Raw genomic sequence first — 62,003 nt, forward strand, 5'->3', positions numbered from 1 at the left:
CTGACGTTAAAAACGGCTATACCATCAGCCAAATTCATATTAAAGGGTGGGGTTACAGCTCTGCCATAAATTTCACACATAGCAGAAGTAAGAAGGGCCTTTGTTTACAAGGCTAGACAAAAGCTGCTAGATGGCAGCAGGCAAAAAGAACCATTATTTGACTCTGTGTAAAGAGGCTTCATGTATTTCATGTTTCTTTTGCAAGGCACCTGTAGTCCTGCATTAAGAGTTTTGCTTGTCTTCTGCCAATGCAATGTTATCTACTGGCTTAAAAAAATGTGCTGAACGTTCAAGAAAGCAGGGGACAAATCCTCTGAAACCTAAAATGAAGCAATTTAATTAAACTTGTTTTCGCAAGTACATGCGAAAACACTATATTATAAATAGTTAGTGGCTGGAATCCATGTAGTGTACTGCCCAAGGGCTTTTCAGCTTTCCTATTCTGAGAGGGGTGGGAAGCATAGCTGTCAACCCTCCCTGCTGTCTCCCAATGCTATAATAAGGGAATTTCCCGCAAAAAAGGGAAAGGTTGACAGCTATGTGGGAAGAGTCCTGCCCCATGGCACTCTGAAAAGCAACCCTATGAGGAGGACACAAGAAGCAGTGAATTGTCAACCTGTTACCCTACACAGCTTCTTAGCAAAATCCCAGTGCTATATATATATATATATATATATATATATATATATATATATCCACTAGAAATAAAATGAAAACACACACACACACACACACACACACAGCAGGTGAGCTCCAATATATGAATATATAAGTTTTTTTAAACCCTCTAAAAACATACACTTGAATAGAATACAGTAGTTTAATATCACTTTTGTACAGCATTTAAAACTCAATATATATGGCTCAAGAGAGATACTTGTTTTTCAAAAAGAACCAATAATGTTTACATGTACCTTATGCTCTATTTGCAAATCTTTACAGTTCAATTCTAATCTTTGTAAGCACCTTATATACAAATTTGTGTATGTAAATATATGTGTATAGACAATACATGATTAGGAGGAGTTACATTTACAAGCATCAATTAAAACTGGTACTATAAAAATGTGAAAGCCAGCACTGTGTTTTTGTTTTAAGGGATTTTTAAAATTCTCAACAACGGAAATAGTTTGTGTCTGGTCAACGATAATTTTAAAGCCTTTTAACGAATGATGAATGAGTTCTGTTGTACTGTGTGGTACACCGTTAAAAGTAAAGTTGACTTTCAGGTGTCCGAACAACTCTGTTGGCAAACCATAATTATACTGGAAAAGCTCTGCTAAAAATAAGTAAACGTGTTATTCCTTAAAAAAAAACCAAAACAAGTACTGCATATAAATTACAAAATAATGAAAAGCTTGTTCTTTAAAATTAAGGCTGAGGGAACTTACCATACTCAGAATCTACATCCCTTTCACTTGTTTGTTTTAAAAATCATCATCACCAAAATGAGAAGCTGTTACTTTTTAAATCACTTTACCTCATACCCTGTTATTCCATGTAATCAAATGGAATCCAAAGGGCAGTATTGCCATTTCCTTTCCTCTGTGCCCTAGAAAACCATACCTAAAGGCTGAGGTCCTTTGAAGAGGCTTCTCACTAGCAATGAGCAGCTACTGCTGAAAGGGGACACCTTTGTTCACACAAGCCATTTGCATGGGTGCAGAAATGAGTCTCTTTGGAGGCTAACCATCTTGCAGGTTCAGTGGCAGCAAGAGACCTCTTCTAAGCCTCTTATTCTACAACCTGAACTGTGCCCAAAGAATGGCTGCAAAACAGGGATGCATTTTTTAAATTATTAGTATAAAATGACACATCACTACCCAAGCAACTATGTCCCCATTTTCAAAGAATTTCACTTTAAATATATTTGGCCTAGGTACTGCAACTGCCTACTGAACATTAAACATTTAAGAGCTAAGAAATATGACCAGCAAGGTTAATGCAACCCCTTAGATGTTGGAGCATGGTTTTAAAATGAAGCTATTACATGCATGCAGAATGAATTAAATTTTAACGACTGAATTTTCTGACTTGCCTAGCAGCTTAAAATATGCATCTTGGACTGGACTTTCTTTTGGTGTGAATTTGCAGCTTCTTTAGGGACCAGTGACTACATCACCCAGCCAAGAACTGTCATTCCATGATAGAGGGAGCAGGCAAGACCACTCCTCTGAACAGTACATATAAGATATTTGGGGAACCGGGCACCCTTTCATAGGACGATTTGCAATCTTTTACTTGCACCCTAAGAGATAAAAATTTAGTGAACTGAGACTTCATGAATTAAAGGCCTATATGTGAATGGATTCACACAATGACTTAAATATGCCAGTAAAAGAGGAAGACCTGCACTTACTCCGTTAACCACAGAAGGGCAATCTTGGCTGGGTGAGCATGTAAAATGGCCCAAAGACTTCTCATTCCAAGCCTCCATTTTTTTCAGATGCCAACACAATAGCCAACATAACAGTTACAATGTTTATTTCCTGCATTCCATAAGTTAAGCAATAATTTATACCCAATGGATTCCACTAGGTGAAGCTTCCCCTAAGCTTTCAGGCAGAGACCAAAGTAGGTGTTCCCATTTCGGAGCTCCTTTCTGCTCCCAGATGTTTAGAGCTTCATCCTCTTCAAGTTGTTTTCCTTCAGAAGAAGAATTTTGCATACAACTGTCCTGAACTTTTGATGAATTCTGCCCCTGTTCAAGTTCAAAACTTATAATGAGTGACTTTGCTACAGAGTCCAATTCTCTATGGTTCACAGAAGGCTCTGGGGTTTTGTCTGCTGTATCAGTGGATAATACAGATGGGTTGCAGAGAGTGTTAAAATTCCCAGTTAAGATGCAAATCTTTTCTATGAAATACCTAAGTGGACTTCTGTTTCTATATGAGCCTGTGAAAAACAGAGGTAAAAAAGCCAGTAAGTTAAAAATCATTAGGAAGAAATTTGAATAATCTGCACATTGATTGAAGAGACCCAAAAAGGAACAACAGATTTATAAACATAGCTTATTTTTGTTTTTCATTAAAAAAATGTTCAGGAGGCTTGGAGAATGATTGCCGAAATATGATTGTTTACCTTACTATAATTTGTTCCACAAGGTGGGGATATGTTCATGGCTTCCACTGGCAGAATCAGCCACTGACATAATATAAAGTGCTGCATTTGAGGCACTCAGAAAATAATACTGCATGCAAGCTTTGTTCAAGTATTAGGTGTCCTACTAAATGCTTTTTAAACTTTAGATGTTAAGAAGGGAGAAGGGCTGCCATTCCTTGTAGAAAAGGATTGAATGGGGAGCCCTTTTTCAGTCTGATGGCTACATTCCCTAATAGGCAATATTAGCTCGTAGACAAAGCGAAGTTCTTAAAAGTGGTCAAGAACAAAGATAGTAGCCAAACACAGCTGACCTTAATAAAAACAAGTGTAGATTAGTTATCATAATAATAATAATAATCTGTCACATTTTAATGTATTTTAATATTTGTTGGAAGCCGCCCAGAGTGGCTTTGGGGACCTAGCCCGATGGGTGGGGTACAAATAAAATTAATAATGATAATAATGATGATAATAATAGAGAATTGAGAAGCGGCAGGAATCTAAATTTTAAATACACTTCATACAGAAGAAACAATGATGTTTCTGGTCTGAACACCATGAGATCCCCACAAAGGTTTCTTTTCACTCACTTTGCTACCCTCTGGTGAAGCTCTAGCAGCAAACCTGCTTTCTCGTTGTTGGCTTCTGCTTTCAATCAGTAATATGAAGTTTTTACACTTCATGCCAGGCCTATATCTCCATCACAGTCACTGACTTTAGCATGAGAAGTACCACACGATCTAAGCAACTTTTACAAGTTACCAATGAAATGTGGGAATGCCTGCAGAAAAGCAGTTCTGCAACAGCAAGGCTAAAGAGCTAATGTGAATTTGGCCTTTATCAAGGAAGCAATAAGTTTACTCAAAAAGAAAAAGTTCACAATGACCATTTTCCATCATAGACATTGTAAAGCAAATGGAGGACTGCAGCACCAACTGATGTATCTCTTTAAGCATCTCTTAAAGTGGTTTTAAAAATCCAGTCATTTATCACAGTACCTTATAACGAAAATTAGCATACCTTGTAATGAAGAAGTAACCATCCGACAGACTTGATCTAGGCAATGGTGTAATTCCAAGAATGCAACAGCTTTGCTAGTTGCTTGCTTTAACTCCTGATCAACACCGTCTTCAGTCCCTGATATATTTGCTGCTACTTTCTGCGTCAATTAATATATTGGTTTTCAGAAAATGACAGACAATGCAAACAATTTTATGCCTGAGAGTACTGTCCCTTAGGGTTGCCGTTGATACTGCTTTTAAAAACAAGTGGACTTGGTTTTTCAAGAACTATATAGGTCTTTTAAAGATCTATGAAGATTTTTGTTTAATCATTATTATTTTGCAGTTCCCCCTTCACTATATAGCCCCTCACACTAGCTCACACACTCTTCCAATGAGATTTGAGATAGAGTGTGCATTTGGCACTGTGGATGGGGCGGGGCAGGGGGATTGGCAAGAAGCACCAACCTCTTTGTCCCACTGAGAAAAGCCTCAAGTGGATCAAAGTGTCTTCCATCCGCAAAGTGAGACAGTTGGATACAACCCATGTGTAAATTGAGGAAGGAGAACTTCTGGCCTTCCATATATTGTTGGGCTACAGTTCCCACCATCCCTGACCATTAGTCATGCTGGTTGGGGCTGATGGCAGTTGGAATGCAACAACATCTAGAGCATAGCTGTCAACTTTTCCCTTTTCTTGCGAGGAATCCTATTCGGAATAAGGGAATTTCCCTTGAAAAAGGGGAAAGCTGACAGCTATGATCTAGAGGCCCACAGGGTTTCCCATCCTTGATGTAAGCAAATCCTGGAAAACCCATTTATTGTTGTCTACATATTGGCATTGATTGGCTAAATATCTCTTCCAAGTGCCCAAACTTCAAGAATAACAGGAAAATGTTTAATTTCACTGTAAAATGTAAGCAACGTTATACTACTCTGCTAATTCCAAAGTGAAAAATGTAACTAAGCAAGAGCTCCATTTACCTTTTTACAACCAGCTATTATATTTTCAAGGATTTTAGCGAAATCCATAGCTTTAGTCTTTATTTGATTCTGAACCTGCAAAGAAAAGTGTTAATACATTTTAAATTATATTCTACTTAAATTTAAACCATAAACATAAAACAATTTCTAACACAAGCTGAGATATGCAGGAACTTTTGTCTGGTTCATGAATAACAGCCTCTACAATGTTTGGGATGTAGCCTAGTGGCTAGAACCCATCCCCCTTTGCTACCCAACAAATGTAGCATTCTAATATGAACAGGGAAAGGGGAGAGAAGTGTACTGTATATTGGGGCATTGCACATGTGGATATCCGCACAGAACACCCATTTCAGACATTACAAAATTTGTGTAATAGAAGTGAAAATACAAAAGGCTGCCCCTACTACTGTACCACCGTATGAAGAGGATCACAGCGGTCAGTGACCTCATTTACACGCAATGCCATGGCAGACCATGGTTGTGCTAATGAGTAGGCTCTCAGAAACGAGTCTGTGGCTACTTTGTGCCTCCTCCAGTTGTTCTGCTGCACTGTGCCTTATGCGCCATTTTAACTTGGGCTCTTGTGTTTCTCCTGTGGTTTACAGTTTGTGAATTGTATGAGAAAGGAAAACTATGAGCCTGGGGTCAAACAACATGCTTGGCTAAACCATGGCTTAGCATAGGGCAGGAAAAGAACAACCAAAGGAGGAGCAAAGTGGGAGCCTTCATGATTCCTTGCTCACACTAAGCAATGGTTTGGCTTAGTGTGCTTTTTTGTGAAATGGACCCTTATGTATGAACACAGCATTGGTTTAGATGGCAAACTAACCAAGTATTCATGTCACCACAAATAAAACTTGATAATGATTAAAACCTGATAATCTATCTCAATATTATTCAGATAAAATATATATTGAACAACAGATTCCTATGCCACCTTGTACACCACTTTTGAAACAGGACATCTGAAAGCAGTTTATGCATTGTGGCTCTGGGATGTCAACTCCTTAAAAAAAAAAGTTACACATTCTGATAATTGCCAGTACAGTCATACTTCGGGTTACAGACGCTTCAGGTTGTGTGTTTCAGGTTGCACACTGCGCCAAACCCAGAAGTACCGGAACGGGTTACTTCCATGTTTCGGCACTTTGCACATGTGCAGACAGGGTGCTGCAGGTTGCGAATGCTGCGGGTTGCGAACGTGCCTCCCACACAGATCACGTTCACAATCTGAGCATCCACTGTACACTGGTACCTTGGTTCCCGAACGGCTTAGTTGTCGAACACCGCAAACCCCAAAGTAAGTGTTCCAGTTTGTGAACGTTTTTCAGAAGCCGAACGTATGGCACACCTTCCGCAGCTTCCGATTGAGTGCAAGAAGTTCCTGCAGCCAATCGGAAGCCACGTCTTGGTTTTCAAATGGTTTCAGGAGTCAAACAGACTCCCAGAACGGATTAAGTTCGAGAACCAAGGTATCACTGTAGTAGCATTTTACATCTTAGACAATATATTTTGGAATATCAGCTGTCATAATAAAAATGCTTCCCATTTTGCCACTTACAATTCCTTGTTATTTTTACAGCCTAATTAAACAGAGAGTTTCCATGCATTTAAGATCAACACTTTAGTTATCCCCTCTTAATGCTACAGTCTGCCAAGGCAGCAAAGACCAATACAAAAAAAAATGAAATATTGTTCACTACAGACAGCATTCTGGTTTTGTTTTTGTTTTAATCTACTGCCCTTGTAGCAGACACATTGGTTTAAAGAAGCCAACAATTTAACCTATAAGCAGTCAACAGTTTCATTATGCCATGTGTTTTCAGTGTTTCTGTGGTATGTGTAGCTGTGAGAAAAAGTGTAGTGCAAATGCTGATTATATATACACAATTCTGTAATGAAAATCACCAGTCGCAAATATAAACAGTGTGAAGATTAAAACTCCACTATTAAATTTGTGACATAGTAAAAAAGTATGCTTCCCTCCTCATGCATAAAGGATAGTTTATAATTATCCCCACATCACCTCATTTTGTGGATACCATTTTAAGAGTTCATTCCACATTGCCCTAGATTTTTTCTGTATGCAGTTTAAAAGGTGTTCTAGTCCAGAGACCATTCCATCACAGATGTCTGCTATGAACTGCTTCTGAAAACAAGAAGAGATTAAAAAAAAATTAAGCCAGTTACAGTTTAGATGTCCCATCATCTGAAAGGGCCACATATTCCCCATCCCTACAGTGGTCTGTTGGCACTTTCTTTATCCATTGTGTTGTGCCTACTCTATCAGGTCTTTTTATCCACAGATCTGCAAAACCATGGCTTGGCATACTGTGTCATGTGAACCAGACACCTCTGTTACTGTCTCTCTTACCTTTGGGTTGCTTGCATCACTTTTATTTTCTGCAGAAAGATGTAGGTCTGAGCCAGTAAGTACCACCAAGTGTCCTGTGTATTTTGCCATTTGTTTCAACATCTGCATTATTTTCTTTTGTGCTTCTACTACTACTGAAGACAAATCTGAGCAACCGCCCTGAGAAAACAAAAATACAGTGCTTGTTGCATGCATCTTTATGATCCATACCTATTCATATTGTGACAACAGTATAGTCTTGTTTCAGCATCAGAAACATGATATCATAATATTTGCAATGTACACTGATAGATAATACAGTTTTGGCCAATGCTGTCGTACCTTGGTTTTCGAACAGCTTAGTTCTCAAATGTTTTGGCTCCCGAACGCTGCAAACCCACGAGTGACTGTTCCAGTTTGCGAACTATTTTTGGAAGCCGAACGTCCAATGGGGCTTCCACGGCTCCCGATTGGCTGCAGGAGCTTCCTGCAGCCAATCAGAAGCTGCCCTTTGGTTTCCGAACGTTTTGGAAGTTGAATGGACTTCCGAAATGGATTCTGTTCAACTTCCAAGGTACGACTGTACTTCCAATTGTTCTCTTTCATTCCTAAAGGATGCCTGTAACAAAAAAACTCACCCGCAAGAGCAATTGCAGATATGTTCCCAGGTGTTTTACACTGTCCCTTAGTTCATCATGAATCATTACAAATTCTTCATTTTTTTGAAAACTGTTCAGCCAGTGCTTGGTTAGAACAACAAGCTGTTCGAAAGCTGAACTAATTTTGATGCTGCAGCACTGAGCAGTATGGTTAACAGTGAAAACTGAAAAGATAGAAAGAAGGAAAATTATTCTGTGCATTTGTAAATAAATTATATGAGGTTCAAAGCTAGAACTCAAAAAGGGACTACTAACTCAGCAGTAGAACTTACAGTTCTCTTGACTTTGTTCAGCTTCCTCATAAGCCTTTATCAAAGCAGAGACTCCAACATAAACCATAAACAATTTTGCTAAAAGGCTTTGTGCTATGCTCTCTTCCTCTTCTTCATTTGTCTGTCCCAAGACATCCAAAGCTGAATCTATCAGTTCCTTACATATGCCAGGTAGAGATGATTCAGGTAGGTCTGAGCCCAGGCTGCCCAATTTATTTGCTGAGTCTGTGATGACAGAACAGTGTGATGAAAGCATACATATAGTTACAGTAGATACAATAGAAAATTGTGAAGTGCTCTTCTGGTTAGCTGAGAGTGAAGCATACAAGAAAGGGTTAATTTCCCTTACTAGAAATCAGTCTAGTTTTGACTGTACCTTCTAGAAGAGATTAACCCTTTCCTGTATGCTCCACTCCTCCATTGAGAATGAGTAAGTCAGTATTCTGATGGATCTCTTACCCTGCTTTTTAAAAAACAGAGCGGAACTATGACAAATAAGTATAGCCCTTTTGAAAAATCAGGTTTGCTGTTTGTAAATAATGATGGTGATGATATAATAATAAATAAATAATATAAAACTAAATATGACTTGAAAGACAGCAAGATATATTTTTAATGAAGTGATTTATATATCGATCTTCATTAAAATTGATCCCAAAACAAGTTACAATATAAAAAGTAAGCACATATTACCAGTAAAACCAGCTGTATAAAAATAACAAACGTAAGATCACCATTGCATACAGTAAACTGACAAATCAGCAAGGGCAGGTTGCCTACTCCACATCTGGTTTGACCAAAAGTGTACATAAATAAGTGTGCTTTCAAATGGCACCAAAAACTCACTAGTCAAATTTGTGAAGGGAGGGCATTCCGCAACCAGGGTGCCAATATTGAGAAGGCCCTCTCACGTGTTGCTGCACACCTGGCAAAAACATATAAAGGAACACTATCCCCTATGAATAGGGAATATTTTTTTTAAAAACTAGTTTTTTTTAATGCAAACCGCTAAAAATGAACGCAACATTAAATATAGCTTTTGAAGGTGACAGGATTTTAAGTGCATACACACCTGATAGGTATGAATTGTGCAGTCTCATCTTTACCTCAGACAAACATCCAGAAATTCTTTTGCTCCTCCTCAAACTTCTATTGATATTGACCAAGAATGGCGGGGGAGAAAACAAAGCAGGTGTTTTTAAACTTTTGTGGCTTCCACTAATTTTCTGAAACTCATGCATACATTTATTTACATCTGGTTTCTAGTGAGAAACACTATTCATTTATCTTGCCACTGCTGGATGAACACAGCAACAGTTCAAAGAACACTGGAAACCATCCCTTTCTAAATATATTAATCTGGGCTTGTACTGGCTCCCTCAGCAGAAACTTTTGCTGCCCCTATGAAGGAGATGGGGAAAGATCAGTCTTGGTGGGAGATTCTTCACAGTCATTTCCTGCTTTGTCCTGTTTTGCAGAGGAGGCTAAGAAGCTAAGCTTCCCATCATTACTACATTTCCAAAACATTTATTTTTTTGCAAGTGTAGATACTGAACTACCTATAAGCACCCCTAAAGGGTCATAATTCCTTTCCACTCACTATTTGTATATACTTATCTATAGATATTTTTGTAAAGAGGCAGAATTCAACATTAAATTGAAACTAGAAATTATTTACCTCCTTGAAGAAACAGAAGAGATGGATGCATTTGAAAAATCAGGTTCCCATTCATCAGTGGGATCATAAAAAATCTCATCAGCTTTGTTAGTATTGTTCATCTGGAAAGGAAAGAAACCCGTTTCATTAAAGGTGCTGGAGAAGGGAAGGCTAAAACCTTCATCAATCTGGAAAAAAAGCTGCTAGCTCCAAAACAAAGTCTGTTATGTGGGCAGCACAGAGGACTCTTAACACCCCCAGACAAGAAGAAAAAGATATTACCATCCCTTAACTTCAGGATAGGGACTGAAGTTTGGACCAGAAGGGCGAAGTTCTCCAATCTTATCTGTCTATCTCTCTCCACTACACCCCTGATCCTTTGGCTAAATCCTCATCAGCTAGGCTTTCCTGCAAACACATTCTTTCTCCATGCTTCGCTGCACTACCTTTTTCTAAACATTTTCCCTCCAGATCTCTTTCTCTGTTCCACCGCTGTTTGCTCCTCCAGCATCTCCTCCCTTGCCTATGTTGCTCTCCAAATCCTCAGCTTGAGGTCACTGACTTCTTCCCTCCCCTACAGCCATAGGCTGTTCTGTGAAGTGTTGAAACCAAACCCTTCACTGGGTTCCAGGGACACTGACACCCAACCAATTCTGAGTCAGCAGCCTTTGGCAACATGGACAGGTAACTTATATTGGATGCGGTGTCTTTTAAATCAGATTTACTCGTGCAAATTATAAAACTGCCTCTTTCTCATAAAAAGCAAAATTTTAGGAAGCAAATAATGTTTTATTCCCAAACAAACCTCATAGACTTCTTTCATTGCAGCCAATTTATCTTCAAATTTTTCCAAACTCCAGAATGTTGCAACACCAAGCCTGATGTTACGGACTTGAACTTGAAGGGAATGGCCAGAACCATTTTTATTATCCATTGCGTCATGCCTGATGGAACAAACAAATCAATTTGCTCCCAGAACATGAAGTATCTGTAATTATTGGATGTGTCCCTTGATTACCATTATCTTTCTGTGGTGTTAGGGTATTTTACACACAGATAACAAGACAAACACCTTAAAAATAGGTGCTTGATTTTGAATGAAAAAGCCTGCAACTAGCCAGGAACATTATGTTAGCCTTTTCAGGAAAAAAAAATGAGTACAGGAAATCTCACTGAATTTTCACTAAACCCTTGTCCTTCCAGAATCACATTTCCCCCTCTTTTCCCCCCTTTTCTTTTTAAAGAACTGTACGTTCTTATCAGAAATGCTATATTTGATTATTCAAAGGAAGTAATCAAATCACAGAACATAAAAAGCATATGCAGCACCACTTCTAATATTTTAGTTAAAATACTTACCTACAAAAAACTGTGTGTTTCTCTAATTTACTGCTAATAGTGTTGGCCTCCTTGATCATCATGGACAGCTTCAAAGAATTCCAGTTTGGTTCTGCTAAATATATATTTTTCAAAGAAAAAGATAATGGACTTTTTCTGTAATTACTGGTTAATAATTATGCAATCAGTCATTGAACTGGTAATCCCTGAAATTCTTTTTAAATTCCACACAGGACAGGACAGGACAGGACAGGACAGGACAGGACAGGACAGGATTATTATTTTTTATCTATGAGGAATGCACAAAAACATTCCTATTGTTTAGGCTATTGTCCACCCATACTGTATAATTTCATACTGCTCCCTCCCAAGTCTGCTCTCATAACAGGTTTGGAAAGAAACTGAAAAGCAGTATATTCAAAAGCTCCCAAGTGAATGGATAAGAAATGTAGTAGTAGTAGTTGTTTTAAAGGGCAGCCCTCCAAGCAAACAGTGTTAGAAACTGAGATATGAAAGCTAGGAGCCAAATGGTACATTAAACCTAGTTTATGGGCGTAACAACAGAATGTCTAGGTGTGCATTTTTATAACGAGAATACAAAGCTGAAAATGAATGAACTGTAGCTAAAACATTTCATTCATTTTTCACGTGGTCTAGTCCTTCCCCTGCCCACCCCCTAATATTTTTAAGAGGGTCTCTTCTCCAGTCTTCAGAGAGTAGCTGGAAGTGGGGAGGCAGAAAAAGGTCCTCCTTTCCTTCCACTCTGCAGTTTTACTCTGAAATCTTAGGCACAGTACTGTGCCCAGAGCTCAGAAATTGCTTGCGCTAATGAAATTCCCTGTCACAAAATGCACTTAGAACACTGGGAGTTTTGAACACTGCAAGCAAATACATAATCCTTAAAAAAACCAGTATGCCCTCTCTCCCTAGCTGCAAGGAGAAGAGCACAGAGATGAAAAGGGCCTTCATGGATTCCTGTTGAAAGAAAGGTATTTATATAGACACTCTTACATTTGTTTGTGGTTAACCACCATACAGGTAGCTGTATATAATAATGTAAAAGGTAAAGGGACCCCTGACCATTAGGTCCAGTCACAGACAACTCTGGGGTTGCAGCGCTCATCTCGCTTTACTGGCCGAGGGAGCCGGCGTACAGCTTCCAGGTCATGTGGCCAGCATGACTAAGCCGCTTCTGGTGAACCAGAGCAGTGCACAGAAACGCTGTTTACATTCCCGCCAGTTGTTGTTCAGTCGTTCAGTCGTGTCCGACTCTTCGTGACCCCATGGACCAGAGCACGCCAGGCACGCCTATCCTTCACTGCCTCTCGCAGTTTGGCCAAACTCATGTTAGTAGCTTCGAGAACACTGTCCAACCATCTCATCCTCTGTCGTCCCCTTCTCCTTGTGCCCTCCATCTTTCCCGCCAGAGTGGTACCCATTTATCTACTTGCACTTTGATGTGCTTTCGAACTGCTAGGTTGGCAGGAGCAGGGACCGAGCAACAGGAGCTCACCCCGTCGCGGGGATTCGAACCACCGACCTTCCGACTGGCAAGTCCTAGGCTCTGTGGTTTAGACCACAGTGCCACCCGCGTCCCTCATATAATAATATAACCATACCTTTATTTCTGTTTCCATGAGTCTGCTGAAGCATTGCCACTTCCTGAGCAATTTTCTGCTTCTCAGCTTCTAGAGCTTCTAGAATCTTGGCACGACGAATGACATGATCTTCTAAAACCTACCACAAAGCAAGGGATTATGAGATTTTTCAGCAAAAGCTGCACAGCTTCTGGGAAGGAAGGGGTGTTATTTAATACCATACATATAATATTCTGTTCAAGCTGTTGATCCTAAATGAAATAATCTCTATTAGTTACCTTGCCTTATCCATTACCTTCAAAACATATACAGTACACAAAGATAGTCATGAAACAATGCTCCTTCCATTTAGGCTTGAGGGGGAAAGCACAAACTTTTAAAACTGATTTTAGAAAACAACTACTTAAAACTAGGATGATTTTATCTAAGGCATGGAACCTCTAAGTACCAGCTGCTGGGGGCAAAATGACAATTACAGGGGGTGGCCATCACTTTTATGCCATGCTTACAACTTTCCAGAGGTATAGCCAACTACGATCTGCTTCAGCAAAGCGGATCTTATTTAAAAAAAAAAAAAAAAACTTTAGAGTTACATAAAAGTGACTCAGAACAAACTTGCAACTATTAATCCTCAGCTAAGTTAATACTCCATTCACAGGGACAGATATGCCATTTTATTTAATCTTCACATTTGCCAAGAACAATTTTAAAAAGAGGTCTTAGTTCCCTTCCAATATGATTGCAAATATTTTACATTGCAGAGAGTGATTACACAACACAGCTTCAAGGAATGCCTTCCATTGCCCAGCTGTAACAGGCACATCAGCAGAGCACCCAAAGTTACATAAACTATCATTTCCCAAATATCAGTCGATCTCATGAAAGGGTAGAGCTAGAGGGCGCCTGTGACATAGTTTCTTGGAATTATGCTGCATAGAATGTATAGATTCAGAGAAGCAATACTAGATCACGGTACACTGTCCAATTGATAAGACAAGATGCTAGGTTTTATGTTTCGTTTTTAAAATTTACCTCCCTAGCAGCCAATGTCTCCATTTCCAAGCGCTTCTTGTTTACGTGTACCTCTAGCTCAAGGCCCCGTTTTGCTTGCTCCAGCTCTTGAATTTTGTTTACAGCTATTTTATTATTCATTTCCTGCAGTTGTTTCCTCCGGGATTCTTCTTCCTAAGAAAACAAAAGAATTAATAATATGTGCCAATAACAAACAAAAAAATGCTTGACCCAAGCAAAACCATTGCCCCAGAATAAGCAATATTCTCTACTTACTTACTTACTTACACAAACACAAACACACACACACTTCACAAAAATCTTGGAGGTAAGCTCTTTCAAAAAAATTTTCACTCCTTTTTCTTCAGATTTCCATACATTCCCGGACCACCTTCAGACAAGGTAGTGACAGTGCTTTGGGTATACTCAGAGACAATTCAAACGTGCAGAAATAATTTGTAAATTAAAAAGAAAAAAGTTCTAAAGCTGAGCTGAAACTGAGGACTGAGTATACTCATCCTTTTTCAGAAGCCAGCACCTGATCTGAACACACTGATGCTATATATTACAGTGGGGGAGAGGTTTAGAAAGATGAGGAAAAAGAAAGATATATTTTTTCTTCCTGAAGATACTATATTTGTGGGTTTTATATGTTGGAAGCCACCTTGGGAGAGCCTGACCCTAAAAGATGACCTAAAAATAAGCCAAATGCATGCATGCATACATACATGTGGTATAGGATAGTGTTGGGAACCAAGATCCCAGAATATTCACAGTTGAGTTGGTGTCATTATGAAATGAAATTAGCTGGTAGGGACACATAACAGCCAGATTGTATCAATTGTTTCAGTTAGGGACAGCTCGGTTTGAAGAGCATGAGACTCTTAATCTTCCAACTCTTCAATTTTATTATTCTAAGAGGGTTTTAATAAAAAAAAAACTAGGTGCCATTCTCTAACAGCCTAATTCACAATCAGTTATACCGGTAGTAAACTACTAGAATGTAAGTGGATTTCACTCTGTTAGCCTCCAGCTTCAGGACAGAGAGGTGATGTACCATGAAAAACTGTCCAGTGCATATTTATTTATTCTTTCCCATCCTCAAGGAAGTCCCATATGCAGACCGTCTGTGTAAGCAGGGATACACATTTGAATGTATATCCTCATCTAGACTGCAGTGTACATGCAGGCCTCTTGAATGGAGCAGTTACATCTTTTGATGCAGATAGCAATGTAACCCTATCCTCCCCATTCAGTGTTACTTTCTATGGGATCAAGTCTATTTAAAATACTTATTAATGACTCACCAGCTGTGCTTCTAATGATTTTATCTGGCTCTCATAAACTTTCTGCTGAGAACTAAGTTCTTCTTGGGCCATTTCTTTTGCGATTTGGATACTTTGCATCATTTCTTCCTTAGCTTTCAGACGTGCTTCTTCTATTTCTGTTTCAAGTCTACAGGGTGTTTTAAAAAGCAAGTTAACTGATATAACCTATATCCAACTAGCTATCGCTGTTCTATAGCATTTTTTAACACAAAAGAAAAGTAGTACAGAAACACACAATATATCCCAAGTCATTAATACCACTATCCTGCATATCTCTACCCAGAAGTAAGACCCAGTGAGTTCAATGGGGCTTATTCTGAGGTAAGAGGGTGCAGGATTGCAGCGTAGATACTCTTTCCAATCCCCAAACATATGCAAACCCAAAAGTAGGAGCTTCAGTCATCTTAATATGCTGTGCAGGACCTTTAAACAATCCTTTCACCTACATTACAGTATAAATGCAAGTCTGAAACTCACTACTTTTCCAAAATTGAAGGGATTAGTTTTTCAAATTTCAACGTAATTTTTTTCTTGGTATTAGGAGACCCATTTGTTCCAAAGAAAACATGAAGAAAGGCTACATGATAATATAACTCATCTTGCCACTCGTCGCTTTGCTATATTCCTGTGAGGACCATAACAAAATTTAATGCTAATTTTTGCTTGAACACCAATGAAACTTACCATATCAGCTCTAAGAGCAACAGTGGGCTCTAAGCTGTCTAAACTTAAGCTTTTAGTGGCAACAGGATTTCTAGATGTTGATGGGAATTCTGTAAGACACCTTTCTTACATAGAAAGTAAATGTTTGTTCATTTTAGTATCGCCAATCTATACAAAAATCAAAGTTCTAAAAACTAGGGTGCAACATTCATGTCACACACAAGAAGGAATACACATTTACCATTTAAGTCAGATTTTCTACTAGTACTCACTGAGCCCTTTGTGAAGCCAGCAATTCATTCTTCGCAAATTCAAAGCCACTTGGACCATCCTCAGGAAGGGAAGTGCCACAAGAAAGACTTTTGACTTTCTGAACTTCTACTGGATGATTAAACCGAAAATAGTGGTCTCCTCCAAGAATGACACGGTCACCCTAAAAAAAATCCCAGATATATGTTTGGTGCATGTTAAAAATGAATTTTGTGTGTGCGCGTGTATGCAAGTACTTATGCACATGAGTGACATCAAATAATATTATGCTTAGTCATCCGAAATCTACACTAAACCAGCATATGACACATGAATTTCAACATCTGCCCCAATTTGACATGCAAATAAATCTCTGTTCCAACCAACTCACATGATGGAGAAATGTAGGGCTTGAAATGCATTTTCCATTAACGTAGGTATTCGCTCCTCCCAGTGGAATAATACTCACAACACCATCCATGTGTTTGATAATACTACAAATAAGAAATATGTTATCATCAGTAAAGCTTCAAGAAAGGAAAAGTGTGACAAATCACTTTGGGATACACACGTATACCAGGAATCAAACAGCTGATTCCTACCCCAATTGAATTTTTGATCCCTTTGCCACATCATGACATCCTACTTTGGAAACAAGCCTGTGTTTCAAAGGCATTCCATGTGAGAAACTGCTACCGGGAGTGGGGGAGATGAGAGAGAAAGAAGCAGTTTTAACTTTTTTGCATTCACGTTACTAGTTTCTTTGGATCATAGCTTCATTCGTGCTTCAGCACAGTAGCCAATACACTTGAAAACAAATAGGATTTAAAAAAAAAACGATTATGCTGCATTACAAATATAACATGAGAGCACAAGAGAAATTATGCTGCATCAGACTTATATGAGTAGGGATGGGAAGGAGGTGTTTTTCACCTCCATCTAGTGAAGCATCCTACTTCCTACAGCTGGCAACTAAATGCTTGTGAAAAATCCGTAAGCCCTCATCCATTATTGCTCGCCAGCAATTGGTATTGAAGAGCACACTGCCTCTTAATATGGAAGTTTCCTATAGCCTTGACTAGTAGCAATTGATAAGCTTATCCTTCCATGAATCTGTCTAACCACCATCCTAATCTGTCAACCTAAACACACGAATTCTGCCCCATTTACTTTCAGCTAAATTTGTTTTAGCCTGGGTTATAAATCTACACAAGCTAATGCACCTATTTATTTCAGTGGAGCTGCATATTAACCAGAGGAATCGTGCAGAGCAAAAGACCCATTTATCATTTTTTGTTAATTTAGAGAAACACCTACCAATGGTCGTCGGCAATCAGGACACCAGACAGTTGAATATCATGGCGTGAATTTGGCTTGCATTTCCCAACTGTTGTTTGTCCTTCCTTGATCATGTATAGCAACATCTCAGAGAGCTGGGGATCTTCATTGAGATTGACTAAATTAGGCAAACTATTGTCAACCTTGAATGTAATGCCAGCTTTCTAAAATAAAAGATTGAGAGCATTACATATTGCATGCAAATGAAAGCAACTTTTTGTTAATTTGCTGTTGTAGGAATATGATGCAGGTAAGGAAGAAGAGTGACACTTGGGGAAACTATTATTTTGCATCCACAATTGAATTGACTTGAAAAATGGTACCTGTAACTCCATTGTTTCCTCAAATTTCTTTTTTTCTGCTTGTTCAAGTTTTTCTTTCCAGGCCCTTTATTTATCAGGGGAAATAAAATGGTGGTTCAGCTTATTATCATTTTGCAAATGTAATTCTAAGGCTAACAAAAGGGATACATAATCTAGAGAAGAATGGAGTTGTCACTAATATTTATATCCTTACATACTATTGGAAACAAAATTGAAGCAATTAAAAAACCATCATTATATTTGCATAAGAGGAAATTTACTAAGATCACTGGAAATATATAAGAGGAATCTCAAATCAAGAATTGCTTAGGTGAATGTTAAAACTATTAATCTGAGTTAAACAGTATGGCCCCAACATAGTTATTATTATTTAATTAGTTATTATTTATGTGCAATCTTTATGCAATAATGCACATTTAACTGTATAGATTATATTTCAATGGTAAAAAAATGGAGGGGAACCTTCCTTTAGCAGTCTCTATTTTTGAAAAGACATCAAGTACTAGTACCTTTGCATCTCTGCCATCTCCCTCTCTTGCTGGTATAGTTTCACTCTTAAAGATGTTATTTCTTGCATATAAAGTCTTTGTTTTTCAGGGTCAACATTCTGAGCATTTTTCTGAGCCAATTTCAGTTTCTCAATTTCAGCTTTCAATTCTACATTTAACAAGAGAGTTCAGCAGCTAGTCATAATGGCATCTCTTATATTAGCAAATATTCTGGATACTTGATTGGCATCTATGAGTGGAATTCAATGTCACACAGTGACAAATGTTACATCTACACAAGCATTTCAGCTTGCCAGATGGAATAGATCTACTCTCGTCCCCCTCTGTGCTCTTCTGGGGGTTCTTCTGCCCCCCCAAGCCAATTTGGTGGAACACAGGGGGAAGACCCATTTTGCAAGTGGAAGTCCTTGTGCAGGGCTTCTGCTGACAGGATTTGTTAGATGAATCCTACCCACAATGCTTGCAATTTAAGTTACCTGCATATTGAGTAAATGCAAGTATTTGTTATTTTAAAAAAATGCAGTATATCAACTATACACCTAAAAATGTACAGTATGAATGCAAAAATACACATATTTGCAAACATGTAACATCTAGACACACTTGTCAGGGAGCTGTGATCTCCTCTGAGCTGTTTGAAAGTATTTCACACTTCAGGCTGCCAATGAGCACATTAGGTTCCTTCCTTTGATAGAAAGCCTATGGAGCAATGCACTGAGGCAATTTAATCACATTATCATTAAAATAATGATTCTTGCCATTTTTGTGGGTTTCAATTGCAAGCATTTGTCCATAAATTGATGCAGCTTTCTTTCAGATTACTTCCTCTTAGTAAGTGTATACTTTGTAAGAAATCTAGGAACAACTTGGCATAGGGCTATTTAAGTAAGAAGCAAAATAGTTCTCAGGCTTACCTCGGATTAGTTTTGCATTTATGTCTTCGTTGACTTTGGCAATGTTGATTATGAAACAAGCTTGTTTAGCATATCGAAGGGTACTCAGTGTTTCTTCTATATTGCTTGCGGCAGGGCTAATTGTGGCGATCATAGCAGTTTTCGAGTTTCCACCAAGACTTTCCTTTAACAGCCTACATTTGAAAGAAAATAAAGGCACAATGGTTTTACTCAGTCTGGATTTATTTTAAGACTATATTTTCTGAAGATACAACCAAGTACAGTACATGTTTTGGGCATTTTGCAGGATCCAATTCTTTACGTAGATTAGAATAAGGATGCCTAAGTTCTTCACCTGTGGAATCAGATCCAGGTCATTCACTTCTCTACCCAGTTGGCTCCCTGCCTCCAAACAACATGTCACCATTCATCTTCCACTTCCCCCTGGACTCCTGTCAGCACAAGGGGAAAGGATGGACCAAAGGACTCTGGGACAACACCAATGGTTTTTTTTGGATGGGGGGCATCTTCTAATCAGAACAGAGTTGGGAAGTATAACTCATAAACTTAGCATCCCTCCCAGTACTGGAACAGACAGATGTCCAGAGTTGTGTGCATCATTACAGAGGCCTCTAGGCTAACTCTCCCCAAAGTCAAAACAAAATAAAATAAAAAATTCCTTCCAGTAGCACCTTAGAGACCAACTAAGTTTGTTCTTGGTATGAGCTTTCGTGTGCATGCACACTTCTTCAGATACACTGAAACGGAAGTCACCAGACCTTAAAATATAGTGAGGGAGTGGGGAGGGGTATTACTCAGAAGGGTGGTGGGAATGGGTGATAAGCCGATAGGTGTGGAAAACCTGTTGATGACTGGAATTTCAGAAATAGACTGGAAAGAGAAGTGGCTGAATTGCAACTAATCACCAAACTTAAAACCATGGAGAAACCTGGTCTGAACAAAGACATTGGATTCTTATCTCATTATACATGACAAAGCTATCTTTAGCCATCTCACCCCTTGCCTTTCCCTGTAAGACCCTGTAAAAATTGCAGTCGTTAACAGTCGTCAACAGGTTTTCCACACATATGGCTGGTCACCCACTCCCACCACCCTTCTGAGTAATACCCTTCCCCACTCCCTCACTATATTTTAGGGTCTGGTGACTTCCATTTCAGTGTATCTGACGAAAGCTCATACCAAGAACAAACTTAGTTGGTCTCTAAGGTGCTACTGGAAGGATTTTTTTTTTTTTTTTTACTATGGCAGACCAACACGGCTACCTACCTGCAACTGGAACTATGGAAGTCTCCCCAAAGTGTTGAGAAAGCTGCGGGGGGGGGGGGGGGCTACAACAAAAGTCAGAAGTGGAGCAAAACTTCTGTGTACTTCATTCAGCTTGGCCTGGGCTGTTTCCCAAGGGCTTGTTCAGGAAACAGTGCAGCCCAGGCCAAAGAATGCATGCCACACCCAACCACCCCTAGTGCTGAAGAAAGGAATGTCTTGGGGGGCCTTCACAACTCAGAAATCTAAGCACTAGCTGGCTTAAAAGCAGTGCCTTTCCCACAGATATTAGCCGAAGGTGCTAGTGGAAATAGGCGCCAAATATTAAGGCATTATCCATTTTTTTCCCTATATGCAAGAATAACCAGTTGAGAATAAAGTAAATGTACTCTACCAGTTGTAGTTTTATGCCCTCCGGCATCAGTCAAAATCACTTTGAAAATTAGCTCAGTTCCATTTTCAGGAAATAGAAAAGCAGAGAACCAAAATGAATGGGTGGAGAGGGGGAAGAGTGGTTTGATTAATGTGGGACATAACTGGATCTAATTCCATTTTTTACGATTAATGGCTGTGTTTCTATGAAGATCTATTAACTTTGATAATAATTCAATGCTGCCAAGAAAGGATTACTACAAAAAAATGAAGCTTTATTTTAAAAAAGCTGTTTTGGCACACAAAATATACATACCACGTAAGAACAGATTCACGGTATGGAATGAACACCTTCCTCCTGCTCTGATTTTGCTCAGACAGTGCAGAAATAACTTTCCCCAGAGTTAACAGGGATTTATTTATACTCACACCTTCCTATATTGAGAAGGAGAGAAACAGTCAATAGCATCAACATATTATGTCCTAGTTTTTCCTACAGGCCCCACAATATAGGTGCCTAAACCCAGTTATAGTATTGCACAAGGCAGAGGAATATCTACTTCTATTTGCCATTCATTTCAGAGGCGTGGGACATCCCCATCATTTGTATTCAATTCTGGGCCACTTTTACAATTAATTATTTTGATACCTGAGTGTATAGGGCGGTATACAAATTTAATAAATGATAAATTAATAAATAATTTGCCTAAATATAGCTAAGGCATTCTACTAGTCACCTCACCATCTATGTATTCCAATACCCAAATCACTACCTGTAATACAACTATTCCATGTCTTAAAGTGTGCACAGGTGGAAGATGCTTAATCAATCTAGTTCACACATTTGTTCCTGAAGAATAGTATTTTACAATCGGCTATATAGATGCACATAAACAGGGGGCATATATATTGAAGTTGAAATCTGGCACATCTCTTGTTACGGTTTCCCAATATCAGTTCACAGTGTCACCTTTCCCAGCCATTGTATTCTAAGGAGCTGCTACTGAAGAACCATAAACATAACTGGGGTCAGGTCAAGTCAGAACCCATGGCTGGTTGTCCTGTGAATGTGGGCCCCAGGATGGTTGAACTGGCCCATAGTTTTTTTTCTTATTGAATCTGATCTAGTAACGGGATAGCGTGCCAGGAAGCTGTGGGTGTAGAAGGGACTAGTAATGAACTAGGTAGACTAGCTTCTTCTTTGTGTTTCAAGTTCAATACCACAACATTGCATGTTGTGTTGCAGTACGATTTGCTTGGTGTCGGGATTAACAAGGTGGCTCCACTGGACAGTTGCCCAGTTTCTGAGAATATAAGACCCGGCAGAGTACCTTATATACATTTTACCTTCAGTCTTTCTCCACTGGTTTGAGCTGTAGAACAGCGCTCACTGCCTGCAAGGTCTACCAGGTTCACACGACTGATAATTCTATGTTCACGTTCCTCCTTTTCCACAATATCTGTCTAAAATAAAGAAATGACTACAATTGGACAAGTTGGGAAAGGATGCAGCTTGCGAGGAAGTGATATAGGTAAGTGGTAGTGTATCTGCCTTACATGCAGAAGGTCTCAGGTTCAATCCCCGGCATCTCCAGATAGGGCTGGGAGAGAGTCCTGCCTAAAACTCTGAAGCTGCTACCAGTCAGTGTATACAGTACTACTCTAGATGGACCAATGGTCAGACACAGTATAAGAGAGTTTCCTATGCTCCTGTGCTATACCTGACTTGCAGTCTATGAACAGTTTAAAAACAAAGCCAGAGATTATCATGAATATTTGTATAACCTAAAAAAAAAAGAAACCTAGACAATCTCCTTCTTAACCTGCTCTAGTTCTCTAACATTTAAAACTTCATAAAACAAGTTAGCAACCACATCGATAGGAAGCCAATGCTTTCATTATGTTTACAGTAGAAATCAAAAGTATAAAGAAAAACGGGGAGCATAGTGTCCAGACACTCTGCCCATATATAAAATTACGTTCATTTGTAAGATTAAACAACTTTTGTTGATGATTGAATTAAGTCTCTCCACTTGTGCCAGGTGCCTTGGGATCAAAACCATTATTTCCCAGGTTTTATATCAATAAGTGAATTTTCTACTCAACTTCTGCTGCATTATTCAACATTTTTAAAAAAAATAAAAATGTTCCCCTTTATGCAAAAGGGAAGAGAGGGGGGTGAATAATTTTGTTGAGTTTTTGACCTGCATTACAAAATTTTATAAAAAGTAAGTTTAAAAGCAAACCAAAATGCCCAGTACCTTTGTTTGTGTCATCACCAGGGTGAAAACAGAATGAGATCGAGAACTCTTGTCATTCATTCCTGTGGCAGCAGTAGCTCTGTGTTTATTTCCTAACTGGAGCCAATTCTGATAAAAAGAGAGGATGTGAAAATTTTGAGAAAACAGTTGTGAGCACCATGAGGTTTTTTTAAAAATAAAATAAAACAAAACAAATGTTTCTAGAACAGCTTGTGCTAACACACACAAAAGCCACTTATAGAATCATAGAATTGTAGAGTTGGAAGGGACCTTGAAGATCATCTAGTCCAACCCCCCTACAATGCAGGAATCTCAACCAAAGCATCCACGACAGATGGCCATCCACCTCTGCTTAAAAATGTCCAGTGAAGGAGAGTCCACATGATTTATCTAGATTTTCAAGCTGTCATTAAGTTAAAAAGACAAAATGAAGTAGGGCATTGAAATATTAAAAATAAACACATCCTTTGAAATCTATCACTCATCTGCTGCTGCTGCTAGTAGTAGGGTCTTGCTATAAATAAAGCAAGGGGCTCCACCTCACAGCATAGCTCTTTCCTCCCCTACTGGGTTGCAGCTGTGCTCTCCTAGTCATGTATTTGGACTGTACACTCCAAGGTGAGGCATTCTACACATCTCCCACCAACTCATCCTGTGCAAAAATAAGTAACCCGCTGTGTAGAAAACATACACAAATAGAAAAACGGGTTCTTTTAAAAAAAATAATAATTAATTTTCACAATTAAACATTATCTTCACATACCATAATAAACAGATGCAATTAAAGTAAAAATAAATAAAAAAATTAAAACATTTTCATACCATATTAAATCCATATTTTGGGATTCCTCAGATCCCTTGACTTCCCTCCATTCCCTCCCCTGGTTCTTTTATAATTTCTTATATAGTACATGTCTATAATTTTCTTATCCTTAAATATTTCCAGTTTTAAACATTGTCCTTAACATTGCAAGTGCTTAAAAAACAACAACAACAGGGGTTCAAGCTAGTATACAAAGACACAATGTATGGCAAGCAAAGTACAAAGCATCTGTAGCAAACACGACTGGAGCCCAGTGATCCCAATTTTGAAGAGAGAGCTAGCCAGCAAGCGGCAGTTGCCCCAACTTGTACCCGATGTGGGACCTTGTTAACTTCACAGGCTGAAGAAGGAGTTTCTCTTTGAAACTGTGATCACCAGGCTCCAGTCCTGTTTGCTACAGCAGCTCTGCCGCTTCCAAGAATTTCCTTGTGCTGGAGATAATGAAAATATATCATTAATTGTACTTATTTTGAAGATTCTGGAGTACCACTTGTATGTACCACATGTCTTATAATAGCGGGTACATTGTGATGAACGCATTGTACTTTGCTTGCCATATATTGTGTCTTTGTATGCAGGGACCTGCATGTGGCTGTACTCCTGTTTTTTCCCCAGCAGTATCTTGGGGGATGGCAAGAAGCTCAATGCTTCTAGCGCAGGTGTGGAAGGTCTCACCTTGGAATACTTAAGATTTTCTGTAACACTACACACCTGACAGGAAGTCAATGGGGAAGCAAGGGGCTATACTGTCTTTTATGGCACAACTCTGCACACTGCACTAAGTGTGAAGAAATGGCCAAATCACTACCCAAAAGCTTACCCAAGTCCTCATTATTTTGGAGTAGACATTTTTATCTGAGCTGCAACAGTTTCCAACTGTATTGGTAACATTGATTTTATGGCAGAATTGGTTGGTGGCTTTTCATTTTGTTTAAATTTAAATGATACTTCTAGCATTAAGAGATATACATCAGACAATTAAACATACTATAAATTAAAACAAAAGTTCTAGTTATAGGTAGGTAGCTGTGTTGGTCTGCCGTAGTCGGGGGGGGGGGGTGAGGAATTAAAAATAAAACAATTCCTTCCAGTAGCACCTTAGAGACCAACTAAGTTTGTTCTTGGTATGAGCTTTCGTGTGCATCTACCACAAAGAACTAATTGCCAGTTCAACTATTTCAATACTTATTTGTGTGGAAGAATTCAGTTACTCTATAATCTCTTATTTACCATCACTGAAATGTAGAAATCAGTTTTTTACACATGACTTTTAAAGTCTTGTGCTTTGATACATACAACAACAGCCTTACCTGAATATCCAAGTAAGAGCTAACAACATTCCTAGAAGAAAAATAATAATTTTTATCTCTTGTGAAGGGGGGAAAACAAGTTCTATGCATATAGTCACAGACCCAGTCCTACAAACCATTCAGCTTAGAATTATTCACCAAGAAGCTTCAATGAAGCCTACAGAAACCTCAGAAATTATGGATTTACCATACAATTCTAGCAGTATTATGGTCCAAGTATGTACACCTGAAGAAATGAAAACCCACACTTCCTTATGGGCTCAACAGAGTTTACAACAGAATCAATATTATATTTTGCTTGTGGTGGTGACACCTCCAGTACGATTGAGGTGGTGTTACAGAATGTGAGAATGGTTAGCATCAGAATATTTGTAGTTACCCATTTGTAAGAAAAGGGCAAACTATATATTTGAGATTAATACAAGACAGAAGAGGAGAATTGTTTGCATGGGGCAGATTAAGGACCAAAAAACTGAGTGAGAAAATGAAGTGGAAGGGGGATTGAAGGAAGACTGGAGGACAGGCAATGGAACAGGAAATGAGTCTGAGAGGACAGTAGGTGGGAGGAAACTGTGTTTTGGGGGAAAGCACAGAACTGAGGGACAGGGAATTAATGAGATATGATACAGTACTGTGAAAAAACTGTGAAAAAGTTGAGTCAATAGCAGGTTTGGTTGGGGCTTAATTTCACAATTTATTTGAAAAACCCAGCAAAATTCCTTGACTGCAGGCTTCTTGTTATGTGAGTAACTAATAAGTCCATTTTAAGTCAGCAGACATTTGTAGAAAAAATCATAAAGTAAAATCTTACACAGTCAGGTCTTCCACATAGGGTCCAAAGATAGGATGTTCTCTCACACGAAGCTGTTAATCAGAAAAGTCAGTGTTGATCAGCTTCAAAAGCTTCGGAGATTTAGAGCACATTTATGGAACTATCTATCAAGTTATTATCCATAAGTAGAAGGACTGAAACTTCTCCAACTCAGTGTTTGCTAATCTGGGACCCCAGAACAGCAGTGACATTGGCATCCTAATCCATATTTGCACATGTGAACCTGAGTGCTGAATAATGTGCCAAACAACTGGACATCACAAATGAAAAAACTAAAAAGGGCATGGGGACAGAGGGGAAATAAGAGGCTGAAGTGTTTTATTATAACAATGTGAAAACCCTAGTAAACAAACAAATAAAATGGTTTTTTTGTTTTATTTTGCCACAAACTAACTTTTGAAAACCCTGAAAACAACAGAATGCATCTTTATGATACATTTTATTTTTAAAAAAACATGAAGAGCAATAAAAACTCTTCACTGTAAGCATCACACCGGGCAAAACAGTATGCAAGCACAGCTTAAGAAGCAAAACCTGCAAAAACAGGGAATAAAAACAAAACAGAGGTGGGTAAAACTAAAAGTCTGCAATTCAAAGTAGAAGCTCTTTAAATGGCCATCTGGAAGTCCCATATGCCATATGGGGCTGAGAGTGCCGTGCAGCAGAAATGCTGCCGGGATCGAAAGCAGCTATATGCACCCCTATATAGCTTCACTGAGGCTCACACATTTAGCCTTTGAACAGATGCCCATCTTTTTCTATGTTTGTAAAGCCAAGAACAGAAAGGATCTAATTCCTTATGGTTATGAGACTAGCCCACATCCAGAGAGTTACTGTTTTATACACCAACAATACATCAATGTGCAGAATGTAATTAGTTACTTACAGGCTGTTTCTTCTGTCCATTTTCAACTTTGTAGACTAGCAAGTCATGAATTTTTTCATTGTAGACTTCAAAATAGCTCATCTCAAGATGAAAATCAGTCTAATAAAAAAAAAACAGCTTTATTGCTGCCCATAGACCCAAGAAACACAGTACAGTACAGCAATAGAATATATCAACAGTTATTAAGGTGTAAGATCAGCCTTGCTAGTCAACAGAGGAGCTGTAGTCTGCACATATTGATTTCTGGTTTTATTTTATGGTAAAAAAACAACAACCCCAAAACCCACAAAAATATCAAGTACTTTAGAAATATGTTGCTCTGGCAATTTGCTTCCTACACATAGCCACATGGAAGCTGTGATGAAATCCCACCCTGTTGGTGAGTATGGGTTGAATGAAGCAGCCACAAGGATGGGGCAAATTTCAGGGTTGGCTTTTACCCAGTTCAATCACTCCTGAGGGAATGAATATCGATTTGTGTGTGTGTGTGTGTGTGTGTGTGTGTGTGTGTGTATTCTGTACCCCTCCACATGCCTGCCCTCAATAAAAGCAGTGAGCCAATCAGCTCAACAACATTTATCACCCAGTGCACAAAACCCATGCAATTCTTGCAGGATACTTCCGAAAAAGCACTGCTGCCACTGTGGAAATCATTGCAATCACATGTAGTACAAGGTATACAAAAAAAAGTATTAGGTCTTATAACGATTATAATACAACAAAACCAAAACACCAAACTGGCTTGCAGATATAGGAAACAATTTACTCAATTAAACATACTAAAGTGCAGCGTGCATGTCAAAGCCTGGAGAAACTTATGAACAAATAGTATACTTGCAAATACGCAAAAAGTGCTGCAGATAGTTCTCAACTGGACGTGCAAAGTCATGTAAGAGGGAACAGTCAAAGAAAGTGGAGCAGCCTCAATAAGTTCAGAAAGAAAAGTAATGCTGCAGCAATACCTGTTGCGTTTCTTTTTCTGCTATTTGAGTAAAGAGATCTTCACAGAATCTTGGTATTATTCCTCTTTCGTCATCATCAAATCCCATCATACTGTAATGACAAATATTGCAATTATAGGCTCGGGTTTTAACTGCAGAATACAACATTCACATTTCCCTAACCAGGAATTAATACACAAGGGGGTACCAGTTTTAAAAGACAACTAGAAGAACATTTCTGCATAATATTGTAAAATCTAAAAAGATTCTAAAAACGGATTAGATAGGAAAGGGGACAGTTGACTGTGGTGTTCTTAACTGCATGGTTTGAAGTTGAGAAAATCCACATGCCATATGGTAAGCTTTGGCTATCGTGTGGCTTCTGGTCACCTAACTCCATATTAATTTTTTAATTATTACATTTTTATACCACCTCGTCTGCAGTTCTCAGGGCAGCTTACAACATAAAGTTACTAGGGGAAGATATTAAATCCATATTATTTATAATAATACCTCATGTTTATCTAGAACTTTCTACACACTTCACCAGTGTCATCTCAGCCATTATTCCAACAACCCTGCCAGGTAGGCCAACATTACTGTCACCATTTTAGTGAAGGTAAAATGAAGTTCGGTAGAGCCAACTGCCTTGCATGCAAAAGGTCTCAGGTTCAAACAGGCATCCAGAGGTTGGGCTGAGGGAGATACTTGCCTGAAACCCTGGAGAGCTGCTGTCAGTAGTAGACATTATTGGGCTAGATCAGCATTTCCCAAACTTGGGTCCTCCAGTTGTTTTTGGACTACAACTCCCATCACCCCTAGCTACTAGGACCAGTGGTCATGGATAATGGAAATTGTAGTCCAAAAACAGCTAGGCTAGTTTTCCAGCTTTCCAGCTAGTTTGGGAAACACTGGAATGGTCTGTCTTGGTATAAGACAGCTTCTTATGAGCCCAGTGAATTAACAGCATACATGAGATCTGAACCAGGAAGTCCCTGATTCGGATCTTAGTCCATTAGTTACTGTTACCCTAAAGCACTAGATAATCACAGTCCTGAAGATAGGTGTTTTTTCTGTTTAAAACATCTCCATTCACTTAACATAATTTTCTTCAGAGAGATTTAAATAAAATGTTCTCTATACTGTTAGTTTGGCTTCGTTCAAGTCAGTCTCCCATTTCAATAAAATAGAAAATTCTTTCCAGTAGCACCTTAGAGACCAACTGAGTTTGTTCTTGGTATGAGCTTTCGTGTGCATGCACACTTCTTCAGATACACTGAAACAGAAGTCGACTGTTTCAGTGTATCTGAAGAAGTGTATCCATTTCAATGATAATCTCATTTACTTAAGAAACAAACATGAAACAAAAAAGCATCTGGATACAACATGTATTGGGTGTCATCAACAGCAACAGAAATGGAACACTTCCAATCCAACTTACGTATATGACTTTCCAGAACCAGTCTGTCCATATGCAAAAAGGCAGGTGTTGTATCCTTCAAAGGCTCTTTCTAGGAGAGGTACTGCCAGGGATTTATACACCATCTCTTGGCTTGCAAAATTATGACATTTATCAAAAGACCAGAATGAAAAGTCAAAAGTGAAACTGTAGATTTGTTTTGTATTTGGATGGTGCACAACAGTCTCTTGCCCTGTCATGGAAACCACTTGTAATGTTTCTTCATTCTTATCTCTGAATAAAGGCACAAAATAAATGTTAGTTATAGGGGGTGAGGGACGACAAAAAACTGAACACATTCAGCTTTGTAAACCAAATTTAATCTAAATTGTCTAATTCATGTTGTAACTAAATCATTATAGTATGTGACAGTCTTCAGGTTAATTGTGCATCAGCCATATGAATTTTCTATATGAATCTTCTCCCTAAAAGTTCTTAAAATTTCATTATATGTAAAATGTCAGCATAGAAATAGACTGTATTGAAGTTCAGTATACTACATCAGCCGTTCATAGAACTAATGTACAAAATACACCTAGATCAAAATAATTCATAAATATACTGTTTAGGCTCCTATGCTAACATGTGTAACAAACACCAAAATCCATAGGACTTGTTGTAATCCAGGATTACAGTAAAACAGCCAAAGAAAATAATTTATATATTTTTGATAAAACATATACTGTAGTTCCAAGATCAAAGACTAAATTAACTACTAATATAAACTCCATTGCAAGTGCCCAGTTTCTAAAATGCAAAACTAGCACCTGCAGATCTGTTGCCTAAAAATCAGAAAACTGATAAAAAAATTCAAAAGCCACTGTGCTGCATAGCATTTAAAAAAAATGATACAGGGGGCAAAAAGCTGTACATTACTGTGCATGCAGAGTTCCACTTTTGCAACAGGACTTCCCCTTCCTGTCCTCTTGAGTGACCTCTCAAATTGTGCCCCAGAGGGTCCTTCAACCCCCTGGAGTAGATTTGTGGGCTGCAGGGAAGATGAATGACAAGTTCTGTTGCACAACTAGAAGTCTGCTGCACAAGGGAACAACAGTGCTGGATATGACTATACTCTTTCCCCCCAAATCTGAGGTTTATTAAAATGGAGTCCAGGAGGAATTAGGCAAAGGGAATTGGGTTAACTTCCCTTGCAAGATGACACTGGGTTACTGAGACAATGAAGTATCAACTATTATCCCATTTTATTTATTTCATATAGTTGTTAAATTGTCTCAGCCCTAGTTAGAACACACAGATCCCTTATAAAGTGGAAAATAGAAGTAAAGAGAAGCACAGCAGTTTGTATACAGACACAACGGAAATTAAACTGGGTAATATATCTAAGTGGTTGGAGAGCATGTTATGCTACTCAATATCATGGTAACGTATATTTTCATATATTAGTCCAAAAAAATGGTTATATACCTGACACTAAAGGGTCGTATTCTCACAGCTACAGTCACTTTGCTGTTTTCTATTTTGAAAGGGTCTTCTTTACCACATATGTTCTGCATTAGAGTATCGTCTGTCTGCGAAGCAGTTTGTTGAGTATATGTGGTATTTTCTTGCAACCTTCTATTTAGAGTAAATTCATTAGTACCAGATTTCTTGGCTGATATTGTTTGAGGACACAGAATCTTATTCTTTGTGGTTGGGGCAGCAGGAGTCTTGGCATGCTGAACAGCTCCACATCTGGGGGTGAATTTCATTCCTTCTGTTGAACCTTTCCTTGGTGTCTTCTGCTTTTCCAGATTTTCATTCTTAATAGAGCTATTTTGCAGACTTTCAGTTCCATTTTCCTTACTGGAATTACGCTTTTCAGCTAGTTTTAATATAGACGTCCTTTCATCAAGTTTTCCTACTGTTAAGAGTGATGGTCTAGGAACTTTGTTTTTACTCTGAGAATCACCAACAACTGTCTTGTATCGTAAAGGTGTGTAGCTACCAGTAGCACTTGGACCATTATAATTAAAAGGTACGTTACTTTTCATATCAGGATTTCTCTTTCCATCTGTGAGGCCTTGAAGTGACAAAAGGCCAGTCTTAACAAATGGAGGGTCACTGCTGCTAATTTTTGGTGGAAACAATGTTTTGCCACTCTTCTGGGGAAGAGGGTCTCCTTTTTCTGCTCTGGCTTCATGAATATTTGTTTTGTGCGTCTCAGTTGATGCAGGCCTTGTTCGGCGCTGCAGTGTCAATCTTTTTTCCCTTTGTGTATTTTCACTGCTGTGTGTTGTATTTGTATCAGATTGTTCTTTGCTTGTCACAGTTCTTCGTTGGAGTGTCAGCTTGCCTTCAGTCATGGGAGCATCTGAAGTGTCAGCCAGTTTGTTACAGGCTGAAAGCACATAGGTTGTATTTATTTCTTTGGTCTTACTCAGGGACTGTGACTGAGGATTGCTTCCCTCGTTCTCCAGTGTGTGTGATGTAGATGTCTGTGCAAACCTGTTTCTAGCAATGACATTTTCTGGAGGATGCTTTTGTGAAGAACCACCAAGTGCACTAATATGGCTTCTCTTAGGAACAATATAAATAGGCATTGTGACCTAAAGCAAGCTGCAACTGCAGGACTGAAACTATCATACAAGCTCTTCCTGAAGAGTATACTTGACTTGTAATCTTATTTTCTCTACAGCAAAGAATGTATTACTATGGGATCTGTTAAAAAGAAAAGAAAAGAAACCATTATTATTTTCTATTTATACTCAACTATTGTCATGTGGGTAATATACTAGACCTTATTTCCGTACCTATGCTGAAGGTAAAATCTTCCTTGTAGGAAGGATAAATCAACATTTAAAATAATTACTTTAAATAGGTTTTTAAATATTTTAGTATCAAATTCATTTTGTTTAAACTTGAATTTACACAAAATGCCACGTTTAAAAAATAACTTAAGTGATTCATTTTATACTTCTCTTAAAACTCAGTTAATTATCACTCTGTCAAAGACAACTGAATTTATTCTTACCTTTCTATGGTAAAGGTGGATAAATGGGAACAAAATAGTTTACTTTCATATATTACACATTTTGCAGCAAATTATGAATATTTAGAATTAAAAACATAACAGCATCTTTCCATCTCATGGATAATTGTTTTGCTCAGTCATTAACATAACTTGTTCAAGAAAGTTCAGAGTACTTGGCTTACAATGCAGAACATAGGAATCTTGATCTTTGACATCTTACCTTGCTTGGTTTCCTTGTATGCATACAGAAAGCCATTTTTACATTGTTCCTTACTTCTAAGTATATATAATACAGTGCAAAAAAAGGCACACAAACTACATGACTCAAAGTTTTAAGATAATGGTTTGATTTAAAGCCATTATTTACATAGGTCTTTTTCATCACTTTAAATCAGTGTTTGACAGTTGGTGCTGGAGGGGAGGAAATTCTGAAGCAGAAGTCCATAGACAGCATTACTAAAATATCTGTCACTGATCTCTAACCCCACCCAGCCTTTGCCATTACTTGGCAATATTGTTGCCAAAGGGAAATAACATTTTCCTGCCCATCTCATGTAAATCCTTTACCCAGAGAAAACGGGTGTCAAGCTGCCAAGAGGAACCCATTTTCTTCCTGCCCACGTCCAGCCATCAGTCCAATTCAGGTTCTCCACCTCAAAACTTATACAAATCCTGTTCATATTCAGCCTCAGCTGCTGGGGGGGGGGGTAGTGCAAAGTGGAGTAAGTACAGTACTGGCCAAGTGAAGTGGTGGAAGACATTTCAGCTTAGCTACTGAACCTTGATTTGCAGGTGAGAGGTGGGAAGCTAGCAAATTCCATCAGGCAACTTCTTTCTGGTGATATTTCTAATGCTTGCTGCAGGTTTCAACAGGCAGGGAGCTGAAACAGCAAGATACACACTGTGTGAGCGCGCGTGTGCGTGCATGTGTATTACTGTTGTTTTAAAACTACAAAGCCACCTTAAGTAAGCAATGGGAAATAAAAGCAGGGTATGTAGAGAATGATTGTACTTTCCACCTGGTAGAGAAGTTTATAGTCTGTGTATAGAGTGAATATTTCTTCCATTTCAGGGTGAGGTGGGGATTTTATAATCGGTTAGTGAATGTGACAAGGAAATATCTGACTTGAAGTTTAAGAAAAGGATTAAAAGCAAGTATTTGGGGCTGCACAGTGTTTGTGCCTTCGGGCGGGGCGGAAGAGCACCTATTAAGAATATCCGCTGAAGTAAACGATGCTTAGCTTTTAGTAGTCCCTGCAAGAATAGCGTCCTCTCTCCGCGTCAAATAGTAGGCAGAAGCAAAGGAGCCCCTTCCTTAAACAGGGGCTACACTGCAGGAAGCAGAAGACCGGCCCTCTCCGCTGCCAAAAACACCAGGCGTCCCGCATTTTTAAAGCAGGAAGCCCAGGGGGAAAGGGACGGCGTGACCTCTCGGAGACAGTTGAGCGGAGGGCGGGGAGGAAGGATACCTGGCCAGGGACTCACCTGTCCTCAGAAGATCGACCAACAGCCCGTCCTCCTGCGGCGCCTCCGAAACTCTCCATTCGAATGCGCCGCCGCTGCCTGCTATTGGTTGAGACGGACGGTGAGGTCACACGCAGTCCCGAGAGGGAAGCCGGAGCAAGCGAGGCTGCTCGCGACATCTCTGGTTCTCAACGGAGCTGCGGCCATGTGCGGGGTGACGGATGCGCGGGAGAAACGCCGTCGGCATTTGCAGATTTTGCAGAGCGTGTGGGTGGCGTTTAAATGGAGACTCCGCTCCTTTCTTAGTGGGAAGAGCATTAAACGGAGGATCGCCACACTAATAGACTGGGAGGAGGAGCAAAAAATAAAAATAAAAAAGCACCGTTCGTGCTTGCAAATCTAACGACTCTTGAGTTATAGAATCATAGAATTGCAGAGTTGCAAAGGGGTCACATCTAGTCCAACGCCGATACTCGATGCGACTCTCCATTACGGAAAGTCTTGTTGTTTTCAGTTCAGTTTTTCTTGGCTGCTGACAAGATTCTGAGAGTATTATTAAATTTTATTTATTAAATTTGTCAGTCACTTGCCCAGATCAGCCCAAACCTTTCAGCCACAGCTGGCCCACGTACAGCTATTCAGCTGGGTTTTTCCACCCTTTCCTGGTACCTTCTGGTACTCAACAAACGAAACTGATTTGTAAAAATGATAAATGTAAAAAATAGGAGAGAGAGACATTGCACATACTTTTGTAAATCAAGAAATCTTTAAGAAAAATACTTTTTTAAAAAATCCTGTCGTGACTCTTAATATGAGAAGACAGAAAGTTGGTTGAGGTAGCAGCTTGCCTACATCAGTGCTCCCAGCAAGTGATGTTGGAATACCCAAATGTGGAAACTCTCTTTTTGGGCAGAGATCATGTCTTGCAAAGCTCACCAGTGAGCTACATCTTAGCAGTGTGGAACTTCCAGCAGGACTACTCGCTGTCAAGCTGGTTAACTCATGTGTTCTCGAAACAAAATAGAAAATTCTTTCCAGTAGCACCTTGGAGACCAACTGAGTTTGTTCTTGGTATGAGCTTTCGTGTGCATGCACACTTCTTCAGATACACATGTTCTCATTATGTATTTTTATGTTGTGAACCGCTGTGCGATATTGGGATGAAGGGAGGCATACAAATTTTTATAAATAATTATAATGGTAACTCCTGACCTCACACAGCAGGGGTGAGTAACCTTGGTCTCAAGAGGCTGAATGTGACCCTGAGACACCCCCAGGCCACACCCACTGTGCAGCTCTGCTCCACACCCTTCTCAAGTGCTTTGGCCTTGCTGGAATGTGACCTTGAATTGTGATGACACCTCTTGCTCCCCTGAATGAAGAGGTGTGTAGAAACCTGACTTTTTCAGAGCTGAACGTAGCCTACTATACAAAAGTAAAAGTCACACCTGCTGCTCTGCTCACTTTTCTTGAAATTGCTGCATACTGTTGACAGCATCTACCCAACTGGCCATTTAGATTAGTTCTCACCTAGGGTTAATGTTTGGCTATACCAACAGCAGTTTTAGATATGTTTTCAGATGTTGTATTATATGGTTTCACTAAATATGTGTTTGCCACCCTGGGTTCCTTTTGGAAAGAATATAAATTCAATAAAGTCTAAACCATAGGAGCAAACTTCTAAGAGCTGAAGTCCTTTCCCCCAAAAAAAAACATTTTGAGGGGGCTGGACCCCCCTAAAGTTGATGGGCATTGCCATTCAAATGGTGTCCATGCACCACGTCATGTGATTGATTATGCGGGATAGGACTTACTTGCCCTCCCCCTCTAATATTTTATTCAAGTTGGCACCTCTAGTCTAAACCTACAGAAGAGTTCTTGGGATATGATAGTCTCATTTTTGCTATAGGCCTAGGTCTCCTACCATTTTTGTGCCTCCCATGTTTCATTACTCTTGTCTTCACTTTGTATTATGTTCTTTATATAAAACACAAAAGATGAACATATGATCAAGAACAAAATAACCAAATTAACCTGGGTACCAATTTCATATGCATTATTAAAGTCCCTACTAGAGTATGCTGTACCAAAAAAAAAAATCTCACTATGGTAATTCAACAATATTGTCTGCATTTATCTGATTTACAGATTAAATCTGACTGAAACTGAAAGAAGTTACATATGAATGAATGAAGCCATGTTCCATCTTGGTTAATAAACGCATTTTCATTTTCAAGCTGCCATTTGTTCCAAACCTCTTCAGTTTGCCCTGGACATTTTCTGCTAAAAAAGACCCCTAAAATGTAGAGAAAGCATTTATTTAGACCAATTAAGTGTCCAAATTTAATTTATTTGAAGGAGAATTATATGAAATTGATGCATAGATGGTATTTAACACCGAGCAGATTAGCTAAGATGTATAAATCGGAATCTGATTTGTGCTGGAAATCTAAGGAAGCAGAAGGAACTTTTTTCATATGTGATGGGCATGCATAAAAGTTAAAGAATATTGGGAAATTATGTATGAGATGAAAAAATTGTTTTAAAACAACACCCCCCCCCCAAGGCATTCCTGTTAGGAATGATTCAGGAGGTACCCAGGTGTCAGAAAAACCTATTTATGTATGCGACAACAGTGGCCCGGATCTTGTTAGCCCCAAAATGGAGGGTGAGTGGCAATTTAAAGAATATGCAATGTTAGTAGGTCTAACAAGTAGAATAAGTGAGCAAGAACAGGTATTTAAAGAGAAGTGGATTTTTTGTTGTTGAGTGTGTGGAAAGTAATTGTACACAGTTGAAAACCCTGGTAGTATTAAGGTAAATTCAACAGTATAACATGTTTAAAAGGGTGTAAAATGGGGGAAAACTGATTTAGATGGATATATAAGAATATGCAAGAATTATGGGTAAATTTAAAAAAAATACATGGAAGAGGAAGGAGGGAAGTCATTGAATGTATGGGTATAATGAAAGATGCTAATGTAGAAATGTAAAACCTGAAAACTTTAATTAAAAAATATTTTATAAAAAAATATTAATTTCTTATCTGAAAAAATGTATCACAAAAGAGAAGAATTAGAGCATTTTGTAAAAAGCAGGACCTAACACTTTTTTTGTGGGATGAGGTTTCACAGATGAGAGTTCATGATATCATTTGACCAGTTGAATTAGGACTTCCATGTGACCAACATTTTATTATTTAAAAAAGTGAAAGAGATTTTTATTTGAAACAGGGGCAGGGAAATTGCTGCATTCTAATAAGGAACACTTCATGTGAAACTGCTTTATACCAGCTCAGACCATCTAACCCAGTATTATAAATTCTGCCTGGCCTTGTATTTATATATTAAAAAAAAGATTTTTGGCCCTGTTTTTACCATGGGTAGTACTGGGCTGACTGGAAAGTGAACTTCAAGTATCCAGCAATACTTCAATTTCCCCGGAAAGCCTCTTGACTGCCAATGGGGATATTTTAGCTGATCTTCCTAACAGTTAGACTTTAATAATAATAATATTTATTAGCCGCCCATCTGACTGGGCTCCCCCAGCCACTCTTGGCTGGTTCCAACAAATTAAAACGCAACACGATATCAAAAATTAAAAACTTCCCTAAACAGGGCTGCCTTCAAATGTCATCTAAAAGTCAAATAGTTGTTCATTTCCTTGACATCTGACAGGAGGGCGTTCCACAAGGTGGGTGTGACTACTGAGAAAGCTTACTTGAGTCTCCTTTTTCTTATTCTTTCCTTGGCCCTCCTCTTGGCCATTCCTCAATGCCTCCAATTCCTCTTGCCAACCATTACAACAAACAAACTCAGGAGAGACTGGCATCTCACACATACCCACAGCATCTCTGCTTGTCAGGCACATGGCTCAACTCTTTTGCCCTTGCTGTGCTCAATACTGGCCATTTTGGTTGCCTGAACTAGAAGGGTCCGAGTGCCCAGTAACCATCTTTATGGAATGCTATAACCAACTCAGGTTGCTCTGGTCTCCTCATCATACTTGCCCTCTGCAAGGGCAGGAGAGCACAGTCTTTTGGGGGCTAAGCAAGTCTGAGTCTGGATGGTAACTGGATGGGAGGCCACCTGATTTCCACATGTATGCTGCCTTTGGTCCCATAGCAAAAGCTGATATAACAGTGAATTACATGTTACATTTCTTGCAAGGGAAACCCAGATCTTTAAGATGTGCATATTCCGTTTAAAGTTCATGATGCTATGTATTTTGCTACTTAATACTGAGTACAAAATGTGAAGTATAAAAGCATTCTCATAACAAAGCTCACTGGATGACTTAACTCACTCTTTCAGTCTAATAACCTTGCAGAAGTCCCATTAAATTTCTAGGAAAAATATTAAGCTTTTGCTTTAACTCTACGATCAAAATGCTAAAATTTGGTTAGATTATGCCCCCAAAGTTAAAAATTCATCACTTAGTCATACAAGTTGAACAAAACAGTTGTATTTAGAAGGATGGTATCACTTGTTACTTCTGCGAAGAGCTTTTGCTGTGTTTTCTAATAACGTCCATAAGATTGTCACTCGTTACAAGGCCATTCTGAGATTGTTTACTTCGCTGCTGTTCTTTCCTCTTCTGGTCATGTAGATATGGAGAATTTAATAACTGGGGTGGGAGAATAGTGCCAGTTGGTTTAACTCGCTTCACAACATCCCAGAAAAGTTTCTTGCTGCTGTTATTCACAAAGGTGATTGCAGTTCCACTGTGACCCAGCCGGCCTGCTCTTCCAACCTGAAAATAAACAACTGTATTTAAATTTGGCCCAATTATCTGTCTCATGAAACAAAAAGAATACCTCGGGTAGCTGTAATCCTCATATTATGATAGTTTACAATCATAGTTTAGTTTCTGTACAGTAAGAAAACCTCCCTCTCTTACCTCAAGTAGCAGATTCTGCCACCTTCCAGAGGGGCGAGAAGCTCTGATGAGCAACCAGTCATTCCACCCGAGGTTGCTGTAGAGTAGCAGTGTTAACCATTGATAATCAAATATTTTCCCATTATTTTGTATGCTTCTCACGGAGCTTATAGAGCTAAAAAGCAACCAATAACTGTATTAAATTAAATAGTACAGCAGAGAAGTATATTTACCTGGTGTACGTATTCATCCATACTAGATGGCATGTCAAAATTCACGACCAGCTTAACGTTGACAAGGTCAAGTCCACGTCCCAGGACTCCAGTGCTTACTACAACTTCATACTTCCCTTGAAATAATCCCTAATGCAAAGCATATAGAAACATTATTTCAGCTTCCTTGAAACTGTCTTGTTGGTACAGTGCAAGGTGTAACTAGAAATAAATATTAAACATTAAGAATTCTGTTGTTTGGGGAGGGAAGCACAGGGAAGGAAAGACTGTCATGTTTTATTTATTATTATCAAAAAATTAATTTCCAACAAAGGAAATTAAGCCGCAGAATTCACAGTGAAGCCAAATTCTGAACGTATTTCAAAAGGAAACAAAAAAGAGCAACAGGGCAACAAGCAAAAAAAAAAAGGGGGGGGGAGAAAAATAACTAAAAAGTATTTAAATAGGACTAAAAGCTAGCTCCTCTCAGATATATACTCTGAACTTGAACTCACAGTCAGTCTAGCTGCCTCTCTGAATGTTCAAGTATGTTTAAAAACATTAATGATAAACTGCATCTAAAACTAGGTGGGTAAGCTGTGGCTCTTCAAATGTGATTGGACTCCCATCAGTCACAGCCTCCATGGTTAATGGAATTGTAGCCAAACATTGTCTGGTTGGCCACAGGACCCCCATCCCTGATCTAAAACCAGCCTTACTAACATTATTGCACACTAAAAGCCCCAGGCACCCTGTTCCCCCTGCTGCCACTATTTTCAATATAGCCTCATGGAATATGGTTGTAGCCCTAAAATTTCTATGTGGATCAGATCAAGTAATTTTCCCAGACCACTGATGAATTCCCAGAATGAGCATGGCAACAAGGCCAGCAATTTATTTCTGTGGATAGCTCAGTCGGTAGAGCATGAGACTCTTAATCTCAGGATTGTGGATTCAAGCCCCATGTTGGACAAAAACATTCCTGCATTGCAGGTTGGACTGATGACCATCATGGTCCCTTCCAACTCTACAATTCTATGATTCTATTTATTAAAATCTGTAGATCTCATAACATAGAAATACAAGATAAAAAAAACAAAATACATAATAAAAACGAAAACAAACCAATAACCCCCCCCACCCCACCCTCTCCAACAGACACATTTAAAAGGGTATCTGATGTGAATCAGCCAAAGGCCTAGTTGAAGAGGAACATTTTACCCTGGCGCCTAAAGGTGTACAATGAAGGCGCCAGCCAAACCTCCCTAGGGAGAGCATTCCACTGCAGAAAAGGCCTTTTCTTGTGTTTCCACCCTCCGGACCTCTCGTAAAGGAGGCAAACAAAGAAGGTCCTCAGGGTCCGGGTAGGTTCACATGGAGAGAGGCATTGCTGCTTCCAAAGTACAGCTTAAGTTGGCTGGAGAGTAGCATCTGTGCAGCAATCCAGAATGCTGCATAGAACAGAATTGTCATGGATTGGAACCCATACAGAGCAATCATGAAATTCACAGAAAATTGCGACCTGTTTCAAAAATGTGGCAAGAAAGCACAAATAATTCAGCAGTAAAAGCCTGTACATATCTACTCAGAAGTAAATTCAGCAGAGTTCAATGGGACTTACTCCCAAGCAGATGTGTAAGGGACTATGGCCTTAAAAATAGGTATCTTTTAGAAAATGGGCATCAGAGATATCTACAGACCTGTAATATGGCAGTTCTTTCAATCTGTGATTTATCAGCATGCATAGATATTGTTTGTAAGCCTGTAATTTTATGTACAGCATCGCTCAGGAGATCAGCACCCAGTTTGCATTCTACAAATACCAGCACAGGAGGTTTGAACAGTTTCTGATCCTAAAACAAAGCAAAGTTTCATTTAAAGTCTTGCATGATCAACACAGTTACCAATGGCACTTACAACTCTTTCTCTTAGTTTGTACACATTCTACTGAAACAATGTCAATTTTGTATCTGAAGAAGTGTGCATGCACACGAAAGCTCATACCAAGAACAAACTTAGTTGGTCTCTAAGGTGCTACTGCAAGGAATTTTTTATTTTATTTTGTTTTGACTATGGCAGGCCAACACGGCTACCCACCTGTAATTTTTAAAATGTTACATACGTCCCAATTTCACATTTTAGATATATATCATTTATTATCAAATTAAGGGATGGTTTCGAGTGCAAATATAGATATTTTTACTTAAATTATAATATTCATTGACTCAGCCATGGAAACTTTTAAAAATTATCAGTAAGAATTGGAGGCAGAGTAATATTAGATTGTCCTTAGACCCAGAAACATAGGAAGAGTCTGCCTGCTCAGGCCAATGGCCCATCTCATCCAATATCCTGTTCTTAGAGCAGTTTAAAAAGCAGTTTGCCATATAACATGGTAGGGCTGCTGTTTGAAAAAAATCATAGGTATGGGTTGCAAATAGGAAACATCTCTGTTACCTGAAGTAAGGCCCACTGGATTCAATAGAACTTAATTCTGAGTATACATGGTTAGAATTGCAAAGGAAACTTCCCTTGGATCCCAGCCATGCTGCTTTGGATCCTACCTATTCTTTCTAAACACATCAACACTGGGTTACTTAAACGCCTCTCAGCATCACAGATTCTAAAGTACTGAAAACGCAATAATAAGCTAGTGAATATCACCAATAATATTGAAACAATAAACATTTTGTTTCTTCCCGCACAAGTTTCAACAAAAGCATTGGCTAAACTGGATAGCAGGGACGTGTTTATGACTCTGCTGGGGAGCTCTCAAGCTGAATCAGATAAACAGCCATTTTCCAGTTTCTCTCCTCCAAATCTGCAAAGAATCACAATTTGTGGAAGAAAAACAACAAGTTCTCCCTTCCAAGGATACTAACATTTAATATTTCAAAAAGCTTTTTCTTTTTGGACGGTTCTTCTACCCACAAGATAATCTGGCGAACATTGGAACATGGCTGGTTCTTTTCTCCGATGGTTATTTTCACTGGATTTTGTAGAAGTCGATTGGCCAGCTGTTCAGTGCCGAAAGGCATTGTGGCAGACACCAGAATAGTCTGACGGTCTGTGGGGATATTTTCCAAAATGTCAAAAACCTGCTGCTGGAAACCCATCTTTAACATGGTATCAGCCTATGTTAGAAAGAAAGAAAGAAAGAAAGAAAGAAAGAAAGAAAGAAAGAAAGAAAGAAAGAAAAACAGACCAGTAAGCATTAACATTCCATTGTAGGAGCAGAGGTGAGGAAATAAAAGATAAATTCGCTTTCATTGCCAGCATAGTCAGAAGAACAGCCTTGCTGGATCATTTGGTGCAGCATCCTATTTCCTTCAGTGGCCAGCCTGTAGTAGGGAGCCTACAAGCAGGAAATGATAGCAATAGCCTACTCTGGCTGTTATTTCCCAGTGATTGGTATGCAGCCTCTGACCCTGGAGACAAATTATATTTCCACCATGACTAGTAGCCTTTGATAGCCTTATCAAAGTTTGTCTATCCCACCACATGCAGCCCTTGGAAGGATGTTCAAAAGGATATGCAGCCCTGAAAAAGGTTCCCCAACCCTGCACTATGCCTATTCTCAGCACCTTCCAGTTCTACTTTATGCTTCTCTTTCCTGCCAGCAACTCACTACTGTCCTAAATGCACACTAGTGTCTGCAGCGACTGCTCCCACTTTGCAAAAAAAGTGTGCTAGATGCTTAATCCTCAGGTGCACTCTCATCTCTTCCTTTCTGACACATGAATGGGCCAATACACCATCTGAACTGTATTCCAAGCATACCATGCGCTAGCCAAAGTATATATGCAGTGCACATGCCTGACATCTACTAGTGGTCACCAGATAGGAATCAAGCCATTACAACAATTGTTATTTCATATTTAAGTAATGCCCGCACACACACTCACACATATATTTTGTGTTTCGTCCCACCATGTATACTTACTTCATCCACTACAACAATTTTAATATTATGGACTTGAATGGAGCTTTGCTTTAGAATTTCTAGCAACCTTCCTGGTGTAGCTATGATAACCTAACAGAAAGAAGGTGGAGGCAAAAACACCAACATTAGAAATAAAATCAACGATCAATGCTTCATTATTACTATTTATCGTTTTTTATCCTTCCATTCCTCCCAAAAGAACTCAGTGTGGAAAACAACAAAAGGTCAAAAAGAATACTTTCTTTTTCTTACAATAATAAAATAAAATATCCTCTCTGCTAAATACTTTCAAGGTTGCAAGAACCAGTATCTTCCAGTCATCCAATACCTAGGTAAACAGGAACATTTTTGAATTCTACCTAATGGTTAATTAGGGTGACAAGTGCACCTCACCAAGAAGGGGATCCCATAAGCAGGGAATATTACTGGCAAGGCACTATAAAGGGGGTCAGCACCCAACACCAAATAAGGCCTCCCATGCCAATTGTAAAGCCCAATATGGTTGATAATGGGGCAAGCAATTTTTTTAAGGACTTGAGACCCAATCTCTTCAACAAGAGCTGAAGCCTTAAACAAAGAAATCAGTATCACCTCTAGTTCTTTGGCATATACTTAAAAAAAACCCAGAAATCACAGCAGCAGTTTTTACCTTAACATTTTGTTTCAGGCGATGAAGCTGAGGTGGTAATGGCAATCCTCCAACGAGAAGAACAGTTCTCATGTTGGGCAGTCCAATCATGAGCTCTTTAGCTTGTTTCTCTATCTGTATAGCTAACTCCCTCGTTGGCGTCAGAATAAGAGCAGATGGGGTTTCTGCCTGAAGCAGAAAGTGAAAAAAAGTTACGAGTTGCCAATCTGCATTCTCAATTAAAAGTATCGGATTAGGGAAAAATAAGAGAACAGTTACTGTAATTCATATCAGATTAGCTCAACAACATCCTTTTCATTCAGATGTCAATGGAGACGACAGCAAATAGTCACAGTGTAACATTAGAAACTCTGGAAATCTACTCCCACCCTACTAAGACTGTTAAGTACAGAAATAAGAGTAAGTGGATAAACTGTTACACAGTATTTCTGAATACTGGAGCACTCTTCAGTTGTTATCCGTATAAAGAGGTAAAGCAAATGAAAAAGGGACTGTGGGACAGGCCTTTTAAGTCACTGCCCCCTGCTTGTGCCAGTTGCTCAAGAATTCAGCTGTAATTTCTGCAGCAGAAAACCTTTTCTACTTGTGGCTACTGCCTGTGTATTTAGAAGCCTGAAAGGGTTTGAAGTCACATGGGGAGCCTCAATATGTATAAAAAGATCCCCACTGCAGAATTACAGCTGAACTCTTGAGCAACAGGTGTAAGCAGGGACACTGAGGCCCTTTTTAGGACAATTGGGCAGATTCAGTAATTATATCATTTATCCAGTCAACTGACAGATATTCAGTAGAAAGAATATATTAGATATTCTATCAGTTTCCACTGTACTGTTTTCCAAACATTCACTTTTTTTCAAGTCAACTGACGTAAGTTCAAAGAAGAAACAAACAGCTAGAAATAATTTCTCTAGAATTCTCAGTGTAACTAAGGTTGAAATTCAATGCAGAGTTTCCCAAAGAGAAATCCCCTTGAATGCACTGGGATTTACTTCCAAGTAAACATGTACAGGAGAGTGCTGCACAATTCCCACAGCTTTTTGAAAATGCAGGTTTAAACTTTACCTCTCCCAAGGCTTTAATTACAACAGGAAGCAGGAAAGCAGCAGTTTTTCCTGAGCCAGTGTCAGCCGTGGCCAAGATATCCCTGCCCAGTAATCCAACTGGGATCATCTGCATTTGGACAGGAGTTGGGACTTCATAGCCTGATTTTTTCAAATTGGTGTTTAAAATTTCAGGGAAGCCACAGTGTTCAAATTCTACAATAGGTCTTGCAACTTCCTGACCTTGGACAGCAATGCCTAGTTGCTGCTTTAAGTTCTCAATCTGCTCCTCTTGAAGGCTTAGCACAAATGGATTCTCTTCATAGACGTAAGTACCATCAAGTAAAGTGGACTGAGTCTCTGCTTTTTCACAACTGCTAGCAGATTTTGAGTTTTCCTTTTCCGCTTTGATGTGTAAAAGGTGTTTGGCTTTGCACTCCAAGCTACAAACATCTTCGTCAGTCTTGTCACAGATGTATTCCCCATAACGACCACAAACCACACAGACGGGTTCCCCAGGCTGTGGCCAGCGTTGCATTTTGCTGAAAGATTTTATGGGATCTTCAGCAAGAGAACAGTCCTCATTGTTTGCATTTTCCAATGTTGCTTCAGTAAGAGCTACAGCTGAATCCAGAGAGATGTGCAGCTCAGTGTCTCTTTCCATTGGTTCAAACAAGTCACTCTCTGAGCTTGGAATGTCTTTTGTATCTGACTTAGCATCTCGGAAGTCTGTGGCATTTTCAAGTGAGGATTCACTTGGAGAGGGCTTATTTTTCTTAGTTACACAGGTCCCCTCATCACCAGCATTCCTCTTGACTTTAATAGACCTTGGAAGAAACATTCTTCAACAGCCTGTAATAAAAGCATAGAATATGTATTACTGTTCACATATGATAAAGTAGGATTTCAGAATAATTCAGGGACTACTAAGATGCACTCCAATAGTCCAAACTTAATTATGAAGCATAACAAAATATATTAATGCCATCCAAATGGGAGTTACTGCAACGGCTATCTTAAAGCTTCAAGTAGTACAGGCTGTAATTTTCCATTTCCTGACAGAGAATGTTCTCTTACAGCAGGTCACGATGACGCTGCAGTCATCTGCACAGTGCCCCTATTCATTTATGTATTCATACTTCAGGTTTTTAATTCTTAAAATAATTTACCCAAACAATAGCTCCTAAGGGAGCTATTCACTGCACAAGTCTGACAAGTTGTTCTCTGCCTAAATCGCCATAGCACCCTCAAACCCAGACAACATACTGTACTGCTTCTTAGAAAGGCTTAGGCTGTGTAAGGTACATTTAAATCACTCACCCACAAGAATTCTGGAAACTATACTTGACACATTCACAAACTACGCTTTCCAGGGCGTGAGATTTAAACATGCTTCGAATGCATGACGTGTATATGCAGCCTTACCTTACTTCTGAGCAAACGACTGCAGCCTTGTGCTGTTAGCAGCAAAGAACGACTGCAGCAAACGACTGAGCAAACGACTGCAGCCCCGAAGAGCTGGGTGTTTGTTTGTTTGTTTTTGTGGTACAAGCTTTTTCGGACTACTAGAAGCAGTTCACCCAAAAGCACACATTATCTACAGGCTAGACAAGCTCGCATAGAAGTCTGGGGGGGGGGATGAGGACAAACAACCATGGCACCCCAAAAGTGCAGTTTGGGACGATTCTGTTCAAAGCTATGAGCGAGCAAAGCGACTGTTCGCGATGCAACACGAATCACCCACGTGGTCGTGATGGAGGAGCAAAAGCCTCCGGGCTCAAGTCCGACAGCCCCCACCACCACCACCTTGACCCTGACGCCTCTAGATACCGTAGCTTGATGGTCTCCCGCCGCAGCAGCTGGTCCTCCGTGGGTTTCACAATGTTTGTGGCCGCTCTAGGCACTCAGCACCGGGGCGGAAGAGACGTAAAATAAGTTCCGTACAGCCCTCACTTCCTGTTCCTGTTTGAATGTGCATGGCAGGAGCTACGGGGTGGTGGAAACCGAAGCAGATGGATAAGGTTCCTTTGTAGTGGTTTCGGGATGATCATGCCCACTCCCCCCGCACACCCCGAAAGTGATTTGGGTGGTTGGCTTTTGGAAGAGAGAGAGGACTGGAGTTGGGGGTTTTAAAAGGAAAGTAGCTGGGTATGGAAGCAAAAAAATAAAGAAGGAACTGGGTATGAGGAAATCAGTTTACAGAATTGATTTCTTTGGTTCACAAGGAGGAATCGCAATGACTGTGGGCTCCTGTGTCTCCTCAGCCCCAGTCATACTGGCAGAAGTTGAGCCCACGACAGATTAGCTAGAAGAAAGGGGGGAAACACCAGAAAAAGGGGAGTTCTGATTGGGGTAGTTTGAAGGAGGGACTGCAAAAGGTAGCTGTTCGCTTGGTCAGATTGAAATGGAAAGGAGTTTGTGGGACTGATCTTTTGTAGACTTAAGACCTAACCATACACAGTTTGCTCACAGGTAAGGCACACTGTGTTCCGTGGCCCCTAGGTAAAATATGCACACTTCCTGGAAAGGAAGCCCAGCTGAACACAGTGTGATATTTTGAGTAACATACTAGGTCTGCACTGCGTGCATAGCACATATGTTTGATGCCTGTGCTAAGGCAGATCTGAAGCAAAGGTTTTAAGAAATTCAACATCACTGTATCTCCAGAATGGTCGTTGTACCTGTTTGGACACTATAGGGCCATCTGACTTAGCTTGCTGTTTCCTGTTGTGTTCTGGTCACTGTGGACTGTTGCTTTAGCTTCCTTATTTGGTATCTGAAGAAGTGTGCATGCACACGAAAGCTCATACCAAGAACAAACTCAGTTGGTCTCTAAGGTGCTACTGGAAAGAATTTGTTATTTATGTATGTATTTCAGGCTCCCCCCTCTGCTTTTTCAGTCCAAAAGACATCCAGAGTGGCTTACAAAAATCAGTAATAAAAAGACAGTCCTGCTTTTGGGCTTGCAACCTAAAAGACACAACACAAAAGTAAACAGTGTGGAGAGAGAGGAGAGTAAAACAAAACAAATTTGAGCATTTTTTCTTAAGCTGAAATGGAAACAGTAGAATGAAAGTAGGAATCACCTGCTTCAAATCTGTTCCTTAGCTTCCACAGCCTGATGAAATGGCTGTTTCCAGGTGAAGCTGAAGAATGGAAGAGTCTGTTAAAACTGATAGTTAGGCATGGACGACACAACCTTGCTCAGGATAAACTTTGTAAGCACAAACTTACCTACTTTCCTTCTGATGCAACCTGATGGAAAATATAACCATAGATCCTCAGATGTTTTGCTCTTTGTGGCTGCTGAGTACAGAATGCTGAGTCTTCATTAGACTATTTTGGGGAGTTCTGCCTTAGGAGGTTTCCTTTATAAAATACATGGGTTTACCCAGGCCTGCCGGTACTTCCCTCTTTTTCATGGATGACATGGTTTTTTTGCTACATGGTTTTGGCACTTGGAGAATGAGTTTGCTGTTAGTATACAGTATATGATTATGATTAAGTCTTCTTCTGAAGATCAAGCTCTTGGCTGCCCTTCTGTTCACTGATCATATACTTTCACTGCGTTTTCATTCACAGACCAAGGCACATTTTTCTTGCTTAGGACTCCTATACTTAGAGTTGTTGGAGGAACACTGACCCTAAACAGAGGACCAATTTATCAAGTGCTAAGATTTTCTAGGGCCATAGATCAGTGGAAGAAGAGGTTCCTAGGTTAGCAGAACATAGTAGCTGTTTTATATCAAGTCAGACCATTTGGTGCATCTAACTCAACATTGTCTACAGTAATTAGCAGTGGATCTCTAGGGTTGTAGAGTTTTTTCCAGCCCTGTCAGGAGATGCCAGGGATTGAACCTGAGACCTTTGGAATGAAAGGCAGATGCTCTGCCACTGAGCTTCAGTAATTCCAACCAGGGCTGGGGAAAACTCCCATTTCATAGAATCATAGAATTGTAAAGTTGGAAGGGACCCTGAGAATCATCTAGTCCAAGCCCCTATAATCCAGCAATATGCAGCTCTCCCATACGGGGATGAAACCTGCAACCTTGGCATTATCAGTAGCATGCTATAACCAACTGAGAGCTGCTGTCAGTCAGTGCAGACAGTTCAGTACAAGCAGCTTCCTTTAGCTATGTCTACCACAGATTTGTCTACTAATCAGAATTACTTTTTTTTAAAAAAATCATGGCTATAATGTAATGGGGGGGCAGTTATCAAGTGGCAAGGCTTCCTCACATTTCCCACTGGGTGAGTTGGTCATCAGTAGTCACTCAATGTAATAAATGATGTAGTGATCTGCATTTGGTTTCCTTTGAAGTTGAAGTAAAAGCAACAAAGAGTCTTGCAAGCTTACAGACTAGCATAATGGCATATGCTTTTTGTTGACAAGTCTACTTCCATCAGTTGTTCTCAGAGCTGACCCTACCATTAGGCAGAGCAAGCTGATTGCTTCATGCAGCATATGAGAGTTTGTGTGAGGTGTAAGGATGAGTGCTTTGTGCCATGCAATCTACCTCTAAGGTGGCTTGATGTGCTTAGAGTGCAGGAGAGGACACTAATTTGTCCACATTGTTGAACTAGGAGTTAACTGCCCATCTGGTTGACTTGTAGTTAAATAGAGGAGAGTGACATACTCTCATTTGCCTCAGGCAGCAAAATACCTTGGCTGACTCTGGATGTTCAGCTGGTTTCTTGCTTTCTAGCTACACAAAACAAATCTTTTTAGAGCAAATTTTTGTATAGATTGTACACTTGTGCAGTTCTTGTACTTTTAGAAAGCCGGTCATATAAATTAAGGCATTGCCATACTCAGTTCCTGCATCTGATGAAATAGGCTGGCTGTTGCCTTGGAAACCCACAATTGCTGTAATGATTCAATTAAAGGTGCTACTGCACTTTATATATTCTTTACCCATATTATCTCTCTTGGCTTATTTAGTTTAGCAGGGCTTACAAATCAACCTTTTTTGCACCTCCCACCCTTTATCTCTAAGTAACATATGTTTCCCACTTTTTTCTCCTTTTCACTTGCCTACTGTTCCTTTAGCAGTGGCATGATAGAAAGGAAGCCAATAGGAGCTGCTTTCTACGTCTCCATGCCAGGACATGTTAAATTCATTCAGTGTGGGAAAAGCAAAAAACCCATGCTCTAAATACAGGTATATATACTAAACTTAGCTATGATGCTCTGTATATATTAAATAGTAGCAGCCATATATTTAATGTTACATTAATGTAGCCTTATTAATGCTTATTTTTCTTTGAGTCTGTTACTTTTGTGGAATGCTCTCCCCAGGGGGGTCCGTCTAGTACCTTCCTTCTAGAACATTCATTCCTCTTCAACCAGGCCTTGGGCTGATTAATATTCTACAGCCTTTTAAATGTGTTTGTGGGAGGGGAGTTATTGTTTTGTTGTTTCTGTTTTAACTATTTCTTGGTACTTTTATCCAAGGCTTTTTTTTCAGCCGGAACTCACTGGAACTCAGTTCCGGCACTTCTCAGTTGGGTGCCACTGCCATTATAAGAGAAGAAGGGAGGTGTTCACGGTGAGTTCCGGCACCTCTTTTTCTAGAAAAATAGCACTGCTTTTATCTCATTTTTATCATGTGAACTGTCTTGAGAAACCAGTAGGAGAACACTTCAATCTCCCAGGACATTCTATAAAAGATCTCAAAGTAGCTGTCTTAATACAAAGAAATTTCAGAAATAGACTGGAAAGAGAAGTGGCTGAATTGCAACTAATCACCAAACTTAAAACCATGGAGAAACCTGGTTTGAACAAAGACATTGGATTCTTATCTCATTATACATAACAAAGCCATCTTTAGCCATCTCACCCCTTGCCTTTCCCTGCAAGACTAATTGCAGCCGTTTAGAGTCGTCAACAGGTTTTCCACACTTATCAGCCTATCACCCATTCCCACCACCCTTCTGAGTAATACCCCTCCCCACTCCCCCACTATATTTAAGGATCTGGTGACTTCTGTTTCAGTGTATCTGAAGAAGTGTGCATGCACACGAAAGCTCATACCAGGAACAAACTCAGTTGGTCTCTAAGGTGCTACTAGAAAGAATTTTCGATTTTGTAATAAGTCAGTCCACTAATAGTATCAAAGCTTTCTGTTAACAAATCTCAGCAAGTTTGGGCATTAGATCGTTCTGAACTATCCCCTCACAAAAGTGAGGCTTTTTTGAAGCCAGAATAAGCTGATCCTAGAAAAGCAGGTTAAGGCAAGTATCAAATGGTTTGTCAGCTAAATACACTGCAAGGGTGGAGGATTACATTCATAATATGTTGTGTATTATGGGTTAAGCTACCCATCTCTAAGAGGGAAATAGAGATTATTTGAATCAGTCATCTTAACTCTATTTGCAGTGATGAAAATTATATGTTTCAGCTGAAGTAAAACTTGGAAACAAGATCTTACATGTTATAGAAATCCATTTTGATCTTACTTAGTTTTGTACCAGTATACAGTATAAAATGTAAAGTGTTTTAGAAGATGAGTTGATAGTCAGATAGTGTTGTGTTGGAAATGGTTTGTCCATTTGATTATTTGATCTTGTGAAACACAGTTGCTCAGCAACAAGCACCAGCAACAGTTCAGAAGGATGGCAACAGTCGGGAGACCCATGTGAAAGCTGGGGGTGCAGTGACAGCATCTGCATTCTGAGGCAGCTGCCTCACTTTACCTAATGATAGGGACAGACCTAAAAGATTAATTTTGAGAAACAAAATTAGGCAGCAGTGTATCTTGACATGGAAATGACTTGATGTTGAAATTTAGTAAGGCTAAGGCTGAAACATTCAATTTAGCAGCAGTTTTCACTTTGGTAGTTAAATTTAAGATCCCATAAATACTTTAAGGATTACATGGGGAAGGTTAATAACACTGCCTATTGCAGGAAAAAAGGTGTGTGGTAGTTGTGATTATTGTGTAGCTGTCAACACATTTTCTACTACAGTATGTGTTTGAGGTTTGTCCAAGGGAAATGAAATGAATGAGTGCTTTCTGTTCTCAAATAATAGGTGATTCATTCCTGATGGAATGCATTTCTATTTTTGACAATGTGCTGCATACTATTTCAAAATAATGACAGTGAATTATGGCATTTCTACATCTATTATTTGCATTGAAAGCTGGAAAAATGTTACGAAAGGACACATCCAAGGTTTCATTCATCTCACCCAATGAACTTATTAAATTTATGTGTTTGCTCCTATTGATAAATATATTAAGGTTCCCATTTTAAAAATATCATAAAAGAGCCCTGTTCAATAAGAGCAAAGGCCTATCCAGTACAGTAGCCGATTTACCAAAGAAAACAACTACAGTAAATGCCTGTGGGAAACCCATAAGCAAGATAGCAGCACAAATAGTACTCAGGCAACCCATATTTACAGGCATGCTGTCTCTGATCCTGGATATAATAACTATCATGGCTAGTAGTGTTTGATAGCCTTATCCTCCATGAATTTGTATAGTTTAACTATGTGCTGTGTGAAGAAGTATTTCCTTTTGTATTTTTTTAACCCCGCAACATTTAGCACCCTGGATGACCCCAGGTTTTAATATTATGACTCCCTTACCTGGAAAGCCATCCAAAATTCACCTCTAGCTTTATTTCTGCTGTTTGCCCAACCAGGACCTCATGCTTTTTGCTTAAAGTATGGGAGACCTGTAACAGCTAGGTTTTATTTCTCTCTCTCTCTCTCTCTCTCTCTATATATATATATATATAAAGAGGAGTGGTGATTGCTTCTTTATTTCAGAATCCTAGCTGATTAATTTGGTATCTCAGCACTGAGCAGAGCCAGTGTGGTGTAGTGGTTTAAGAGCGGTAGACTCGTAATCTGGGGAACCGGGTTCGCGTCTCTGCTCCTCCACATGCAGCTGCTGGGTGACCTTGGGCTAGTCACACTTCTTTGAAGTCTCTCAGCCCCACTCACCTCACAGGGTGTTTGTTGTGGGGGAGGAAGGGAAAGGAGAATGTTAGCTGCTTTGAGACTCCGGGTAGTGATAAAGCGGGATATAAAATCCAAACTCTTCTTCTCTTCTTCTTATTCAATCTCATGTGTTATATAGAGATCAATAAAATATTACATGTCTCCAAGCAAAATTGTTTCTATTTGATACACAAACAGTAAAGGTAGCAGTGTTGGCCCATAAGAAAAAATCCATGCTACAGCAATACCTTTATTAGGCTGAACAAAAGGTCACAAAATAGTGTGCAAGCCTTTGGGTTATCAGGAACTCTTCATTAGGCTAGGTGGTAAACAGAGCAATGGAGAGAGGGGAAACAATACTTGTTTGTTTCATGGAAGAATGGAGAGAAATCAGGTTGACAGTTGGATTGTATATTTTCAAAGAAGAGGCAACAACCATTGTATGTTCCTTCTCCGTAGCAGTGTTAGGTTCAATCTGAATCCTGCAAAGCTCCTTACACAGTTTCATTGGAAGGTCCCCTGCTTCCTCTTACCGGTACTTTCTGTCTTAAGACCATGACAAGATGCAGACTCCATGATCTCACCATTAGCCAACTTCCTCACCCACATGTTGCTTTCTTTACTGGGATTTTTCATGAAAGTGATCTGTGTTATCACATATTTTGCTAGTTGATGTTACAGTGTGCCCAGATTCTGTGCAGGAATGCTTTTAAGTAAGTCCCACTTAATTCAATGGGGCTTAGTCCCAAGTATGTTGTTGTTATTATTTATGTCATAAAATTTCTATACCATTTGACTGTGGAAAAAACCTCAAAGCAGTTTAAAAGAATGCCTATGCATTTTACGTAGAAGTTTAACTATGTTGAGGGCAGATTTACTCCCATGTAAGTGCATAGAATTGCAGACATACAGCACAATCCTATTGTGTACAGTGGTACCTCGGAACTCAAATGTAATCCATTCTGGAAGACCGTTCAACTTCTGAAACATTCAAGTTCCAATTGGCTGTCAGCTAGGTTTTTGCACAGCGGAAGCTGTGTCGGACATTCATGTTATGAGGATCGTTTGAAAACTGGAGCACTCACTTCTGGGTTTTGGGCATTTGGGAGCTGAAACGTTCAAGAACGGAGCCATTCGAGTTCTGAGGTACCACTGTACACTTATTCTGAATTTCATCCCATTGTTCTCAATGGGTTTTATTAACCTCTTACCTGGGTGTACGGCCCCTTGAAATAAATTGTACATCTGTTTAAGTAGACATATATAGGATTGCGCTATTTGCTTTATTTCATAGATGTTCCAGTTAAGGTTGCCAATCTTTTCCCCCCAAGAAGGCCTCGTGTGCCTTTCACAGCTAGTATAGGGGCAAGTTTTGTGTGTTTAATATTCTACCTTGGTAGTGGACAGTGCACTTCAAAAATGAAAGGAATTCAGAAACCTGCAGGTTGTATTACATTTCCTCACCAGAAAGGTACAAAAGCCATCTACCTTTAAAAGCCGCGGGCAAACATGGCATTTGGATTTCTATTCCAGTGGTTGATAAATTGACTTGGGGGCAGAAATGAAACAGACATGCGTGTCTCTGGATGCAGCCACTGGAATAACTTTCCTGTGTAAAACTAACAGCCTGATCCTATACATATTAACTTAGAACAGAATTTTTTAAGACTTGCTCTTTGGTGAGTGCTATGATGATGATGATGATGATGATGATTTATTTATTTACTGCAGTTTAGAGGATTGCAGATTTCAATTTTGCCAATTTTTGTTTCAGTTCATTTTTTAAAGATAACGCTTCAGGCCACGGTGCCAGGAGAGAAGCGTTCATGGAACCCACTCCCCGCACACTAGATTATTATTTTTTTAATCCCCCTTCCTTCTTTCTATCATATATTCTCAGCTCCAGCTGCATTTTTCAGCCCTAGATAGGGCAGGGTAAGAATGATCTTTGTTAACCGAACATGGCAAGAATGTTCTCTTAAAAATATACCCTAGGACCCTTTCTGGAATTGACTTTGTGGTAAAGCAGGGAAACCAGCCAAGTTGGAAGCAGTGTAAGTCATTAAACACACAGGGTGGTATTCAACTAAGTTTTAATCATAGTAGACCTACTAAAACTAATGGACCTAACTTAGTCATGATCATTAATTTCAGTGAAACTGCTCTGAGTAAAACTTAGTTGAATGCCACACATACATTGCATCCAGCAGGGCAGGAACCCCTACAATAGTACTACATTAGGCAGCTGCCTAACCTGGCTGTATGTATGTGCTGGAACTATGTTTACTTGGCACAAACTGCTGGAAATTAGTCAGAAAATGTTTAATTTTATAAATGGCCTAATATGATTTTTTTAGTAGTCATAGCTAGAAACCAACTTTAAAAGAAGTGATTTATTAGTGTGGCAGGCTGAAATAAAGGAGTTACATTATTCTCCTTTTGATGTGGATTCCTAGAAAAAAAGACTTTCTGGCTGTAACAGCAAGGAGGTGGTAGAGAGGTAAATCTTCAAAGCATATCAAATCACTGCACTCTGAATTACTTTATTGGAAAGAGAGGAACATAGATAAAGGCACATGATACCCAATAATTTGTGGTCTCTTGCTCATCCTATATAAAAACACTGAGGGTTGGATATGTACTTATCCTGATTTACATCACACTGTTCATATCCAGCACCCCAATTCTTGTTATGTACAGGTCTGTCAGAATGGGGCACTGTTATTTTTCAGGCATCCAGCCTATTTGCAGTTATAGTGGCAATCTTAATACTCTTGAGGAATAAATACAAGATCACTTAAAGTGGATTAGTTACTCCTTGGTGATTTTTAGCTGTGCTGTTACAGTGCAGAGTGGTCAAGGGCTGCTTAAAAGAGGATTTCCCTCACTCTTTAGATCCATGCTTATAGATGAAGCAGGGATTCTAATGCATGCTAGTAATAATGAATACAAATCACGGAAGTAGGAAGTTATTTCAAGTTCAAACAGGCCACAAAATTAACTGGAAAGCCAAGACTAATGGCAGATTTCATTTGGATGACATATAGTCTGGAATGGAAAAAACTTTGGGTAGATATACTCATGGCCTGCAGAAGTCCTATTTCAAAATTGCTGCTGGCCCATACTCTTGCAGCACCTGTCACATTAACCATGGTACCTATCGCCAACAAATTTATGTAAAGCTGTAAGTTTTTGGGTGTTCCAGTAATAGCCATAGTGTGTTTTTAAAATTACTTAATGTAATCCTACCTTTCAACAATTCCTTTTCTTAGGGATGTTGTAAAGACTAAAAACTAAGTGCAACAAAATCTGCTGTATATTTTGGGAACTTGTTTACATTTGGATACTTCTTAAGATTGCATAACCAAATTCTACATGATGGTTTTTGAAATCAAAAGCAGTTTAAAAATAAATAAATCTGAGTCAAGATGGCAAGTTGAACTTTTCAGTCTGCTTACATATGCCCCATTCAGTCCCTGATTAATGAGCAGAGTCAGGACCAAACTTTTATGTTGCTTCCATCATGACAGGCACACCTTGTAATGGGTCACCCCATCTGACTCCCTAGTCTGCCTGTACGGCAAGAGGGCCCTCAGTTTGTTTAGGCTTAGAATGATTAATCTAGGTTAAAAATGTTTCTGGTTCTCAGGCAGAAAATCTTGGGACTTATTGCTGCTTTGAGAAATCATAGCCAAGGCTCCAGGTCAGTGACTTCAAATTACATCAGTCTCATCCTTGGTACATGGAGCATTAAGTGTTTAAACTTATAATTTATAAAACTTTTAAAAACAAACTAGTAACCTTCACAGAGAGGATGACTTTGTCCTCTACCTGCACATCATGGCCTTTGATATTCAATACACTTTTATAAATTTTTCATTTGTGCTACATGGTGTACTCTTGTATAAACTGGCGCTTCTCAAAGAAAAATGGATTAAAACCTATCATGGTGATTCAGACCCACTCCCCCCCCCCCATGCATACCTTGCTTTGTCCCAAATATACCCCAAGTGCTGGCAGTGCTTTCATCAATTCCTTTATTCCTTTACTCAGTGGTTGAAACCTTGGATGCCTATATGGCAACTTGCAAAGGAAAATGCCTACGTACTTTTGTCTAGGTTCATGAGGTTGCTATCACTTCTACACTACACCTTGACATCCCAACACAGTGGGAAACAAAGTAATTGTAGGTTACCCCATACCCACCTCACAATGATATTCCCAATACAGTGGTACCTCGAGTTACAAACGCCTCAGGTTACAAACGCTTCAGGTTACAAACTCTGCTCACCTGGAAGAGTTACCTCAAGTTGAGAAGTTTGCCCCAGGATGAGAACTGAAATTGTGTGCAAGCGGCGCAGCGGCAGCAAGAGGCCCCATTAGCGAAAGCACGCCTCTAGTTAAGAACAGTTTCTGGTTAAGAACGGACCTACGAACAATTTAGGTAAGTTCATCACTTGAGGTACCACTGTACTGGCAACTTTTCAGGTCAGGCCCAGCATCAGTACAGTATTGAGCATTCATGAGCACTTTTGTGGCAACTCCTGCCCTGTGCCTCCACAGTGGATAGCTAGTTTCGGGAGATAAATTTCCCATGGTGCCCTGGTGTGATGCTGTGGCAGGGACATCATGGAAATTAGAATGGCAGTTCAAAAATAACAGCACTGATTGTAGATCTACTGCTGCTGCCACCAGGGCCCAGCAATAGAGGAGAGGGTCCAAAGGAGGCCATTTTATTGAGGGCCCCCTCAAACCTGGAGTTGGCCCTTCCTCAGGTTATCATCACTGAGGGCTGAAAACTCGGTGAACTCCAAATTTTGTTGGCTCCACCTGGGATGCACCAGGTCCTGCTAGATTCTGTCAAGAACATGCCACAGTTGGTGTTGCCTCCACCCCCGAGTCACCAGACTGTGGGCTTGGCCACACTTAACTTACCTTTTGCCCCACTCTTTCCAGGCAGAGGTCTGTGTTTCAACACTCCATGTCTGAGCGTGGTGGTGTTTTTTCCCCCAGGCTTTCCTCCCAAACCACACTCTTTAAAGCTGAATCGGAGCAAACGTCAATTAAGATTTTCCGCAGATTGATACCTGCTCTGGTTGAGCTTTAAAAGAGCGGGTTTTCATGGGGAAAGTTATGGAGCAAAAAAGGGTGCTCGGACATGGAACATAAAATCGCAGACCATGCCTGAAAGAGAGGAGGAAATGTAAGTGTGTTTTGACTCCCCAAGCTGTACCCAACCTCCTCTGGGGCTCCCAGTAACCAGATATTTGCCCCCCTCCTCCTGTGTCTGCTGCAGTAAGCCTCAATTCTTGACTCTCCTGTTTCCCTAGATCTGTCCTTTCTATAATGGCCACTTCACACAAAATATTTGTCTTAACTCCGTGTAGGAGGGGAAAGTCATGCCTGAAGCGACCTTCATATTTACAATAATAGAAATACTTTGGTGTAAGTTTGGCCAAAATATGATTGCTAATTTTCTGAAAACTGAGGTAACATGACTCTTGTTCTGGTCACTCGCACCTTTTCTTCCTGCTTGTAAAAGCCTACTATTAGCAGATAAGCCTGACTGGTAGAAGTGGTACAGTTCCATCCTCAACATTATTTCCTACCTACTCCTGCAAAAGTCATGTTTTCAGTTGTATCACTCTCAAGTTAAACTATCATTCTCACTGCTTAGTTGAAATATGTTCACAGAATGCTGTTCCTCAGCTGCTGATCTTATAAAATTAATAAAGCGGGCTCTTTTGCCTTCCTCTTTTTAGTTACATTTTGTAAGGATGAAATATTTCATGCAAAGGTGAATGTCTTTGACCTTTGCTTATCACATATAATTCTTTGTGAACAAATCCATGCTGCTGTTACTCTGCGAGGGTTTGCTTCTGGAAGTGTGTATTTGCTTCTATGTTTTTCTAAGAATTGCTGTTTTCTTTAAAAAGGCAGCATTTTGCACATATTTCACTTGTACAGTAGAAAGCTTTGAATTTCAGCTAGGATGACCAGATGCAATGGCACATCATCTGACACTTCACAGATAAGAACATTCTTGTTAACATTATATCTCCATCCATTCTCAGATCAAAGACTGTCGTCTCCTGTCCCTGCCTGTCTTACCCCATTGAACACTGCCAAAGTACTGAGTTTTCCTGAGCTCTGTTTTGTTTATTCTGCAACAGTGGTGGCCGCTGAAGCAAAACATCTTAATAAATGGACCAGGGCAGTTTCCCTTTCATAAGATCTAAGCACACAGTGGTTCTTGCTGTACGTACTACAATATCCTACATACTAAGAGTGAATTCATTCACGAAGCATGAATCCTTATGTAGGCAAAATAGCACCTCACACAAACAAGGAAGGGGTATCAGCAGGCTTGAGAGGCGGGGAACCAAAGGGTTGGGGGGAACCAAACACAGCTCAACAAAGACTGAGGTCTGTGTATGGAAGAACCAACAGAAAAATGTGATGAAGTATACTAAAAGAAGGCATACCTAGATGGTTGGAACTCTTCATAGGAGCACTCCAGCCTGCAATATTTCGTTGCGGGTCCCACTTATTGCAAGTAAAAGACATTCAGTCCCATGTGCTATTGAAGCAAGTAGTTGTGGGGAAATAATTCTGTCTTCTGTAGCATTCTGAAATGCACAGCAGTCCTCTCCAGGTGTTACAATCCAGTTTAAATCCTGTTGAAATCAGTTGTGATCATGACTAACTTAAGACCTGCTAATTTCAATGGGACTTAAGTGCAGCTTTTTTAAAGTGCTACCGCCAGTTTGAAATTCCACCTTGGCAAAAAGCAGGGAACTCATAAAATTTGTAACAAAGATATCTACACAGATCCTCTGAACAAGAGAATTTGTTTCTAATAGACATGCCTAGGATTGCTGTGCAAGTCCTGAAGTTCAATTTCTTCCATGTGCATATAGCATTATAACCTTTTGTACTTTGCTTCTTGCAGGCTTTGCTAGAGAAGTAAATTATGAATCTTTATACTGCATTGTACTAGCAGAGAACAGAGTTTCTGGGGCCTTTTATTTTATTTATTTATTCCATCAGCAGGAGGGAAGCAGTAGCCAGACAAACTGTAAAGCAGGTAAAACTTTTGCTACCAGTTTCCTGTTTTGCCTTCCTACTGCTCCCTCCTGTAGAGAGAGGAGATGCAGGATCATCCCTGGAAGAGGAGGGTGGACCCACCCACTTCTGATTTGCAACAGCTGGCCTGATAACAGAATTTCAGGTGGGGAGTTTCTAAGGGGGAAAAAATAGTTCTTTATCTGCTAATTAGTGGGAGGGAGTATTGTTTGTTTATTATTAAAATATAGTCAATGTTGTTTGTTATTATTTATAAGGCAGGTGGTTCCCCCGCCCCCATGTTACGTTAGACCAGAGTTTTTCAAACTGTGTTACAACACGTGTCGGCTGCAGTATGTAGGTGTCAGGCAAATGCTCTCCACACTGCTCCCAAGGCTGGTAAAAAAAAAAAGGTAAAGGACCCCTGGACAGTTAAGTCCAGTTAAAGGCAACTATGGGGTGTGGCGCTCATCTTGCTTTCAGGCCAAGGGAGCTGGTGTTTGTCCACTGACAGCTTTCCAGGTCATGTGGCCCACTTCTGGTGCAACGGAACACTGTAATGGAAGCCAGAGTGCACAGAAATGCCGTTTACCTTCCTGCCACAGCGGTACCTATTTATCTACTTGTACTGGTGTGCTTTCGAACTGCTACTTTGGCAGAAGCTGGGATAGAGCAACGGGAGCTCACCTGTCATGCAGATTCGAACTGCTGACCTTCCGATCAGCAATCCCAAGAGGCTCAGTGGTTTACACCACAGCAAAGGGGTTAGTGTTTGCTAGTAAAAATGAAAGGTTACTGTGTCACCAAATGATGCATGTCTAAAAAGTGTGTCACCAAAATGAAAAGTTTGGAAAGCTCTTTTAGACAATATATTGATACATGATTCCCCCCCCCCTTTCCCTTATGGCAGTGTGTATTTGTGTGTGTTTATGTTTACATACACACAAACATTGCTTTAAGTTACTTGGAGACCTTCGGGTGACATGCAACTAATACTGTAAGTTTAATAAATTAATAAATAAAATAAACAAACATTGTTCAGCACTGCTACCACTGCTTTCTCCTCTCACAGGAGTTCAGTTACAGAACTAAGATCAATGATTTTGGCTAACACTGAAGGCATGATGCTCTGTGATTCTATTTCGTTCTTATCTCCCTTTTTGTCATTATGGTGGTTACAGTGGCCAATTCTCCTGACCAATGAACCAAGCAGTGGGATGATGGGTTGCCCTTGCACAGTGAATGTAAATGAAGTGTGGAAAAAGGACCTTTACACGCGATGTACAACATTTTTTGCTCAGAGGCCCAATCACAATCTCTCCACATGACAGTAATTGGTTACTTTCTATTGAACAGAGGATTTCAAACCATATACCGGTACCTTCTGGGAACATGTATCCCTTACTTTACTTTGTCTACCAGATAACCCCCCCCCCCACATTGCAGATATTAATGGGGCATGTCCATACACTCAATTCACATGAAATAGTGACTAGGCATCTTGGGTTTCACTACTGTCACTCATGAATGTGCACTGCTGAACACATCCAACACTCCCTTGTGGTAATGTATTGCAGAGGAAGAGTAGTAATCTGGCAAGTGATCCAGGGAAGGTTTTGTTTCATTACTGATTTTCTCCCACATTAACACCAGAGTTTCATGAAGCAGAGTTGGAAAATTACATCTCTAGAAAATAAGGTAGTTCACAGACTGAGAGCCATACTTAACAAGGTGGGGGGGATTTAGGGGCTGTGTGACATTTCATCCCAAACTGATAATGTAGGGAATTGAGGATGTGTTTTATCTGCTGTAGAATTCAAGGTCAGAGTGTTGACCTAGTATGCAGCAGCTCTGAAAAAGACCAATTCCATCTTGGAGATCATTAAGAAAGGGACTGAAAATACAATTGCCAGAATTATAATGCTGTTATACAAATCGATGGCATGGCCACAACTTGGGATACCATGTACAATAATGATTACCTTACCTAAAAAGGAAAACATTAAGAGCTGGAAAAGGTTCAGAAAAGGGCAACCAAAATGATCAAGGGGATTCTTAATATGGGGGGAGGGGTGTTTGTGTGATAGATGTGTGAAATATTATATACACTGTGTGGATAAGATAGCTAGGAAGAGGTTTTTCTCCCGCTGATAATACTAGAACCCAGGGCCATGAAGCTGAATGTTGAAAGATTCAGGAGAGACAAAAGAATTTGTTTCTTCACATTGCACAAAGTTAAACTATAGAATTTGATCCCACAAGATGTACTGATGGCTGCCAACTTGTGTGGCCTTAAAAGAGGGTTAGATAAATTCATGGACGATACGACTATCAATGGCTACTAGCTATGTTCTACCTCTACTGGCTGGAATACTAGTTAC

At 39.6% G+C, this 62,003-nt stretch overlaps 2 protein-coding genes across 7 annotated transcripts; both read right to left on the reverse strand.

The window, feature by feature from the left end:
* Positions 1 to 2,467: 2,467 nt before the first annotated feature.
* KIF14 (kinesin family member 14) lies at positions 2,468 to 32,105 on the reverse strand. 3 transcript variants are annotated; one of them, XM_033151444.1, is made up of 29 exons: positions 30,875 to 32,105; positions 29,432 to 29,683; positions 28,012 to 28,102; positions 27,050 to 27,148; positions 26,143 to 26,195; positions 25,332 to 25,362; positions 23,199 to 23,306; positions 22,285 to 22,401; positions 21,254 to 21,372; positions 19,303 to 19,475; positions 18,389 to 18,536; positions 17,880 to 17,943; positions 17,536 to 17,720; positions 16,610 to 16,712; positions 16,242 to 16,402; positions 15,286 to 15,433; positions 14,000 to 14,152; positions 12,989 to 13,106; positions 11,391 to 11,484; positions 10,837 to 10,975; positions 10,053 to 10,153; positions 9,447 to 9,523; positions 8,375 to 8,599; positions 8,082 to 8,266; positions 7,465 to 7,623; positions 7,117 to 7,236; positions 5,088 to 5,162; positions 4,123 to 4,261; positions 2,468 to 2,895 (listed from the first exon to the last, which is right to left on the reverse strand). In XM_033151444.1, exons 1-29 carry the CDS (start codon positions 31,987 to 31,989, stop codon positions 2,516 to 2,518), a joined length of 4,932 nt encoding a protein of 1,643 aa, XP_033007335.1. In that variant the 5' UTR covers positions 31,990 to 32,105; the 3' UTR covers positions 2,468 to 2,515. The 3 variants fall into 3 exon arrangements, with proteins under 3 accessions (XP_033007335.1, XP_033007332.1, XP_033007334.1); XM_033151441.1 differs by having other exon boundaries at positions 7,117 to 7,239; XM_033151443.1 differs by having other exon boundaries at positions 2,516 to 2,895; positions 7,117 to 7,239; positions 11,391 to 11,481; positions 30,875 to 31,989.
* A 5,981-nt stretch (positions 32,106 to 38,086) lies between these two features.
* On the reverse strand, positions 38,087 to 47,334 carry DDX59 (DEAD-box helicase 59). Of its 4 annotated transcripts, none has more exons than XM_033151450.1 (8): positions 47,288 to 47,334; positions 44,629 to 45,458; positions 43,567 to 43,734; positions 42,918 to 43,007; positions 41,857 to 42,108; positions 40,675 to 40,827; positions 38,996 to 39,124; positions 38,087 to 38,636 (listed from the first exon to the last, which is right to left on the reverse strand). In XM_033151450.1, exons 2-8 carry the CDS (start codon positions 45,445 to 45,447, stop codon positions 38,373 to 38,375), a joined length of 1,875 nt encoding a protein of 624 aa, XP_033007341.1. In that variant the 5' UTR covers positions 45,448 to 45,458; positions 47,288 to 47,334; the 3' UTR covers positions 38,087 to 38,372. The 4 variants fall into 4 exon arrangements, with proteins under 4 accessions (XP_033007341.1, XP_033007339.1, XP_033007340.1 ...); XM_033151448.1 differs by lacking the exon at positions 47,288 to 47,334 and adding an exon at positions 46,437 to 46,538; XM_033151449.1 differs by lacking the exon at positions 47,288 to 47,334 and adding an exon at positions 46,032 to 46,063.
* Positions 47,335 to 62,003: the final 14,669 nt, after the last annotated feature.

The sequence above is a fragment of the Lacerta agilis genome, chromosome 6 (genome assembly GCF_009819535.1).
Source record: "Lacerta agilis isolate rLacAgi1 chromosome 6, rLacAgi1.pri, whole genome shotgun sequence".
Lineage (NCBI taxonomy): Eukaryota > Metazoa > Chordata > Lepidosauria > Squamata > Lacertidae > Lacerta > Lacerta agilis.

Bases quoted from the DNA above. Each gene is read 5' to 3' on its own strand.
- DDX59 (XM_033151450.1), bottom strand. From the start codon at position 45,447: ATGTTTCTTCCAAGGTCTATTAAAGTCAAGAGGAATGCTGGTGATGAG. The intron at 43,735-44,628 runs GTAAAGTTTAAA...TTTCTGCTTCAG, and splicing joins TAATTAAAGCCTTGGGAGAG to GCAGAAACCCCATCTGCTCT. The intron at 40,828-41,856 runs GTTAGTATCCTT...GCTTTGTTTTAG, and splicing joins AGCTTTTTGAAATATTAAAT to GATCAGAAACTGTTCAAACC.
- KIF14 (XM_033151441.1), bottom strand. From the start codon at position 31,989: ATGCCTATTTATATTGTTCCTAAGAGAAGCCATATTAGTGCACTTGGT. The intron at 26,196-27,049 runs GTAAGTAACTAA...TCTGATTAACAG, and splicing joins ATGGACAGAAGAAACAGCCT to CTTCGTGTGAGAGAACATCC. The intron at 2,896-4,122 runs GTATGCTAATTT...TGTTTTTCACAG, and splicing joins GGTTACTTCTTCATTACAAG to GCTCATATAGAAACAGAAGT.